Here is a 60948-nt window from a genome sequence, read left to right as displayed (position 1 = left end):
ACAGAACTTTTTTTTCCTCCCTGGGACGCCTTTGCTCCAGGGGAAGAAAAAGCAACTTAAAAACATGCCTAGCATTGAGGTGTGTTCAGTTTTTTTTTTTTCCCTGCCCAAATGCTCCTCTCCTGAACACGCAAGTGATTTTTTTTTCAACCTCTTAACGCTCCTCTTCTAATATGCCTGTAAATGCCAATGTGTGCATGGCCACATAGGCTAACATATAGATGCATTTATAGGCTGGGAAAAAAGACATCAAACGCATGTAAAAGCTGCGTTTTTTTATGTTTTCTGTGTATGAGGCTTAACTGTTCAAAAAGGGATTTTAATTTGTAGTATGCCAAAAACCATAGTGTGATTACAGTATGTTGGGGTCCTTTTGAAAATAAATTATGAGGAGGTATGTAAGTATTTGTGTACATAACATGCTTTTTAAGCAGCTTTATTAAATATGTTTTTTTTTTTCTTCAGTGAAGACTTACAGACATAGTAAGATGTGCAAACATAATATACAACTGGTCATGCAGAACGCAAAGCAGAGCTTTGGTATCTTTGTCAGTAAAAATATCACTATGTGTTATAGTGATTGTCAAGAGCAATTAAGTGTCAACAGTAGAAGAGATTTACATAAAAATGGCCTCTTCAATATTTCTGGATAATTTCCACCCCAGTGGATTGTTCCCACCTCCTCACCCCAATGAAACAATAGCAGGTTTCCTATTGTGCTATTGGCTTCATGAGCCTGTGGACTAATGTGCTTGGGCAGGAATCCTATGGCACCATTGTGTATGGTCAAGGTGTCAAAATAAATATTACCATTAGCCAGGGCAGCAGGTGGACATTTAAAATTGCAAATCATTGTTTCTTCAAAACTGGGTTGCTGCAGCAGGGAGTGACATACATTACTATGTGGATGGTCACAATTATTTGGAAGGAATGAGTTTTAGGTTCCTACAGTACAGAAACATAGAAGAATGATGTCAGAAAAAGATCAATTGACCCTTTTTGAAACCTGTTTGTATAGATCTATGTTTGTCCCAAGCATCTATAAATTCATAAACTGTTGACTGGCTCACCACCTCTGCTGGAAGTCCATTCCAAGTTAGTTTTGAACTTTTCTCCTCCTAGTTTGAGGCTATGTTCTCCTGTTCTTGATCTTAGTTTCAGTTCATTGAAAGTACTACCCTCTTAAACCTTTATCGTACCTATTATGTATTTGAAAGTTTCAGTCCCCTCTTCATCCTTTCTCAAGATTTCCCTTCTTTCCTCAAAACAATTTGCCTGTATTTGAGAGCAACATGCAGAATTTGTTAAGAAAATGCGTGTATTGTGTTTCTTTGAACAAAGCAGGTCAAGCGTGAGAAATGCAGCCTCTAAACTGTCTTCTACACTATTCCACCAAATACACTGGTAATCTGCTGACCTAGGGTTCATGAGTATTTCAAACACATTTCAAATGCAGGAAAACAATGCCCAGGTAGACGTTCTAAATAGGCCTTCAAATATTCAGGGGCTTCACACTTTATACATGACATGGGACCTAAACAATTTATAGTAGATGTGTCGCCACTCATTATCACCCATGTCTCAGAAGCGGGGATTGGGCAGCTATGTCCAGTCAGTGTCATGGGGCTCTCAGTTTTCTTTTATGTTGCTTTTAGCAGCTTTTCAGCTGTTGATACTTGCAGTATAGGTGTACACTGTACATGGATTAGTGTACTTTGCGCTATAAAATAAGCCCATGAACCTATAGAACCGACTTCATTATATCTGTTCTGTTGATTATTTTCCAGTCTATGTTTCTCCACATTGAAGTGGCGATGTAGGATGGATGTACGAATAGTCCTTCTCAATGCTGTCCATCAGTGCTTCCTCCACATCGTTATATGTTATGGGGGTTGATGTCTCTGCTGGAGTCAGAAATGTGTTTGAAAACCTAGAAAACGTATAGAATACACAGATAAAAATGAGAGAAATAAAAAAATACAATGGCATTTACAGTATTAAGTATTTTGCAATATATCTTTAATCTTACAGCTTTAGGTGTATGCAATACATAAGTCAAATGGCATTTTATGAAAAAGATTGGCAGTGTAAATCTGGCCGCACAGGCAAATGCCTGAATTTACAAATGTATTCAGATTCAGCACTACATTAAATAGTGCATTCCTTATAGCTAATCAGATCCTCATACTAAACAGTTGCTGGTAAATCTAAAGGATATTTTACGATCAAAGGGTGACATGCATTGCCATCTTGTCTAGCTCACAGGTGTACATCCTTTGTTAGTTTGTAAGGGGGACTACAATTGATCCCTGCCCCGTTTCTCCTAGATAGGACAACCACACGCCTAGAGTTAAACTCTCCGCTATAGTGGGCACAATTCACTAAAGGTTATCGCATGCATTATGACGGTCACATGACCACTTAACGCATGCTATAATCAAAATGTAAATTCATCATTGCTCGTATGCGGTATTTAACGCAAACACCAAAAACTCTGTTAAATGCCGCATAGTCAATTCACACAAGGAAATAAATTAATAAATACATGTGGTTATTAAAGTGTTACTAAACCCACAACAGTAAAATCAGTCTGTATATGCAGTAAAGCATTCTTGTTATACTCACTGTGGAACATAAGTCCTCTGCATTGTGAATAAAGGCTGTTTGATCCTGTATCCTCTGATCCTCCTCTTTTTCCACTGTCTCCAAAATATAATCTGATATTTACAGAGCTAGGGGGACGGGCTGCACATGCTCAGCTTGGTGTGTATTGCTAGAGAGTTTTTTTTTTTCTTGGGAGAGTGCATGTGATCAGCACAGGGCCAATCAGCACTGTCCAGACATCTCCAGAAAGAGGATCAGGGGAGAATGAAAACTCCTCTGACAAGCTTTACTTGGAACTGTTAGAAGTCTCAAGGCTGCTATATAAAGCTGATGAGAAAAGGTATTTATCAGTTTATATTTACTAAAATAATTGCATTTCCATGTTCTGTGTACTGTGGGAGACCAGATATAGTGAATGCAGGTTCCTGGGTTTAGTAATACTAAGTACTGAGCAAAGCTTGCAATAATTATGCGATAACTATGGCATTGGTCAGATCCCCCAGTGATTGGTTTAAAAAAATAGGGGGGAAAGTGCAAGCTGGAGCAGGTGTCAGCTAGATATTAGTGAGAAGTTGTCTCTGGAGGCTGGCAGACCGCATATCAAATAGAATGGAGCCCTTTGAACCCAGTCTTCTGGAACTTAATGCAATACAAAAGAGGAGGAGGAGGAGATGTCAAGTGGTCCTTTTAAAGGAAGAACCTTTAAGGAGCGCACACTGCTGGATCAATTCCCTGATGCTGCTGAAATTCAGGTTATCTAAGCCACTGATCATGGAGCTCTATATCCAATTCATAGCGTACCTTGAGCCCTCAACATAGAGAAGTCACACTATACAACCATGACTAAGTTGCTGGCTCCCTTTTTTTAACAGAAAATTTTTATTAAACAAATCAGCATTACAATACAAAACGATAAAGTACATTCAATGATATACAAGTATAGACAGGAAAACCACCTTCATCCGACAGTCATACTTTCTCTGATGTTCCAGCTGTGCAGGTGTCATAAATAACAGTTACATATACACATTAGTGCATGTCAACAATAGTAAAACCTCACATACATTATGTAGATATCCGTTAGTCTTGTGGGCCGGGGGAGGGGAGAGAAGGAGAGATACAACAAAGCAGGGAGTAATCAGGGTGAGCAGAGAAAAAGAAAAAGAAGGGGGGGGGGGGGTGGGAAGGGGGGCGCAAGATGGGAGGGGGGGCAAGGTATGACTAGTAGGCATGAGGTAGACCATGTCCACTGGTGTGATTCATGTCATAATTAAGGGGAGGGGAGGTCAGGGCTGTCAGAGGAATCTATCCAAGAGGACCAGATTTTATCAAATTTCCCTGGGCATTGTCTACTTTCATAGGTCACCCTATATAGGGGAAGTACCGAGGTCACCGACCGCCTCCACGAGGCCAGAGTAGGAGGTTCCTCTAGTTTCCATCTCAGTAGAATTTCACGTCTAGCATAATATAATGAGAAGGTAAGACACAGTTTACAATACCTGTCCCCCCTCTACATCCTCTAAATGGCTTAACAATAGAATCTGAGGATCAACCTGTAGATCCAATCCGGTCACATTACTAATTGTAGAGGCCACTGCCGTCCAGTAGGGCTGGAGTTTGGGACAGGACCAGACCATGTGCCAGAAGGTACCCACCTCCTGCCTGCACCTCTGACAATTAGGGTCCCTTTGAGGGTAAATTCGGGCCAACCTCTTTGGGGTGAAGTATGCCCTGTGTAGGAACTTAAATTGTATAAACCTATCTTTTGCGGCAATCATAGAAGGAATGTATGAAAGTAAACATTCCTTCCACTCCTCTTCGTCAAGGGATGGGATATCCATCCTCAATTTTTCCCAGGATTTGGTTAGTTTGGTATCATATTCTATTGTCAAATATAAGTATAAGTTCGAGAGAGGTCTCCCCATTACACTGGAGATCAAGTCACGCTCAATGGAGTCCGACTCCAAAGTAAGGGGGGCAGGAAACTGGGCCTCAAAGGCGTGCTTCAGCTGCCAGTATCTGAACTAAAAAGAGAGCGGAAGCGTGTATATTCGTCTCAGTGTCTGGAAAGTCATAATCCTACCGTCTTGAACTATGTGTTTTAAGGTAATGATTACCTTTTTCGCCCACAAAGAAGGGTCTGGGATGCTGTATAGGTGGGAGAGCATAGGATTGCCTCACAGGGGCATGTGTTGGGAGATGTGATTAGGTTTCGCATAAATCTTCCTAGCCTCCTGCCAGACCCTCACTGTGGTTTGCATCAGAGTTGTCATAGAAGAGCTAGCCCTAAGTCCACGGAATGGCCGATTGTTCAGGGCTGCAAAGAAGCCCAGGATGGCCGCTTCCAGGGCGACCACTGGATTTTGTGCTGGCTGGGAGAACCACCATCGCACTGTGACCAGGACGGCCGCCCAGTAATAAAGCTGAAAATTCAGGAGCGCCAGCCCCCATCCCCCCCCGAAAGTGGGAGGTATAATATCTGCTTGGCCACCCTGGGGGGCCTCCCAGCCCAGACAAAGGATATCAACAGACTCTCCAGCCTCCGGAAGAAAGTCCTGGGGATGTGGGTGGGGGTATTACGGAAGAAATATAAGTATTTAGGGAGATAGATCATTTTTAGCAGATTGACTCTACCTACTGGGGTCAAAGGGAGGGAACGCCAAGCAGCACATCTAGCCGCTCGCTGTGTCACGAGTGGCCGTAAATTATTTTCCATATAATCCTGTACCTTACTACTAATTTTAATCCCCAGATACTTGAAATCCTCCACCCATTTGAGCTGCGGATGTGGCACACGAGGGGTCGAGGGATGGAGCGGGAAGAGGATCGACTTGTCCCAATTAATACAAATCCCTGAGTAGCGACCGAATCGGTTTGCTGGCTCCCTTACACCTTTTTGGAAAAGCATCATACTACATGGTAGCTGGAGAGACAGTGGGAATTTCCATGCTTGCGATAATTTCATTTTCATGCGACATTTACGGCATACTTCGGCAAGATAGCGCATTCGAGTTTTTAGGGAGAGTTTCTTTGTGAATTACACAGTTTATTTTTCGGAACGTTGTGTGTTATTTTACCGCATACTCAGATGCAGTAACCTATCGCTTAGTGAATTGTGCCCATTGTGCTATACTCCTAGCCATTGGCCCACTCTCAACATCCCTGGCCGTAGGCCTTAATATTCTTTTAATAAAGGAATGGCTACACATAAAATGTGATTCCTGCACTTTACTATAACTTCACAGCTTCACAAGTTTACTGTGACATCTAACATCGTATTTGACATCAGAATTCTTCAGCACGGAACACTGCACACAAGAGTAGACATTCTGAAGCTGTCATATCTGCATAATACGCAAGCACATCTTCCCTTTACACCTCCATTCCTCTCCTAGGGACCACTACAAAGTTGAGACCACTTCCCATGTATGCCAAGTCCACAGCATTATGCTTCCCCTCGCCATGTCACAGGACCCACAGCTGAGGGTGTGTTGCTATGGCTATTTTTAGAGATTTTTATAGCATTAATATGGAGTAACATTTTACAGGGGGTCCCCGACTTATGAACATCCGAGTTGCGAACGACTCCTACTTACGAACGGGGCCCGAGTGACGTCACTGCTGGCCGAATCTTCCTCTCCTTGCTGGAGTGAGCCGTTCCTCTGTTCCTGGCCTGGCTGCAGGGCCCCCCTCGTCATCCTGCCTGCCCATCCACAGGCCTGGTATGGTCCGGTGGCCTTCCAGGCCGCTAAAACTGCTCGTCGTGGCCGTGGCCTTGTCCGGCCTAGTGAAGTCTCCAGGATCCCCGGTCTTTCCTGCGCCTCTGCCCCGCAGAGGTGCACCACGGCCGGCCTGCCTGGACTTGGATCGCAGACACTGCTGCTTTCACCATCCATCCATCTCCCTGCTGTGCCATCAGGTGAGCTGCCCGGCAGCTCCCCTCTCTCTGCTGTCTCCTGTCCCTGCCGCCATGTAAACAGTGAGAGGGGAGAGCTGTGCTCCTCCCCTTTCAGCTGTGACAGAAAATCTAGCACAGTGCTAGGACTCCTTCGACTTAAGAACAAACCTACAGTCCCTATGTTGTTCGTAACCCGGCGACCCCCTGTAGTTACATGTGTTGTTTTTAGAAGCTAGGCCTCCCCTATTGATATGCTATCAAACCCTTTGGACTGGCTTGTGAAGCTCTAGACAGGAAAGATGTACAGGAAGTGGGAGAAGGGGAAAGGACTTGAACAACCATGTGCTAAGGAGCAAAGCAACAGTTGTTTGCAGGACTTTGGACGATCCTGGGAGAAGACTCCATCACAAGGCAGATCCAAGTAAAGTAGATGTTTGGTATAATTATTGCATACATTGTACATGCTTTTTTGTTAGGAAGGATAGATAGCTTGTGTATAATGTCTGCATATTTTGTAATATCTGTCAGTCTTGTACTATATTCCTATAATTGTAATAGTTTGTATGTGCAGCAGTTTCATTTAGTAAAAGTACATTAATACACTACAGAGGTTTAAATTGCTTCCTTGGGTTAATCGCAAGAACCTTAATAGATGCAAAACAACAACAACCAACTCATCTGGTGCCAAGGAAGCACCAACACGTTTCACTCCTCACAGGAGCTTAGTCATTGAGAAGAAGGAGTCACGGTGAGGGGCACTCCCTTCCTTGTTTTGGAGTCTCTCAAAGTTCTACACTACCAGGAGTAAAAAAACCTTACAGGTTAGTATCTTGAGAATGTGTGTACTGTATGCATCTACATTTTTGTTTTCTGGCCTGAGAAAGCAACCCTCAATCCACCTAGCTATAAACGGCACCAAACCACCCTTCCCATAAAGATAAACTTTTCAAATGGTTTACCACTACAAGATTTTAAACAGCTGTTTCTTGATTAATCAGTAAGAAGGTATACACTTACTTTGGCAGGTTGTTGTTTTCAATATCTAGGACTTGTTGCACTGGAGCCTACAAAACAGAAATTGTGTTAAAGGAGAGCTCTCAAATGAAAAAGCAGGAAAGCAGAATAAAATCCAACACTATTATGCAGCTTTGGATAGAGTAGGAAAAGGTTAAATCCTTTTTCAGGTTTTTATTGCTGCATATGTAGCTGTTAGACCCCTTTCACACTGAGGTGCTTTAGAGGCACTATAGCACTAAAAATAGCGCCTCTTCTCTCACTCCAATGTGGGCGCTGTGCTGGCAGGACGTCCAAAAAAGTCCTGCAAGCAGCATCTTTGAGGGACTTTAGGAGCGGTGTATACACCGCTCCTAAAGTGCCCCTGCCCATTGAAATCAATGGGCAGAGCCGCCGCTGCAGCAGCGCTTTGTGGGCACTTTTAACCCTTTTTCTGACGCTAGCGGTGGTTAAAATGACGGTAAAGCGCTGCTAAAAATATTGCCACTTTACCGCCGAATCCCCAACAACCCAAGTGTAATAAGGCTCTTAAAGCTCATTATACTTGCAGCTTGGGGGCAGTAAAAACATGCAGCTGAGCCACTTCCCCTTAAGCTGCAAAGGCAGTGATGGGGGATGTACACTTGCCGAGGCTGTGATGCTTTGTGGCAGGAATTATACCCTCTGTTGCATTTGGCGGGCACTACTGCCAAATGAACGTGAGCCATTCAAGTGAATGGGACAACTCTGCAAATACACCACAGCCACATGCAATGCATAATAAAGATAAACCTTCACATCATGTCCTGAGGATACAACAGAATGTGAGGAGCACAGACACCAAAAAAAGGATTTAACATTTTTGTATCCAGGAAAACAAAAGCTGTCCTGGCAGGAGTTCATCAAACACATGGTGCAATATAAATAATGGATTCATTACTTACTTTCCCTGCATTGAAAGAGCAGATAATATGCAGTCCAGTACCAGATACACATTGTGACGGTGCCCCCTCTATTCCACTATATCCCAATCATTGGCAGCATGGATTACATATGGCAAAGCATCAAAAGCTTTCATTCTCCAGTTCAGACATGTTCAGCTGTGACCTGCTAAGAAGGAGTGGCCACACACAGGAGCTAAGAAATCAGATTACTCCACGTGTGTGCCTTGGAGCTTATGCTAGCCATACAAAGTTTGCATTTCGGCTGATTTCTGCTAAAGCAGATGAAATATGAGTTGTGGGTGGCCCTGTGAAACTTAAGGAGCTGGACTAAAAAATCTCAGCTGCAGCCAATCAGACGCGGTTACTGTTCAGGTATTCTGACAGCCATGGAAGCAGCAGCAGTTGGAATACAATAGGCAGCAGGGTATATTCATCCATCCACACTGGATGGATTTTTCTTGTTCAGATGCATATGGTTAGCAGTTTACACAGCTGGTAACACCTAAGACACGTCCATTAAAATGGGTAAAGGCCTTTCCAGAGAGATTCCTCTTCACTCAAAGTAGCGGTGCAAAAATGTGCATGAAAGTCATGGTGGAACAGAGCTAGGGGTATTATAATCAGTGTACCTATAAGACACAGGACATTATAAGAGTAAGCTTGTCTTCATAGAAATGATTGTATTATTGCACCCACATCATAGGACTGGGCAAAACAGAAGCTGGAAGATGTACAATAGGCTGGTCATATTGGCATTGCCCACCAGCAGTTGGCAAGCCCTAGGGCCCTAGGGCGACAATACTGCTCCTGAAAAGGCCAGCTTTTTCAGGATCAACAAATCAAAACAGAGACTACAAACTCCATCAACAAAACCAACAGAGGGTAATCTACTAGGAAATATTTTTGAGGGGGTTAAAAATTTACATATACTTAAAACACTTTTAATATACGGTACTTAAAAGCTGTACAATCTAGTGCACGATTACTAGAAAGATATCCCAAAAGGCTATTCTGAGGCACAAAATTATACACACTGCAAACATGCATTTTTAGGATTAGGCCGGCATTGGCATATCTTTCTGATGAAATTTTTGGTTTAAAGAGACCCTGTCTCCAGACCATTTATTTCAACAACAATCTTCCCATAAGGTTATACTGTATGAGCACTTAATGTAGTTCATGTACGTGTTTGACCTATAAAACCCACCCTTGTGTAGACAACCTAAAGCCCTGAGACTGCTGTTGAGTGCCACCATCTTGGATGGAATGTCAACACTCCCAGGAAACTGAGAGCCGTCACTCAAGTCAAGTGACACGCTCTAGCAGTAGTCTCCAAACTGTGGCCCTTTCCTTGCTTTTATCCGACCCTTGGGGCACTATTTCATCCACTAATACCAACAATGGGACATAATTCCCTTCCACTGACCCCAATGACACCAATAATGGGGCATAATTCCTCCCAATGACACCAACGATAGGGTACAATTCCTCCCACTGAAACCAAAATGGGGCATTGTTTTTATCCACTGACTTTGGGTCCTTTTTTACTCCCAATGGCCAAAGTCAGGCCCCCAGAAGACCTAAGGACAGTAAACTGTCCCTTTGTTTAGAAAGTTTTGAGACCCCTGCTCTATAGCATTCTCCTTCGCTCTTCTCCAAATGCTATACAAATAAATGGCGGTTTAGTGGATATTATAGTTATCTTGTGGTACCCAGGTTTAACAGCTTGCTGACCGTATAACTTACATATAAGGTGGCAAGGCGGCTCTGCTGCCCAGGATCACATACTTAGTACTTCTGGGTCTGGGGCACGTAGGTGGACTCTATGTCCGCCAGCACCTGTTGATGCTTTGGTACAGAGGGAGAACGGTAGTCTGCCTATGTAAGCAAGGCAGATCACTGTTCTGTCAGTACAGAAGGCATGGAACCTGTGTTCCTGAAAAGCAGAGGCACCGATCCATGCCTTCCCATAGTACAAGCACCTCCCCCACAGTAAGGAAACACCAGCTAGGCACACAACCCTTTGATTGATGCTGATGTTAACCCCTTCCCAGCCAGTGTCATTAGGACAGTGACAGTGCATATTTTTTAGCACTGATCACTGTATTAGTGCCACTGGTGCCCAAAAAAGTGTCAAAAGTGTCGGTGTACGATTTGTACGCCACAATATAGCAGTCCTGCTATAAGTCGCTGATCGCCACCATTACGAGTAAAAAAAAAAAAAAAAAAAAAAATCCCATAGTTTGTAGACCCTATAACTTTTGCGCAAACCAATCAATATACGCCTATTTGGATTTTTTCTACCAAAAATATGTAGCAGAACAAATATTTGCCTAAACTGATGAATACATTTTTTTTTTTGGATATGTATTGTTTTTTTTCAAAATTGTCACTTTTTTGTTTATAGCGCAAAAAATATAAAAACCACAGAGGTGATCAAATACCACCAAAAGAAAGCTCTATTTGTAGTTAAAAAAGAACAAATTTTATTTGAGTACAGTGCCGTACCACCACACAATTGTCAGTTAAAGTAAGGCAGTGCCGTATCCCAAAAAATGGCCTGGTCATGAAGGGGGGTAAATCTTCCGGAGGGCAAGTGGTTAAGTATCAACAGGACACTTGTTCTCACTATGAGTGATGGTTTATGCGCATAAAACCATAGTGGCAGGTGGTTTGACTTTTTCCAAACTGGCTTTAGGGATACTTCATGGGCATAAGTGAACAGACCGTCTACTCTATAACGTATGAAGGAATATATAGACATAAGACCTTTCGTTATAAACCAGCTTCTCAGAGGCCGACTAAAGAATGAGCTGAATCAGGGCCTGCTATATGTAAAGAAAAAAGAACAAAAAAAACACTAAAGGGACTTTATAGGCCTACAGTACTCAAAAATAGTGGAAAATCTCGATACAAGTTTTATTAAACAAATGTTGTAAAAACAAATTATGGCTGATATCATAGTTATACTGTGTACATGAACAATGTTCTACAATATCTGTTGGCATCAAGGCATGGCTCAACAATGGCCAGTCAGACAGAATCACTTAACGTGTTTCAGAATCATAGAACAAAGACACTCCTAGAGGCAAACATACATATGTGGTCAAGGCAATCAAATATCTAGCGTAATTGACATCATCAGTGTTTATCATTATTCTTTACTTTCATAGTGTTCAGTACTACCCCTGAAGAAACACGTCGGGTGCTTCTGTCTGACTGGCCATTGTTAAACCATGCCTTGACGTCAACAGCAATGGTGTATTTAGGTTTTGTGCTGCCCTAACTCACGCCCCCTCATTTAAATATGACCCACCCCTTCCTGTCAAGGCCACACCCCTTCCTATTTAAAACACGCCCTGTAAACCACACCCCTTCCTCTTTCAATTGATGGGCACAGTGGTTGTGTTTGATGGGCACAGTGACGGCATTTGATGGGAACAGTGGCGGCAATTGATGGGCACAGTGGCTGCGTTTGATGGGCACAGTGGCTGCAATTGATGGGCCCAGTGACTGCGTTTGATGGGCACAGTGGCGGCAATTGATGGGCACAGTGGCTGCGTTTGATGGGCACAGTGGTGGCAATTGATGGTCACAGTGGCCGCGTTTGATGGCACAGTGGTGACAATTGATGGGCACAGTGGTTGCGTTTGATGTGCACAGTGGTGCATTTGATGGGCACAGTGGTGCGTTTGATGGGCACAGTGGCTGCATTTGATGGGCACAGTGGCTGCATTTGATGGGCACAGTGGCTGCATTTGATGGCACAGTGGCTGCATTTGATGGCACAGTGGCTGCGTTTTATGGGCACAGTGGCTGCGTTTTATGGGCACGGTGGCTGCGTTTGATGGGCACAGTGGTGGCAATTGATGGTCACAGTGGCCGCATTTGGCACAGTGGTGATAATTGATGGGCACAGTGGCTGCGTTTGATGGGCACAATGGCTACGTTTGATGTGCACAGTGGTGTGTTTGATGGGCACAGTAGCTGTTTTTGATGGGCACAGTGGTGGCAAATGATGGTCACAGTGGCCGCGTTTAGCACGGTGGTGACAATTGATGGGCACAGTGGCTGCGTTTGATGGGCACAGTGGCTGCGTTCGATGGGCACAGTGGTGCGTTTGATGGGCACAGTGGCTGCATTTGATGGCACAGTGATGGCAATTGATGGGCACAGTGGCTGCGTTTGATGGCACAGTGGTGACAATTGATGGGCATAGTGGTGCGTTTGATGTGCACAGTGGCAGCTATTGACGGGCACAGTGGCTGTGTTTGGGGGCACAGTGGCTGCGTTTGGGGGCACAGTGGCTGCGTTTGGGGGCACAGTGGCTGTGTTTGGGGGCACAGTGGCTGCGTTTGGGGGCACAGTGGCTGCGTTTGGGGGCACAGTGGCAGGGTTTGATGGGCACAGTAGCTGCATTGGGGGCACAGTAGCTGCATTTGGGGGCACAGTGGCTGCGTTTGGGGGCACAGTGGATGCGTTTGGGGGCAGAGTGGCTGCGTTTGGGGGCAGAGTGGCTGCGTTTGGGGGCACAGTGGCTGCGTTTGGGGGCACATTGGCAGAGTTTTATGGGCACAGCTGCGTTTGGGGGCAGAGTGGCTGCGTTTGGGGGCAGAGTGGCTGCATTTGGGGGCATAGTAGCTGCGTTTGGGGGCAGAGTGGCTGCGTTTGGGGGCACAGTGGATGTGTTTGGGGGCACAGTGGCTGTGTTTGGGGGCACAGTAGATGCGTTTGGGGGCACAGTGGCTGCGTTTGGGGGCACATTGGCAGGGTTTTATGGGCACAGTAGCTGTGTTTGGGGGCACAGTGGCTGCGTTTGGGGGCACAGTGGATGCGTTTGGGGGCACAGTGGTTGCATTTGGGGGCACAGTAGCTGCGTTTGGGGGCACAGTAGCTGCGTTTGGGGGCACAATGGCTGTGTTTGGGGGCACAGTGGCTGCGTTTGGGGGCACAGTGGCTGCGTTTGGGGGCACATTGGCAGGGTTTTATGGGCACAGTAGCTGCGTTTGGGGGCAGTGTGGCTGCGTTTGGGGGCACAGTGGCTGCGTTTGGGGGCACATTGGCAGGGTTTTATGGGCACAGTAGCTGTGTTTGGGGGCAGTGTGGCTGCGTTTGGGGGCACAGTGGCTGCGTTTGGGGGAGAGTAGCTGCATTTGGGGGCACAGTGGCTGCGTTTGGGGGCACAGTGGCTGCGTTTGGGGGCAGAGTGGCTGCATTTGGGGGCACATTGGCAGGGTTTTATGGGCACAGTAGCTGTGTTTGGGGGCAGAGTGGCTGCGTTTGGGGGCAGAGTGGCTGCGTTTGGGGGCAGAGTGGCTGCATTTGGGGGCAGAGTGGCTGCATTTGGGGGCAGAGTGGCTGCGTTTGGGGGCACAGTGGCTGCATTTGGGGGCACATTGGCTACGTTTGATGGGCACAGTGGATGCGTTTGGGGGCACATTGGCAGGGTTTTATGGGCACAGTAGCTGCGTTTGGGGGCAGAGTGGCTGCGTTTGGGGGCACATTGGCTGCGTTTGATGGGCACAGTGGATGCGTTTGGGGGCACAGTGGATGCGTTTGGGGGCACATTGGCAGGGTTTGATGGGCACAGTAGCTGCGTTTGGGGGCACAGTGGCTGCATTATTAAAGCTGCCTGGGTTACAGTATACAGGTTTTTAAATCAATTAGCTGAGGGTTCCCGCCGTCGTCGTCCTCCTCTCTCTCGCTCCTCCTCCTCCTCCTCCTCTGCTAACCAGAGAGACACGTGCCGACTCCCCGAGCTGGACTGCAGAGGTGGGTAGGCGGAGCATTAGGCTCCGCCTCCATCAGTCAAGCTGACAGAGTCAGTCATGGTCCGTTTTATGGGGGCGGCAGTCGCTCCCTCCCTCGGCCAAAGTACGTGCCCATACTGTGCCAGTACTGATGAGTGAGTGCACAATATATAACAAGGCAAGCCGGCCGCGGGAGGCTGTATCAGAGCGGGAGCTGGCCACAGGAGGCTGAATATGTTCGGGACGTGGGGAGGATGGGTTGGGGGGGTTTTTGCGCGGGGGGGCGGCAAAAAAGCTGCCACGCGCCCGCAAAGTGCTGCCCTAGGCCTAGGCCTTGTCGGCCTAGGCCAAGACACAGCACTGGTCAACAGATATTATAAAACATTGTTCATGAATACAGTTCTTTGTTGGTTTACTACGATATCAGCCATGAATTGTTTTTACAACATTTGTTTAATAAAATTTGTATCAAGATTTTAAATTTTACCACTATTTTTGAGTACTTAGATATTTATAGGCCTAGAAAGTCCCTTAGTGGGGTTTCGTTTTTTGGACATAATGAGACGTTGGCCTAATCTCTCACTGACCTGACCAATATTGTTTGCTATATGTAAAGAGTCCTTTCTCTGCTGTATACATTGAATATTAAAATGTACAGTAATCTTACTCATTATCAGGATATGTACACATAAAATTACATAAATTATATAAGTACTTGTGGTAGAGGTTGTAAATTAACTCCTAACAGGGAAGTCCTGGTTTCCGACTATGGATGTTGGAGGAGACAATATAGCATGTATAGTCTATTTTTCCACCCAGAGCAAGGAAAGCTGTTGATCGGGCTTCATTTTCTGCTACAGGTCCCACGTTTTGTGGAGTATTTTTTTCCCCACTTTCAAACACTGATCTTTAAAAGCAGACCTAATAAAAAAATATCTATTTGCATATTACTGGAGTACTACTGAATTTTATGTTTTGCTGTAAGCTGTCCTAACAATTTAGGTTGAAAACTTTTGAACATCAGATTTTTTTTTTGTGTGTGTTATTCATCTTGAAGGAAGTATGATTCATACACATGTGGCCAAGGATCTCACTGTTCCAACAATATTGAGGTTTGTAAATTGCTATATATGCTAACAAGGCAAAAAGCACACAGCACGTAGTCTATGTGAAGGGTAAGCCAATCCTCCATTTCTGTCTGCTGTGACTCATCCTAGTATATTTAAAAATGTATCATAAATGTGTGGTCAGACCATGTTACGAAGCTGCATACAGCAAATTCCCATAAATGATATGTCCAGACTAAAGCAGTCAAGAGGGTCTCAGAACTAATTTGTAGAATAACAAAATGTTTTCATTGCAAATAGACATTATGACCCCGTTCACACTGAGGCGCTTTACAGGCGTTCTAGAGCTATAAATAGCACCTGTAAGGCATCTCTCGTGCCACCCCGCTGTGAAAGCCCGAGTGCTTTCACACTGGGGCGGTGCACTTGCGGGGTGTTCTGCAAAACCCCGCAAGCTGCATCTTTGGGGCGGTATATACACCGCTCCCACACCGCCCTGCCCATTGAAATCGATGGGCAGTGCTGCCGAAGCGCCTGCAAATCGCTTCTGCAGCGACGCTTTGCGGGCGCTTTTAACCCCTTGTTAACCCCCTCTTTGGGGTTAAAAGTGCCCCGCTCCTGCCCGCACAGTGCCGGTAAAGCGCCGCTAAAACTAGCGGCGCTTTAACACTAATGCCTCGTACACACGATCGGATTTTCCGACAACAAATGTTGGATGTGAGCTTGTTGGCTGAAAGTCCGACCGTGTGTATGCTCCATCGAACATTTGTTATCGGACTTTCCGCCAACAAATGTTGGCTAGCAGGTTCTCAAATTTTCCGCCAACAAAACATTGTTGTCGGAATTTCCGATCGTGTGTACACGAGTCCGACGCACAAAAGTTCACGGAATCTCGGAATCAAGCAGAAGGAGCCGCACTGGCTATTGAACTTCCTTTTTCTCTGCTCGTCGTACGTCTTGCACGTCACTACGTTCGTAATTGTTGGCCAACATTTGTGTGACCGTGTGTATGCAAGACAAGTTGGAGCCAACAACATTCGAACAAAACTCCATGGTTTTGTTGTTGGAATGTCAGATCGTGTGTACGGGGCAAAATGCTCGAGTGGTCTGAGCGTGAAAGTAGCCCAAGTGGATTTTTGAAGGTACACATGTAGTCTCTAATTTAGAAAAATGTGATCAATGTTGACCAGCTCCCTTGCCTCATTACAATGATTAAATTAAAATAAAATGTTGTGTGTCTTTCTGTTAGGGCTCTTTTACACAGGTATTGGAAATAGGTGGTAAGGTCATATTTTTATTGCTTCCCGAACACTTATCCATGCAAGTCAAAATTGTTAAATTAGGGAGTGGATGGAGGTGTTCACACTGCAGTTAGAAATGCCCCCCCGTTGTGGTGAGGCAAATATATCGCTGTTTGCAGAGTTTGACATGTGTTGACAATTTACAACTACCTCTGTTAATTTCTAGTGAAACTCACCACAAATGTGCTGTAAACATGCCTATGGCGTTTACAGTGTGCTTAAAGTGTTTGAAAAAGCACAAGGTGTTTTACTTTCATGCATTCTGTGCATTGAGGTAAAAAACCTTCTGTGTGCAGCAGCCCCTCCTGTTACTTACCTGAGCCCCCTCTCAATCCAGCAATGTAAACAAGAGCTTTGCCTCTCCAGGGATTGGCTTTTGGCAGCAGCGGGAGCCATTCAAGAGACGGAAGGGGTGCGGCCAAGCCACGCCTCCATGTGTTAATGGACAAATAGAGCTGTAAGTCGGGAGCACGCCTGCTTGGGTGCCCCCAGAGCAAGCTGCTTGCTGTAGGGGCACCTGGCAAGAGAAAGAAGCCAGGAGCGCCGGTGGGGGACCCGAGAAGAGGAGGATTCGGGCTGCTCTTTGCAAAACCACTGCACAGAGCAGGTAAGTATAACAGGATTATTTAAAACAAAAAAGACCTTGCTTTCGCTTTTAAGTTTGTTTCCAAAGCATCAAAAGTGATCATTTCCTATTTTAGCCTTGTATTAAATAAAAAACACATCTTACAGGGCGCTTGAAGAGTGTTGCCTGACACAACCTGAATGCCTTTACAACACAGCCAAAATGCTCATTAATGCTATAAGCACGATAATACACTTTAAGGCGGCTTTGGAATTCAACGCCTTTCTGAAGAGCCCTTAAAGAGAACCTTCCATGAGAAATGGAAGATCTCCTTCACTGACAGCTGCCTGTCCACAAATAGCGTTATAAACCCAATCACAAATAACGTTTTAAAGCTTAGCTCCAGATAGATGTAAAAGACACAATTTAATGCAACTCTTTGATCATTAATACATTGTTATTTTATATTATTTTTAAAATATATATTAGCAGTGGAAGTTCTTGAATTGGACCTGGAATCAACCTCTCGCAGTTCCTGTACAGCAGGGTCAGATTGTGAGAGGAAGAAGCAGCACAAGGAACCAAACAGTTCATATGTTGAGAAGAAGCATGTTGAGAGGAAAAGAAAGCAGAGTGACGGAGAGAGGAGCTCATCACTGTGCTACTTCTACTTTCACTGTCCAGTCACAGGCTGAGGGTTGGTCCAGAATGACTTGGGCTCAGAGGAAGTGGATTGAATGATGCTGGCCATAAGACATCTACTGGCAGAAAAAAAAGGACTGCAGGGGAAATCTCTGCATTGAGAATAAACATTGCAGCAAAATCTGGTTTTATTTTGACATTTAATAGGCTATTCACTTTATCAAATTTTTGGCTGGAGTTCTGCTTTAAAAATGTTTTGGAGGCATTGTTGATGTCACCTTGCCTCACCACTACCCTATTGGAAGGTTGGGCACTTGAAATCCCTCAAGAATGCCCTCCAGCCTGATCAAGCAACAATATCATATTAAGACAGAGTGACATTTTTCTTGTGAAAAAAAAAAGACACAGTGACATTACCTATGCGTCCTAAAGTGTCTAAAGGTGGGGTCGAGGTACATTTTTTAAAACTTTTTTTTTGTGATATTTGTCAAAGGCTTTGTAAAGCTATTTGAATGTGGTGGGTGGAGGCTGTCAGTAAAGGGACCTTCCACTTAAAGCTGAAGGCGGCCACAGATGATTCGCTTTTTTCTAATGGATTCTTCCATCCAAAGAATTGAGGTTGATAGAGAAATTCTCCCCACTAGAACATTACATTTCGACAGCATTGACTCCCCACTCTCAGATCAGTAGCTGCAGTATGTAGGGTAGGGGGGCAGGTGGATGGTACCTCCTCCACGTTTTCCTCCTTGTTGGGTGCCAAGTGTGGGTCACATAAGAGGCCTACCCTGTGGTGGGTTCTTCAGGGCTATGCTAGGCACCAAGAAAAGGGTCATGGCCTTACACATGGGGTAACTTTACTTGTGTTGTGTACCGTGTACACTTGAGTAGATGACTGAACTCTCTCTTGATGTTAATATACACCACTACAGTCACTAATGCATTTAGGAGGGGCACACAGAGGATGTGCCCTCTCCACCGGCCCAGCATATCTCTGCTACCTCACTACTGGTAACGAAATGGGGTCCCACCGTGCACCTAGTGCAGACTCCATGTGTGCACTCACTTAACCCTTCCTCTTCCTCACCTTTGCACAGGCTGAGGACCTCTGCAGTGCTGATCTTCTCCCGTTGCTATGGGAGATGGACCTGCTCACAGAGAGAGTGCTGACAACTCCTCCTGCAAGAGTGTATGACTGAAACATGATCTATGAATGGAGAGCATGGACCTTTCAATCACCCGCCAGTCCTCCAATCATAGATCGCATTGAATTCATAGAAGCTGCTAGCACCAGCTTCTAAAAAAGGAGGAGGTGGGCAAAAAGGGTGGGCATAGTAAGGCATTCTTGATGAATGGAAGGCTTTAATGGAAAGTCTGCTTTAATAGGCAGTTCAATCCCCACTTCCCACATGTAAAGAACAATAGTGACATAAAATCAATAGCAACCATGGGTACACCTTTTGCAAAAAGTATAGTCATTCACATGTCCGTTCAGCACTAATTCTAACATACATTTTGTCCCCATGGTATGATCCAAGTCTCTGAAGTCTATGAGAAATTTGTCCAGCTGCATCACTGATCAACAGTAATAGCAAAAGTAAAGCTTGTTTGCTCTGTTTGGAAGGATTTGTGAAAGTAATTCTGTCTGCCAAGACCTGGGATTAATGTGTATTAAAATATCCTTTACTGTTTGTTTTGTCGTTTCTATGGAAAAAAGTAATAAAAAAAAACCCCCTCAGCTTTTTAAGGAATTGTGAAACAAATGTAAGCAATCTAATGTCACTTTGTATGCTTCACTGTTATGCCGCGTACACACGGCCGGACTTAGCAACGAGCTAAACTCCGTCGGCATTTCCGACGGAAAGATTTAAAACATGTTCTATATCTGAGTCCGTCGGAGATGCCGACAGAAAAAGCCCGATGGGGCATACACATGGTCGGAATGTCCGACCAAAAGCTCCCATTGGACTTTTTCTGTTGGGAAATCCGGCCATGTGTGCGTGGCATTAGAGGATCCACAGACCTGAAATAACTGTCTCCTGATCCTGACAAAAACAGTCTTACATTACATGACATGACATGATTGATCAGACGGGTTAAAAAACTTTGTCCAACCACTACTGTTTTTCTGCAGTCATTATTGGAGCTGTACTACCATGAAGGTTTCATGTTCAATCCAAAGCTGGCCATACATTATAAAATTTTCTTGTTCAATTACCTTTAGATTTACCTTCTGGTACAATATTTTTTATTGAAAAAGAGGAGGAGGACATGACAGAATGTGCATTCAAAACAAATAAGTCCCATGCAGAGGGCAAAAGTAACAAATATGTCAAAGTGATCTCCACGTGATTACATGAGTTTTAAAGTGTGTAAGGCTATAAACCAACTACCTCCGGAAAACTGTGTTGGAGACAACCATGAAAGTCTGGGCTTGGGGGCCTAGGGCTGGGTGTGTGGGAAGGGAATGGGAGACCCTATCCGCTGGAGGTAGAGGGACTGTAGTCCGAGTGTGGGTGGGAGGAGAAGGAGGAGAGAAAAAAAGGGGGAGACAAAAGAAGAGAAAGGGTTGAGAGAGAAAGAAGAGATAAAGGAGCAAAGCAAGACTAGGAGGAGGAGAGAGGTTTCTGCAGTCTAGGTAAGGAGCCAGGAGTGCTCCCAGTGTAGCCGGGTACAGAATCAGAAGAGCATATGATCACCACGGAGCCACATCCTCATAAACATTTATTACTTTAGGACGGGTTTGAGTGGGCAATACAGGGCGAAACCCAGTACCAGCGGAGGAAGACTTTGTAGGCTGCCTCCAGGGTAACAGTGTTAAAGGAACATTTGGCTGCTCTTCACCATGCCTTACTCCAGTCCTCAAGATCTATGGGGGCTGCCACATAGCACTCCCATCTAGTAACGAATGGGAGGGAAGTGGACGAGCTGCCGATGCTCAAGGAAGAATAGACCGTAGAAATGGTGCCACAAACTCCTGGGGAATGTAGGCAGATATGCTCGAAGGCTGTTTTCTAAAATGAGAAAGAGGAGTTGTGTCTGGGGGCGGCTATCCAGTGGAGAAGACGCATTTACTGGAAGAACTCTAAAAGGGGCGCCATGTGTGTCTCGCGAAGTGAGGGCCAAGATGGGAAAGAGCCAAACCCCAAAAAGTGAGGGACTTAAAGGTAATTCTAAAGACCTGCCCACAAATTTTCTCAACTATGTAGTAGAAGCAGCTGTCCAATTGCATACACATTAGTATTTAGGTTTGACCTCATATTATATGGTTTTGTTAACTCTAAAGGAAAATTGTACAAGAAAATTGTATCATGTATGACCAGCCTAAGAGAATCCAGCATTGCCCACTCTCATAAGAATAACCCCCTCCCCTATTGATACTCACAATCGCTGTGCGCCTTTTTCTAAGCCTTCTTTAACCTCTTGCAGACCAGCCGCCGTCATTATACTGCGGCAGTTCGGCATGATCCCGCGAGCTGTCGTATCTATACGTCGGCTCCTTTAAGTGGGATAGCAGGCGCGGACACGGGGGTGCCTATGGTCACGGCCAACGGTCACGATGACCGCCGGACAAGAGCGATCGCAGGCACGAGAGGCAGAACAGGGACGTGTGTGTGTAAACACACAAATCCCTGTTCTGTTCTGTGAGGAGAGACAGATCGTGAGTTCCTAATAGCTAGGAATCATGATCTGTCATTTCCTCTAGGTCAGTCCCCTCCCCCTACAGTTGGAAACACACACAGGGAACACAGTTAACCCCTTGATCGCCCCCTAGTGTTAACCCCTTCCCTGCCAGTGACATTTTTACAGTAATCAGTGCATTTTTATAGCACTGATCGCCAATGGTCCCAAAAGTGTCCGATGCGTCCGCCATAATGTCGCAGTCCCCAAAAAATTTGCAGATCGCCGCATTACTAGTAAAAAAATAATAATAATAAAAATGTTATAAATCTATCCCCTATTTTGTAGACGCTATAACTTTTGTGCAAACCAATCAATATACGCTTATTGTGATTTTTTTTTTACCAAAAATATGTAGAAGAATACATGTCGGCCTAAACTGAGAAAAAATTTGCTTTTTTTAAAAAAAAATGGGGATATTTATTATAGCAAAAAGTATAATATTGTGTTTTTTCGAAATTGCCCCTATTTTTTTTTTTATAGCACAAAAAATAAAAATCGCAGAGATGATCAAATACCACCAAAAGAAAGCTCTATTTGTGGGAAAAAAAGGACGTCAATTTTGTTTGGGTGCAGCCTCGCACGACCGTGCAATTGTCAGTTAAAGCGACGCAGTGCCGAATTGCAAAAAAAATGGCCCGGTCATTCAGCAGCCAAATCTTCCAGAGCTGAAGTGGTTAAAGTGTTACTAAAATCAAAAAGTTTTTTTTTTAAATAAAATACCAAACATGTTATACTTACCTGCTCTGTGCAGTGGTATTGCACAAAGTGGCCCAGATCCTCCTCTTCTGGGGTCCTCAGTGGCGATCTTGGCTGCTCCTCTTCTTCTTGGGACTACCATAGCCAGTCGCTGGCTATGGGGAGAGTGTAGTATTCGCGTTCCCGACCTGTGTGTCTATGGACCCGTGCTCCATAGACTTACAGAGTGGGACTTAAGCCCGCCCCCCCACTTCCTCTTCACTGCATCTGATTCACAGCAGCAAGTGCCAATGCCTCCTGCTGCTGCTCAAATGCTGTGTAAAGAGGAAAAGAGCGGAGAATAGATGGAGCCATACACAGCGCTAATCTCTTCTCACCTCCATTCCCCTTCACACAGGGGAAAGGGGGCACAGAGAAACTGAAAACATTTTTTACCTTAATACAAACAATGCATTAAGGTAAAAAATGTTTTTAGGTTTGGATCAGATGGTAGACGCACCAACTAGAAATAAAGCGTTACTGGATCTACTGATTACCAACAATACAGACCTGATCACGGATGTGGAAATACGGGGCAATTTAGGTAACAGCAATCACAGGTCAATTGGCTTCAGTATAAATCACACAAATAGGAAACATAAGGGAAATACAAAGACACTAAATTTGAAAAGAGGCAACTTCCCTAAACTACGAACCTTGCTTGAAGGAATAAATTGGGATAAAATCTTAGGAACAAAGAACACGGAGGAGAGATAGGTTTGCTTTAAGAGCATATTAAATAAGGGCATTAGCCAATGCATCCCATTGGGTAATAAATTTAAAAGAGTGAACAAAAGTCCTGGATGGCTTAAATCTAATGTAAAATGCATATAAATGCAAAGGGGAAGGCCTTCAAAAAATACAAGGTTGAGAGATCATCCTCAGCATTCAGACTTTATAAAGAATGCAACAAGAAATGTAAGGGTGCAATAGGGACGGCTAAGATAGAACATGAAAGACACATAGCGGAGGAGAGCAAAAAAATCCCAAGAAATTCTTTAAGTATGTAAACAGTAAAAAAGGGAGGACAGACCATATTGGCCCCATAAAGAATGAGGAAGGACATCTGGTTACAAAGGATGTTGAGATGGCAAAGATATTGAATTTATTCTTCTCCTCAGTCTTCACGAGTGAATTGGGGGGCGTCAGTAACCAAAACTGCAGTGTTTATCCTCATGACACAACACAGGAAGCACCTCCATGGTTAACAGAGGACAGAATTAAAATTAGACTTGGGAAACTTAACATTAATAAATCACCGAGACCAGATGGCTTGCACCCGAGAGTACTTAGGGAACTCAGTCAAGTAATTGCCAGACCATTGTTCCTAATTTTTACTGACAGTCTACTGACTGGAATGGTACCAGCTGATTGGAGAAAAGCCAATGTAGCACCAATATTTAAAAAGGGCCCAAAATACATCCCTGGGAATTACAGACCAGTTAGCCTAACATTAATAGTATGTTAAATCTTGGAGGGGATGATAAGGGGCTATATACAAGATTTTAGTAATGAGAATGGTATCATTAGCAGTAATCAGCATGGATTCATGAAGAATCATTCTTGCCAAACCAATCTATTAACCTTCTATGAGGAGGTGAGTTGCCATCTAGATAAAGGAAGGCCCGTAGACATGGTGTATCTGGATTTTGCAAAAGCATTTGACACAGTTCCCCATAAACGTTTACTGTACAAAATAAGGTCCGTTGGCATGGACCATAGGGAGTACATGGATTGAAAACTGGCTTCAAGGGTGAGTTCAGAGGGTGGTGATAAATGGAGAGTACTCGGAATGGTCAGGGGTGGGTAGTGGGGTTCCCCAGGGTTCTGTGCTGGGACCAATCCTGTTTAATTTGTTCATAAATGACATTGAGGATGGGGTAAACAGTTCAATCTCTGTATTTGCAGACGATACTAAGCTAAGCAGGGCAATAACGTCTCCGCAGGATGTGGAAACCTTGCAAAAAGATCTGAACAAATTAATGGGGTGGGAAACTACATGGCAAATGAAGTTCAGTGTAGAAAAATGTAAAATAATTCATTTGGGTGGCAAAAATATGAATGCAATCTATACACTGGGGGAGAACCTCTGGGGGAATCTAGGATGGAAAAGGACCTGGGGGTCCTAGTGGATGATAGGCTCAGCAATGGCATGCAATGCCAAGCTGCTGCTAATAAAGCAAACAGAATATTGGTATGCATTAAAAAGGGGATTAATTCCAGAGATAAAACGATAATTCTCCCGCTCTACAAGACTCTGGTCTGGTCGCACCTAGAGTATGCTGTCCAGTTCTGGGCACCAGTCCTCAGGAGGGATGTACTGGAAATGGAGCGAGTACAAAGAAGGGCGACAAAGCTAATAAAGAGCCTGGAGGATATTAGTTATGAGGAAAGGTTGCGAGCACTGAACTTATTCTCTCTGGAGAGACACTTGAGAGGGGATATGATCTGAATTTACAAATACCATACTGGTGACCCCACAATAGGGATAAAACTTTTTGTGGAAGGGAGTTTAACAAGACACGTGGCCACTCAGTAAAATTAGAAGAAAAAAGGTTTAACCTTAAACTACGTAGAGGGTTCTTTACTGTAAGAGCGGCAAGGATGTGGAATTCCCTTCCACAGGCGGTGGTCTCAGCGGGGAGCATTGATAGCTTCAAGAAACTATTAGATAAGCACCTAAACGACCACAACATAAAGGGATATACAAAGTAATATTGACATATAATCACACACATAGGTTGGACTTGATGGACTTGTGTCTTTTTTCAACCTCACCTACTATGTAACTATGTAACACTTTAAATACCTGGTGCTTTGTATTATGGGAGAGCATGTGACCAGCACTCAGCCAAATGCCTGGCCGAACGCTGTCATGCAAGGTAGGGGAGGAAGGCTTGAACCCTGAGTAATTATTTTTACCTGGCAATGTGGCCAGTAATACATTTCCGATATATTAAGGTGTCTTCACTCTGGATAGAGAAACAGTGGAGACACTGGACAGCGGCATTGTCAAGCTGAGGAGACGGGAATGCTAGATCAGCAGATTTAGATGGACTCGACTAACAAATAAAAGCAGAACTCCAACTAACGCCTTTTAAGCAGTCGTAGAAATGTTTTTTTTTATCAGGAATGCTTACAATGATCCGCTTTTATTCATGTATGTAAATCCTTTATCCCCATGTTTAATAGTTTGTCTCAACCCCCTAACTGCTACTTTGTCTGGACAGCTTAGCATGTTAAAGGAAATTGAAAAATAACAGACTTACTGTGTGGATCACCAGGTGAATATAAAGGGAAAAAAGCCTAAAAAAAGAATTGGTAAGCTGCAATACAATACATTTTTGCTTTTGAGTTTTTTACCACGTTAAGAACTATGGAACTCTATAATGTCTAATGCTGTCAATATACTTAACAATACAATCATTCAATATATTGCCCCGTATGGACGAGCCGACCCTGCTAAATGGATGGTTTGAACAAATTAGTCCTAGCAGAATATCCAGTTGAATTGGACTAAAATGTGATTGTTCATTTATTGTTGTTACATGCATGGCCAGCATTAGAGAGTCTTTATTTTCCAAGCATTAAGGCAGACTTTTCAGCATATTATTATTTTTAATGTGGTGTCAAGCTGACATTTCACCTGTATTGAATGACATACAAACTGAAAATAAATAAAACCACAACTTTGCATTATTTCCTCTCGTCAGGTGCTATAATATGACCTGATAGTTCTAAGATTACTGATAAATAAGCTAATAATCTCGGTTTCTTAAAGACGTACAGCAGGCACCACATTTTTTTGCCCAACACAGATTTGCTGGAAAGCATTGGTGTCTTTTGTCACCACAAGGTGATGCTGTAAGTCAAAACGTAAATACATTTAACACCAGTCTGCTGCCTTCTCTAGAGACAAACTCCGGAATGTAGGCTGCATTCTTTGGCACCTAAAGTGTAAGTTCACCTTTTCACAAAAAAGGAAAATGTGAACTAACATCGTACATCTTATAGACCCCAGATGTCTCCATAAAAAGAAGATATAATAATAATCTCGTGGTCCACTGCCACTCTTGTGATTTTCATTTTGGTTGTTAATAGTTACTATGTAAGAAAGTCAAAATTAAGTCATAAAAGGGGTTGTAAAGTCATTATATGCATTAAGATAAAAAGCCTTCAGTGTGTAGCAGCCTCCCCAGCACCCCCTAATGCTTACCTGAGCCCCATCTCTGTCCAGCGACGTCCGCGGGTCCCTCGGCCGTCCGAGACTCTCCCTCTTGATTGGCTGAGACACAGCAGTCACGCCATTGGCTCTCACGGCTGTCAAAGTCAGTTTGCCAATCAGGAGATTGAGGAGGCGGGGCCGAGTGGCAGCTCCGTGTCTGAGTGGACACACTGTAATAAAGCAGGTGAGTATAACATGTTTGCTTTTTTTTTTTTTTTTTTAAACGAGACTTTACAATCACTTTAATAAACAATGCCAATTAAAATGCAGCTAAAAGCCTTATTGCAGCATGTAAACAGCTACATGCTCTGGTTTCTCCTCTCCTATTTGTATGCCCTTTGTGCTTCAATATACTCACAAAGCTGCAGTCACATGACTGTTCAAGCTCCATAAGAATAATTCTCATTGTGAGGTGGTGAACATGGAGTAGCAGAGGGCATACCAATGATATGTGCTGCCATTCAGGGACTACTTGTTCCAGCAGTCACTGCACTTTGATTGTTTGATACCAGTGTCATGACATCACTTCCAGAGGTGTGTCAATGACAGCCAGGCCAGGGAAGAAGGGGCAGGGTGACCCTGGGCATCACACAGGCCAGAAAAATACAGGGAAATGCACTCAATAAAAGAAAAGTAGTTGTCGGGGACTTGCTGGCCATAACAGATCAGATATGCAGAGGCATGTCCGTGTGTTCAGGCGAACACCTATGCGCATGCGCGCGTGCCCATTAGCACTGGCGCCAATGGCAGTATATAAGGAGGGCAGATGCACTAGGACCTTTGCTGCCTGATCTCCAGTCTTCGCCCTGTATCCTGTTTCCAGTACCTGCCCTTGATCTGATTGTACCCGGCTTTCCTGACTCCTCTGATTCTCTCTATTCCTGACCTCAGCTTGCTTGACCTTTATTCAGTCTTACTCTCTGGATTTCCTGTTGCCAAACTTCTGCATGAACTTGACCATTCTTATTTATATCTTATGTACCTGATTCCTCTGTATCTGACCTGGCTTGTCTGACTCTGCACTAGTCTCCTCCCTTTGCTACAGCCTCCATGTACCTGCATCTGCGGTATCTGGCACCAGCAATCTACCTGCATCCGCAGCATCCCTGCTTCCATGAGTGCCTGCATCCACAGCCACCAACCACAGCTCCACTACCGCTGCTGGTGGCTACTAGTGCCCCCCTGCTACAGAGAACACCACAGGCACTCCTACCCCACCACGCTCTTGCGGCCGCTGTTGCAAACTCTGTGGTCCCTGAACTGGGGCTGTATGAGAGGCCTTCCTCTGCTCGTCTGGCTCTGCCAGAAAGGTACGTGACAGTAGCTGTCAGAAGCAGCCATTTTTCAGCCAGGATGCCATCCACTGCTAAAGGTATATTCAAATTATTAAACTGAAGTGGTGAGTGTGCCCCACCATAATATTCAGTTTGATCGAACACACCTTCAGTGTCACTTAGAATTCTTCTTCCTCCTCTCCTATTCCTTTCTCTGTTGGGGTCCCCAAGGTTCTGTTATTGGACCTCTGCTATTCTTAAACGTCACCTCCTCCCTCGGTCAGCTCATAGCCTCCCATGATTTTCAACATAATTTTTATGCTGACAACACCCAAATCTATCTCTCTACCCCTCAACCCACTCCATCAATCTCCTCATGCATCACTAATTTAATGATCGACATATCAGTGTGGATGTCACACCACTTCCTCAAACTCAGTCTATCCAAAACAGAGCTCTTTATATCTCCTCCCCCTGCGTACCTCTTCCTTTGACTTCTCTGTCAAGATCAATGGCACAACCATCAACCTGTCCCTGCATGGCAGGGTACTAGATGTAATCCTGGACTCTAAACTCTCCTTTTGGCCCCACATACAATCACTTTCCAAAGCTTGCCACCTCAACCTCTGCAAAGTTCACTCCCTGGTCATCTCTTCCCTCAAATACTGCAACTCCCTCTGCATTGGCTTACCTTTACATAGGCTATCCCCCCTTCAGTCCTTCATGAATGCTGCTGCCAGGCTCATCCACCTTACCAGCTGCTCAGTGTCTGCTACCCCTCTCTGTCAATCCCTCCAATGGCTGCAACTCACCCAATGAATTGCATTCAAAATACTAACAATAACTTACGAAGCCATGTAGTAAGAATAATAATGCGCTAATTCTTACAAATAGTGAATTAAAATACCCAAAAACACATATGGTAATTATGTGAATAGATGGTACCGCATATAAAAAAAAGACACCAAATATGCAAATTACAGAAAATAATATTGAAAAACAATTGCAAATTATATATAAAGAGTCCAAATGCAATCTAAAATTATTATGCACATTCTTCTGTGATCAAACGTAAATTAGTTCACTCCAGGATCCGTGCCATTATAAATGTGTAATTTGAAAAGAAGGTTATCACGATACACTCATCAATAGACCCCCCTTGGGTCAAATCACACTTTAGTGATGTAAGAGACCAGCCACATTGGAATGGACCATCCGCTGTTAGTTAATGGATCCTGTATAATCCTCTCTGTACACCTTGGAACCCACTCCTCCGAGGATACAAGCCACCGGAAGTGACGTCACCAGCTCCTCCCAATGCGTTGCATCACAGTTCATGTGACTTTCTCAGATTCCCTTGAGAAAGTCACGTGACCTGTGACGCAACGCGTCGGAGGGAGCCAGTGACGTCACTTCCGGTGGCTCGCATCTTTGGAAGCACAGTGAGGAGGAGAGCTGTCTATGAGCGTTATAATATAACCAGGCATTATACAAGATTTACTAAATGTGAGTGGATTACTTTATGTTTAAATAAACAAGCATTGTTTTTACAATCTTGCACGATGATGCTTTTTTGTTTGCTTTGAGCATCTAACCCTAAGGAGTGGGTTCCAAGGTGTACAGAGAGGATTATACAGGATCCATTAACTAACAGCAGATGTTACATTCCAATGTTGCTGATCTCTTACTTACATCACTAAAGCGTTATTTGACCCAAGGGGGTCTATTGATGAGGTGAACAGGCATTGCACTTAGAGGTGGCGGTGATGACCTTCTTTTCAAATCACACACTTATAATATTAATGTGTGGCGCGGATCCTGGAGTGAACTAATTTACTTTTTTTTTTGGATTGCATGTGGACTATTTATATATAATTTGCATATTTTTTTCAATATTGTTCTTATAATTTGGGCTTAGGTTCAGTCCCAACCCAAGTTTGTCTGAACCCGGAAGTTAGCTGTCATTGACCCAATAGGGCCACGTAGCTATATTAGATCAATAATGTTATGAGCATTCCAACCCTCTTGTGTATATGCAGCTGCAGGGTGGGGAATCTCCAGGACATGGCTCATTAGACCAGCAATAACAGGTAACTTCCTGATTCAGACCAAATCCAAACTCACCCATAGTCACCAGAACAAATAGAAGGGTGAATCCCAGGCCACAGACAGCAAACAACATGATAGAGGTTCTAATCATTCCACACTTTATTCAAAACTAAAAAACCTTGCTTTTACATACACTTAAATAATGTAATAATATAAAGCGCCATCTTTTTTGGGGGGGTTTAGGAACTGCATGCAAGACCCTTTAACAGGTTGCCCTGTTGCAACTGATCTCCGACAAGCAGAAGGGAGCCCATTGCACATTTTACTTACTGTTGTGTTACAGCTGTCCCTCGCTGTTTGATATTTGTTCTGAGGCTCTTCACTCACGGACATTGTTTTGTTTTTTATTGTCTGTAAATTCTTATTATCCGCACTTTGGTTCTGCTGGACTTGTAACAGTGACCCTTGGCTGGTGTTCACATTTTGAGAACTTGTCACCATCTGCCTTGCAAAGGAAGATGTTGGCCAAAAAAAACAGTCTTCAGACTCTGCTAAGATATCTTCTATTAGCTTCAGATCTGGGTCAATTGATATGAATCTGTCTTTCTCAGTTAAAGTAGTGCTGTTCCCTTCCTCAGATGTTTCTTTGTTATTGTCCTCCTCCTTTTGTTCACAGGTGACCATTTTCTTTCTACCTATTGGTGCAACTGGTGGTTCTAGCAGCTGATTGCCACAGATCTTGATTGTTCTCCTCTTGCTCTTACTGCTGCCGCTGCCCATAATAACAAATGGAAGTTGCTGTCCTGTTCTGTGACTTTACTTTTTGCAGTCTGTCACCTCCCTTCCATTTTTTGTAACTCTGTAAAAACCAGAGCAAGAGTCAAATAGTTCCATCATCTTCATCATCTCTTAATGAATCTTCGTAGATAAAATGCCTAAAATGAGCATTTCTCACTTTGCTTCTACAGTGCCATCACCTCTTTCTCTTGCTGCTCCAGGCTTCCAAGCTTCTTGGTCACAACCCCTCAGAGTTAAATATTAAGTCAGCCTGAAAGAGAGGCACTTTGCACTGAAGCCAGAAGCTGCAGTAAAAAGTTAACTCAGACAGAAGAGTGTTAGCCCAATAGGCGGAGCAGGGAAAGGATCCTAAAATAATACAGCATGGAAAATGTGAAACCTAGGAATCTCATTTTTAAAAGAAGGAGGAAATTAGGTGTAACCTGAAAAAATGCAGAAGTTAAAATAATAACCAACATGTAAAACATCCATAAATTCTTAAAAATACACACATTGAAACGTTATGGAAGCCACGTTGTAAGCTGCCAGTACAAAGACAAGATTTCATTGTGATAAAAACAGTTATGGAGCAAATGTATTATAAGTTCAATATTTCTAGTGCTTGAATTTTCATACCAAAGTCATGAAGAGAAAGGTTAACGTGAGGATCATTAGGTGAAGAAGCGTGATATCCAAATGAGCTCATCCTTGACCAGCTTCAGCTAGAGTGGTAGAGATATTTTCTCCTTGTATGTTTACAAATGCTCTTGGATACAAGATACAAGCACTGGGGAGGGAAAGGGAGCACAGGGCGGCAGAGAGCAGCACTGGGGGGGAACTGAATAGCACTAGGGGGGAAAGGGAGCACAGGGGGCAGAGAGAACTGGGGGAGCTGAAGAGCATGGGGGGCAGTAAAAGAAGCTGGATAGGAGAAATGGCGGGAGCAGTGGCTTATAGCGGAATTGATCTTTCCATATTCCTCCTGCAACCGCTGAATACCTGCAAGAGGGAAAGGAGGAGAAGCGGGCATTCAGCGGTTGCAGGAGGAATATAGAAAGACCAATTCCGCTATAAGCTGCTGCTCCTGCCACTCCTCCTATCTAGGCACACAGAGAGGCTGCACGGGCGAGCACTCACTTTTTTCCTGGTCCGGCAGGTGGCTTCAGGCGATGGGATTGGGATCCATCGCAGCTCCTTCCCCTATCACGGTCATAGGGTAGCTGGGTAGTTTCCACCCCCCGTCCTGCCAGCTGAACCGAATATGTGGGGTGAGTGGCGCAGGCATCTTATGAACACAGATGCTCTATCTTCAGTCCAGTCTCCATTTTATCACACTTTTGTTAAAAAGTAAAAAGTGGAATGGAGAGATGAAGTGCGTGCAGTAGTGCCATGTAGGACTTGCACAGGGGATACTTGCTTGTGTAAGAGTGGTGCTCAGGTCTATATTTCACTGCAGAAAAGGACATTGCAAAGAAAGTCTGTCATTAAAGTGGTCATAAACATCCTTGGTTGATTTTTACCTATAGGTAAGCCTATAATAAGGCTTACCTATAGCTACAGTAACTATCTCCTAAGTGCGCACCGTTTATGAGATATTTACTCGTAAAGCCTCGTGAAGCCGCTCTGAAGGAACAGTATACACATGCCTGTCCTTCAGAGCCCTGTGCCGTGAACAGTGACTCCATGTGCAGGAGTGATGTCATTGTGGCGCATCCATTCAAAGGACCAGAGCCCGCGAACCCGGAAGGAAGACCTGATGAAGATGGAAGCATTGTCAGTGGTGACAACGCTCCACTGAAGGGCTTTGTTTTAAGGTAAGTTTCACATAATGCGCTAGTATGCGATGTAGACTAGCACATTATAACACTGCCTTGTAGGAAAAAATTTTTAACGAGTTTACTACCAATTTATATCAGAAACCAAAATAATGCCACTTTTGACATAAATTGTTCTTCAGCTTGACCTTAAAGGAAAACAAAACACATTGATTCATGCATGTATACCCTCACCTTTCTAAAGTGGGATGCAGGGACACCATTAAGAACCAGTGTATTTAGGCAAAAGAACTACCCCTACCATACCTCTAGTTATATGGGCCATCATTTTTGAGAAAACAGTTTTCATCAATGCTTTACAGTAGACACATTTTCAAAAATCAGGGGCCATGTAGACATACCCAGGATTATAACAGAATCTCACAGTTAAGCTGGAAAAGTTCTTTACAGAAATTATAATTCAGTAATTGTTATTGCAAAGTTAATGTTTACTATATTTTTGCTGCACTGGAATGCTTCTTTATGAGAAATAGCACCTTGGATATCTGCAAGCTCATTAATTTGCTAGTCATTAATATACACTATATTGTCAAAAGTATTGTGACGCCTGCCTTTACACGCACATGAACTTTAAAGGCATCCCAGTCTTAGTCCATAGGGTTCAATATTGAGTTGGCCCACCCTTTGCAGCTATATTAGCTTCAACTCTTCTGAGAAGACTGTCCACAAGGTTTAGGAGTGTGTTTGTATGGGAATGTTTGACCATTCTTCCAGAAGCGCATTTGTGAGGTCAGGCATGGATGTTGGAAGAGAAGGCCTGGCTCGCAGTCTCCGCTCTAATTCATCCCAAAGGTGTTCTATCAGGGTTGGTTGGACTCTGTGAAGGCCAGTCAAGTTCCTCCACCCCAAACTCGCTCATCCATGTGCTTATGGTGCTTGCTTGTGTGCTGGTCCAAATCATTTGGTGGAGGGGGTATTATGGTGTGGGGTTGTTTTTCAAGGGTTGGGCTTGGCCCCTTAGTTCCAGTGAAAGGAACACTTAAGGTGTAAGCATACCAAGATATTTTATTCTCCCAACTTTGTGGGAACAGTTTGGGGGTGACCCCTTCCCGTTCCAACATGACTGTGCACAAAGCAAGGTCCATAAAGACATGGATGAGCGAGTTTGGGGTGGAGGAACTTGACTGGCCTGCACAGAGTCCTGATCTCAGAGTCCTGTCCCAATGCATTGCACTGTGGTTTAAAGTACTGTACCGGAGAACACATGGACCTGATTTCAGTTTTTTTAAAAAACAAAACACACACAAATCCAAAAAGACCTGCATCCTTTAGCTGACAGGTAATTCCTAGTGCTCTAACAGTTAATGAAAAAGTGCCCAACTTTAGTGAAACAATTTAACATGCTCTCAGCTTTTCATTTGTTTTTCAGAATTTGGATAATGGTAACCTATGTCACCATTTACCAAATTCTAAAAGGTAGGCCCTCTTTCATTAGCTATTATTATACAGGTTTTATATAATATCAGCAGTTTGTTCTGTGCTTAATGATTCAAGTATTAGGAATTACCTTTCCGCTATTGAAAATATGTCCCTGTGTTTTCTGGTTCTGTACTTAAAGTCACAGGGGCAATGTCCTGGGACACTAACATTGCCAGAGCCTTCTGACAGAAAGAACGAAGATTCTTCTAATGATCATGCCACTCACATTGCAGAGTTGCTGAGAGTCACGTGACCTGAAAATGGAGCACAGCAGGACCTGCTCCTGCACAGCTTCCATAAAACCTAGCAAACTGTAGTTGCAACTCATACTACATTTGCAGATTTACGACATATGTTAATGCTTAGCAAATTCACCAACTCACAAATGACCAAAGTGCAGTCACAGTCACCAGTGTTTTATTTAGTTGCACTAAAATAAGAATAGGTCTTTCAAAAGTGTTTTGAATAACTTTTTATGTGACTGCAGTACAGCTATATCGTTGCACTGTTTTACTAAAAAGAACTAGTCATTATTACATAAGATAGTTTAGAGTCAGGCTATGATGAATGTTTTAGACTTACTGTCTGTATTACCAGCATGGAACTGGTATGTCATCCCCTCTTGCTTAAAGCGGGGGTCCACCTATCTATCATTTTTTTTTTTTTTTAGTTCATTCACAAACTTTTCTTCTCAGCATTACATACTCACATATTGTGTGTAATATGTCCGCCTGTGTCAGATTTCGTCGGAAAGAATAACTTATATTATTCACTGCAGGCGGTTTCCATCTTCATTGTGGGCATTTGAAGCCCACAAGCATTTATTTCCTGGATGTGGTGAATGCTGTGCTCCCAGCATTCACCGCTCCTCGTTCCCGCACATGCTCAGTGGCATCCTGGGAAGCCTGAGACTAGCTCCCAGGAGTCTGGGAGAGGCTAGAAACATGCCTACTCCCACGGGAGGAGAACCAGGAAGTGCAAAGAAGAATAGAAAAATAAAAGGTAATTACGGCGATTTAAATTTTTTTAAACGGCATGTCAGCATCTAGGCAAGGAAGAGAATACATACAGCTATTGTTCAAAATTTGGGTGGAACCCCGCTTTAAGTTGGTTGCAACCTTGAAGCACATACTAGCATTTTTCAGCCTCCATACAGGAGGCGGAAGGCTGCCTCAGAGTACACAGCACAAGCATATCTGTACTCCTGGAAAAGAAAACTATATCTTGAGTTTTCCTATACATTAGGAGTGTATACATTGCGATAGCCAAACTCCTATCATTAAGAACGTAAGCAAAACAAAAACATAGATGTTGTCCATAATAACTGAATTCTTGGGTGTACTAGAGACATTTACTGCAGGTGCGTGTGGTTTAAATGACAGTTGTTGACAGTGTTTGATTCACCACCAGTGAAAGTTTGGGGAATGTCACATCCACTGCTTTATAAATATGTCCCGCACTAGAAAAATAATAGCTGAAATAATACTAACTGCCATGGCATTGACCTTTTTTCATCTGAAATAGCTTTCATAAATGGGGCCAGCTGTACTGTATCCAGTGAGTAGTGCTTTGCAATGGAAACAGTTACGTCAGAGCTTTGACTACACAACGCTGGCCTACAGCTCCTAACAATGATTCTTTTAATATCTTTGTCTTTGTGCAACAATGGGTTCCATTAATTCTCTTCTTTTATGGTTTTTATAACCTTTACTCTCCTTCCTTCAGCTGGTCACATAGAACAGGCACAGCGTAGGTGGTCGTCTTTTGTGTTGAGATATTTATTCCAGCAGTATTATCATCAGCCTCCTAACTAAAGTTAGATTGGTATGATTCAAAGACGTATAGGACACAGCTCTGCTTTATGTGGTCATGTAAGCTGAGACATTTTCAGTAGAAGAATTTACTTATTTGTATGCATTTGAAAAATGTTACATTAATCGTATTTGAAGTATTAAAGTATTCATACTGTTCTAACAATGTACAACCAGCCTGTATTAGACGTGTCTTTTGTATCTGGAAGTTACTGACCATGCTTCTGCAAACCAGTTGCTGTTTTTTTCCTGTGCTGATCCTTTTTATGTATGGTGTGTATATTGTTTTTATGTGCCTTTCTTCTATTAGATCATCAATAAGAGCACCCGAGAAGCCCTGTAAATCAGGATGCTCTGCTATGCAAAGCTCAGCCCAAAGGTGTCTCTCTTTCCTATTGCCAGAAAGTTGGAGGGTATGTTTGCATGTGATTTTCCACCGAATGGCCCTGAAAAAGGGGACCTTGCAAGCCCCTGAAACATTTTTGACCTATGTGACATTATGTGCTCATAATAAATAACTAAATCAAATTCTTGGAGGTCTGGTGGTTTTGTATTCTGCATGACTACTTTTTTAATGATGAGTGTTGAAATCACACCTATTATTGCAGATAAAAGTATTTGCGGAACACCAACTGGCAGCATTATTGATCACTTCTGCTGGCACCTTGGCATAGGAAGTCTAAGACGAAGATACCTCTCTGAATAAGCTTTGATCTCCGATGGAGAAGAAAGACCCTGGAAACATATGTGGTCTGGGGGGCTTTCAGTATCTAGGAAGCGATCACCCATGGCATAGTAGCCTTTCCCTTCCTAGGGCCTGATGGATGCACAAAGAGACTGTCTTACACACAGAAGAAATTTGTTGAAAAATCCCTGAAAAAGAAACATATTTAAAGACACATATATACACACTACACAGCACCAGGAGCAAAGCCTCATTTGAAAATGAGACTCTCTTCCTATAATTTATATTAGAAAGAATATGTACTTTTGGAGTCCATCCCTGCAAAATAACCTTTCTTATAAAGAAATCCGGCTAGCAAACAGAAGTCTTTGGATTTAAATACAGAACAGGAACTGTAGATCTTGACCACGCAGATCTCTTTGCCCTGTCGCTATCTAACTAGCTAACTTCAAAGTAATAGTGTCCACAATTACCAGTAAAACCGAGGATCTGGTAGAGTCACATACTTTCCTTCTTTATCTACAGTGGTAATAAAGTATACAGCATTGTCCTTTCCCGGTCTGCAGATTACCACTTTATCAGCATAGATATGCCGACCATAGTTCCAATGAACAAAGCATCCGTTAAAACGTTCATCCATCCGGACAGAACATCCAATCTTTCTAAAGGGTTTAGGCACAGACAAGTAGTTCCAAATAGCTTCATTGTACCACAGTTCCCGATTAGCTTCGATCTCCCGCATGACATCCTGGGGCACATAAGGGAACTCTAATCTATACTCTGCAGCCATATGCTTGTTTAACATCCTTTGCAAGCGAGCAAGTTTTGGCAAAGATCTGTCTTTTCCCATACCAGGTGGTACACAGGAGTCTAATGACTTTTTCACCATAGACCCAGCCGGTGTCTGTAGCGAATCAATAACTTTTGACAAAGTCCCAGCAACAGCACTGTGTGTCTCCACACAGGGCGACGTCTTCCCAGAACTCATGGCAGTCCATTCAGGAAGGGTCATTGTGGAGGCAACATCTTCGCCTTGTGACAACAATAGCTCTTGCGACATGGTTTCGAACAAGTCATTATCCCCGGAAAGGTCCGACATGGATTCTATTTCCGAATCTCTCAATTCTTTTGCTGGCAAATACTTATTTACAGTCCCCAACAATGGCTTACCCGTTCCAGACGTAGACTCTAGTAGCTCCAGCTCAGGTAACCTCTGGGGTAGGCCTCGACCACGGCCGCGAGAAGCCTTCACATAGAACACCTTCTTCTGAGTAGGCACCACAGGAACAGGTGTAGCGGATTCAGAAATCAAAGTAATGTCTCCTGATGAGACGGAAGCTGCAGCGTCTCTTTCCGAAACATTTTCGGCAGCAACAGGCGAAGTAGAGGCCCGTCGCTCTCTCTCTGTAGCGATAGCAGCTTCCACTGTAGCGATACCTGTCACCCAATCCATCTGGTAGGCACGGGGTGGCATGGTAGGTGACTCTACTACAAACAAGTACTCTCCACACTGCGGACATAGGCCGAATGGACGAAGATGCACGGCCAATCCTCCACATCGATGGCAGGTCATGCCCAGTCCCTCAACATTTCCCGAGGCATACAGGACAAACTTCTCCTGCGGTTTCATTCGAACTCCAGTATCCGTGAGCAGAGTTCCAGATTGCACAGTATTCATCACGGTGCTTGCAGGGAACACTCTGGGTCCCACAACCGATTGTAACGCCGGAAAAGACATGGCCACACTTTGATCTTTTCAGCACGATCACGAGGCTTCTCTTCTCCTCTGGCGCCAAGCACACTACACGCATCCCACGCGGTAGCAAGTAGGGTAACTCCTCCCACTTGTTCTTTCAGTCACGTAGCTCCCAGGCCTCTTCTGGCACCCAGCGTCTACGCACTTAAAAGTAAAGTCCTGCAGTTTAACCTTTCCTCTTCCTGAAAAGATTTTTCTCCAAAGTCCAGCTCTTTCTGTAAACTCCCGGTAAAACACTCCGCTGGGTTGCAATAACTGTCGGTCAACAAATCCCGGACGACGCCCCCACATGTAACAATACTCACGGTGGAGCTTCTGGTTTAAGTGGGTCTGCTACCTTCACTTTGCTTCCCTGTTTCACCGGCACCGGGTCTAGGGGTTCCGTTGAGTTTACTGCTGGACGACACACGCACCAACACTTAAGTACGTTTTCAATGCTTTATTGAACAGTCAAACTTTAGGAAGTAGCAGGAAAGAGACGGAAAAGGAAACTCTCAGGAGAAACTTAAATATCCTCTTGCAAAATCTCAAAAACAAATGTCCCGATAGAATTAAGATAACTATGTGGAATGCGTTCCCCTCATGGGACACACTCTTTGCTCGTCTGGATAGGCCTCTCTCACCGGTCTAGCAGCCAGCACGCAGCACGAATCTAAAGTCTCTGCCACAGACTTGTTTGGGGGGGGGTAAATCTGCACGATCCTCTGCCACAGGATGTATCAGATCTTCTGCAGTGAACAGTCAGACACAGTGCCTGAACCTTTAAGCCGAACCGACGACACTATGCTGTATGGTTACTTCTTTTGGATACGTTCTCCAGCTGAGTCACCAGGCCCCTCTACAGACCAACACGCTGCGTGATCTGTCCAAGACGGGTCCTCCCCTGGGATCTCCTCTCCTGTCCAGCTTCGTCTCACAGGACCGACAGCTCAGGACCATTCCTCGGCCGCGGTGGTAGGCCCCAGACAAGCCTCTGCACCCACCCCTGCGCCGTAGCATCGTGGGCCTCCCGGTCGGAGGACCACGAGGTAGCTCCTTAACGCATACCTGTCGGCCAGGAGGGCCAGTAGGTGGCTGCAAAACGAACCCTAGAACATGGCGTCTGTTCCATAAATATCCTTGCCCAGATTGCAACTCGGAGGACCACCTCCACCGAGCTTGCCTCCGAGACAGAGGAGCATCTATACACTTCGACACGTTGCCCTTCCAACACTGACTAATGGTAACAGCGACACCCACCGGTCAGCACAGAAGCACACACAACATCAGCCAAGCTGGAACAGAGGCGAACTTTTAACCTTCCTAACACACAATTTACTAAATTTACCTAATCTGCGGTAGATTGTAAATCTACCAGCGCTACACAACGATGGTCCTATGGATTGTAACCTCCGTCTCTCAAAAGCCAGGCTATCAAATGTAGATGAGCTGGTTTAGGATGAAGCAGCTGATCCTGGATAAGAAGATTAATTCAACAGGGGAGAGGTTGTAGGGAACAGGAAGTTGAACAATAGTCTTCTTGTCCAATGGGGATGAATCACAATGGCCATTATCGATTTTCACTGGATTTTCAGAAGCACCTTCAGAATTACAGGTATTGGAGTAAATACATAAAAAGTGGAAATTTCCAAGGTGAAGATATAGAATCTTGAGCAAGGGCCTGAGGACATTTGAACCTTGGAAAGAGGAGAAAACAGTGTTATGGCTGGGGTTGCCATCAGGTCAATTACTGGAGTCACCCATGATCTGGAGATCTCCTGTGTAATAACAGGAGAAACTCCAGCTCAAGTTATCTGCCAATAGTTTCTCTCACCCAGAAAGATATGCCACGGTAAGTTCTCGAACATACATCTCTGCCCACTGGAACATTTTGGAAACAATCTGGAGCAAATGCAAACTTCTCTTACCTTGTGATTTTGCCATTGCCGACCCCACTAGGATGTCTACAAAGGTTTTCAATTCATTGAATGCTGTTGTCAGTTGTAGGAGACTAGAAAAGTTAGGAATGGGACATTGCCACCAAACCTGAATGTGCCTCTTCTGACAGTGGCCATCCAGTACTTTTGTTCGCTCTTTTAAATTTATTACCCAATGGGATGCATTGGCTAATGCCCTTATTTAATATGCTCTTAAAGCAAACCCATCTCTCCTCCGTGTTCTTTGTTCCTAAGACTTTATCCCAATTTATGCCTTCTAGCAAGGTTCGTAGTTTAGGGAAGTGGGCTCTTTTGAAATTTAGTGTCTTTGTATTCCCCTTATGTTTCCTATTTGTGTGATTTATATTGAAACAAATTAACCTGTGATCGCTGTTTCTTAAATTGCCCCATATTTCCACATCCGTGATCAGGTCTGTATTGTTTGTAATCAGTAGATCCAGTAACTCTTTATTTCTAGTTGGTGCATCTACCATCTGACCCATGAAATTGTCCTGCAAGACATTTAGGAACTGGCGAGCCTTAGACGAATGCATGGTTCCCTCCGCCCAGACTATGTCTGGATAATTAAAATCCCCCATTATGATAACACTTCCCATCCTTGCTGCTAATCCAAATTGTGATAGGAGATCTGTCTCCCCCTCCTCCTTCAGGTTAGGGGGCCTATAGCATACTGCCAGTATTATTTTCCTCTTAGCTTTATCCTTTTGGAGCTCTACCCATAAGGATTCTACCTCCTCCCTAGCTCCCTTAGTGATGTCATCTCTCACATTCACTTGTACATTATTCTTGATATATAGTCATTCCACTCCCTCTTTTTTACCCTCTCTATCCCTGCGATAAAGGCTATACCCTTGAATGGTTGCCAGCTAGGGTTGCCACCTTTTCTTCAAGCCAAACGCGCACACCTTGGCAATTTTTTTGTGGTATACACTATAGGATTTTAAAGACCTGGAGGAGAGCAAAAATGTGTCACGCTTAGCTCGCCGTGGCAAACAGTGGGTGTGGCCAATTTGCGCTAACAGGTGGCCACAGATTGGTGTGTGACTATCTTGGTTACTTGGGGAGCCACAGTCTGGTCTGAATAATGTGTCTGGGTTTTAGGCAGACTGAAACCCAGACACATGATTCAAAACCTGAGCTGTTCAGATTAATCCTGGACAGGTGTCATAATACAGGGGTCAGTGTCACCCCCTTTGTAATACAGGGGGGAGTGTTACCCCCCCATAACACAGGGGTCAGTGTCACCCCCTTCATATAATAGGGGTCAGTGTTATGCCCTCCATAATATAGGGGCCCCAATAGAGGACCCCCATTAGATCAGAATCCCCTTATATCAGTTGCTCCCCTTAGAGACCCAAAAAAAAAAAAAAAAATGCAGCACAACCTCCCCCTATAATCATATTAATTTATATGTGATAAAATAATTGTGAATGATCGTGGAAACCCCAAGGATAATCCAAGTATTAATACACTCCAATCTTATTTAACCACCTCAATACAGTGCACTTACACCCCCTTCCTGCCCAGACCAATTTTCAGCTTTTAGCGCTCTCACACTTTGAATGACAATTACTCAGTCGTGCAACACTGTACCCATATGAAATTTGCATCCTTTTTTTCACACAAATAGAGCTTTCTTTTGGTGGTATTTAATCCCTAGTGGGTTTTTTATTTTTTGTGCTATAAAAAAAAAAGACCGTAAATTTTGTGAAAAAAATGCCTTTTTCTTTGTTTCTGTCATAAAATTTTGCAAATTAGTAATTTTTCTTCATAAATTTTGGCCAAAATTTATACTGCTACATAGCTTTGGTAAAAATAACCCAAATTAGTGTAAATTATTTGATCTTTGTGAAAGTTATAGAGTCTACAAACTATGGTGCCAATCACTGAAAATTGATCACATCTGATCACACAGATGTAGTGATGGTCTATCTCATTTCTTGGTACACTAACAAGTCAGAAAAGTACAAATACCCCCTAAATGACCCCTTTTTAGAAAGTAGACATTCCAAGGTATTAAGTAAGTAGCATGGTGAATTTTTTTAAGTTGTAATTTTTTCCCACAATTCTTTGCAAAATGAAGATTTTTTTTTTTTACAAAATTGTCATATTAACAGGTTATTTCTCTCTCGGAGCATATGCATACAACAAATTACACCCCAAAATACATTCTGCTACTCTTCCTGAGTATGGCGATACCACATGTGTGAGACTTTTACACAGCCTGGCCACATACAAAGGCCGAACATTGAAGTAACATCTTCATGCGTTCTACGAGCCTAAATGACACATCTCATTTCTCAACCACCATTTACACTTTTGAAGGCCCTGGAGCACCGGGACAATAGAATTGCCCCCAAACTGACCCCATTTTGGAAAGCAAACACCCCAACGTATAATCTATGAGGCATAATGAGTCTTTTGAACGGTTCATTTTTTTCCAGAAGTTTTTGGAAAATGTGGAAAAAAATGAAAACACATTTTTTTTTACACAAAGTTGTCCATTTATCAGATATTTCCAACACATAGCATGTACGTAGCAAAGATGACACCCCAAAATACATTCTGCTACTCCTCCTGAGTATGGCGATACCACATGTGTGAGACTTTTACACAGCCTGGCCACATACAAAGGCCCAACATTGAAGTAGCATCTCCATGCGTTCTACGAGCATAAATGTCACATCTCAGTTCTCAACCACCTATTACACTTTTGAAGGCCCTGGAGCACCAGGACAATGGAATTGCCCCCAAAATGACCCCATTTTGGAAAGCAAACACCCCAACGTATAATCTATGAGGCATAATGAGTTTTTTGAACGGTTCATTTTTTTCCAGAAGTTTTTGGAAAATGTGGAAAAAAATGAAAACGCATTTTTTTTTTACACAAAGTTGTCCATTTATCAGATATTTCCAACACATAGCATGTACGTAGCAAAGATGACACCCCAAAATACATTCTGCTACTCCTCCTGAGTATAGCGATACCACATGTGTGAGACTTTTACACAGCGTGGCCACATACAAAGGCCCAACATTGAAGTAGCACCATCAGGCGATCTACGAGCATAAATGACACATCTCATTTCTCAACCACCTATTGCATTTTTGAAGGCCCTGGAGCATCAGGACAATGGAATTGCACCCAAAATGACCCCATTTTGGAAAGCAAACACCCCAACGTATAATCTATGAGGCATAATGAGTCTTTTGAACGGTGTGAACATGTGTGAGACTTTTACACAGCCTGGCCACATACAGAGGCCCAACATCAAAGTAGCACCATCAGGCGTTCTAGGAGCATAAATGACATATATAATTTCCTGGCAACCTATCATTTTTGAAAACCCTTCATATTTCTAACACATAGCATGCACATACCAAGAATTACAATCCAAAATAAATTCTATTGCAGAAAGGGTAAAAAAAAAGCATTACCTGTGCTTTTAGTAGTATCCACAGAGGAGAGCACTGGTCCAGGCAGTAGGCAGGGAGGTGCTTAGCGACAGCAATATTAACTATCCAGGCAGCAGGCAGGAATATTGTCTATAGTCGGCACAGCACAGTCCATAGAAATTGTCCAGGCAGAGACAGCCAGCACAGCCATAATATTGGTCCTGGTACACTGTTAACTGCAGACACTCATTATTGTACCGCGACAGGCATGGGCATGGTGGCAGTAAGTCAGCAGCAGGCTGAGGGCCACAATCAGGTAAGACCTGTGCACAGGGGCACAGGGGTAGAGGCTTCGACCCACCCAAATCTCTATGAAGCCTCCGGACTCCAGACCCTAATTCCGAAACCCGGAGAAAACAAAAATAATTGTTTTCTCCAACCGGAAAAACAATTCTGGAGCCCCTCACATATGTGAGACCCCTGTGTACTACAGTAGCAGGGCAACAGATCAGTCCAAGCGGTAGGCAAAAGCATAGTCCATAAAACAGGCCAGGGTCGGTTCACATGTAAGCAGTCCAAGCAGTAGGCAGTAGAGTAGTTGATAAAACAGGCCAGGGTCAGTTCACGTGGAGGCAGTCCAAACGGTAGGCAGAGGCATAGTCACAAAACAGGCCAGGGTCAGTTCACATGAAAGCAGTCCAAACGGTAGGCAGAGGCATAGTCAAAAAACAGGCCAGGGTCAGTTCACATGGAAGGCAGTGGCATGGTTATTTGGGAAAGAATGGAAAATGGTCAGCACAGATGATGAAAATGGGGAAATGGTTAAAAATATGGGCTAATATTTTATGGATGTGTGATAAATTTGGAAGCATTCACCAATGCAAAGGCCAGGTTGGGAGGGACACTGGGGACAATGGTAGCTGGTATCTCTTCTAAATCCTCTTTTGGTGCACACGCAACATTTTTTTTGCCGTCTTCGGCCTGCTTCAGATGGTGGAATGCTGAAGAGGAAGTGGCGATCATGGAGTCGGCAAACAGCCTCAGAGCGAAGGTCTTCTTGGGGGGGTCTTTGGTGATAGATGAGGGACGTCACAACTTCTTCTATGAATTTTAGGAAGGGGGCGGGGCTTTCAATGGATTTGGTGTAGACTACGTAGGAATTGTAAATGGCCAAATGGATGAGATAAATTGCTACCTTCTTATACCAGAATCGGGACCTCCTGATAGACAAATAGGGCTGAATCATTTGATTGTTAAAATCTACCCCCCCATGTAGAGATTATAATCTTGGACACATGTTGGCTTTTCAATGGGACCTTGTCTTCTTTGTACCACAATTGCAGTGTCTTCATGGATGGTGGACATCATGTGCACGTCCCTCTTATCCTTCCACCTCAAGGCCAGCACTTCGTTGCATCTCAATGATGCTCTTTCCCCCCTTCGCAGCTTTTTGTTCACTAAAGATTGTGGGAAGCCCTTTCTATTTTTTCTGGAGGTTCCACAGGCCAGGGTTTTTGCGATGTATAAGTGTTTGAAAAGGGGCAGGCTGGTGTAAAAGTTGTCAACGTAAATGTGATATCCTTTGTTTAGAAGTGGGTATGCCAGGTCCCATACAATCTTTCCAGTTGTGCCCATGTAGGCCGGGCACTCAGGGAGTGGGAATCTTTTCCTTCATATATGCGGAATGCATACAAATATCCCGTGGCTCTCTCACATAGCTTGTATAACTTTACTCCGTATCTGGCCCTTTTGCTAGGAATATACTGCTTTATTCCTAGCCGGCCTGAAAAGGGTACCAGGGACTCATCGACGCAAATTTTCTGATCGGGGACATAGAGTTCTGCAAATTGTTGAGAAAAGAAATTTATCAGTGGGCGAATCTTGTATAACTTGTCGTAATTTGGAAGATTGTGGGGAGGGCACTGGGTGTTGTCGCTGAAGTGAAGAAAGCGCATTATCATCTTGTATCGGGACCTGGACATTAGGGCAGAATAAATGGGCATATTGTGGATGGGGTGGGTGGACCAATAGGCATGTCCTTCATTTTTTTTTGTAATCCCCATGTTTAGGGTGAGGCCCATAAACATTTTGAACTCCTCCAAATTCAGATCTCTCCACTCAAAAGGACGGGCATAGGATGATTGGGGGTTGTTGGCAATATATTGCTGGGCATACAAATTTGTCTGGTCCACAATAAATTGCAGCATAGTGTCGGGCAAAAACATATGAAAGAAATCAATCTCTGAGAAATTTTGGGTGTTGGTCTGCACACCTAGCAGTGCTGTGAACGGGGGAATAATTGGCGATGCCGAGTTGGAAGGCAGCCATATTGGGTTGGCAAGACCATCTGGCATGTATGTAGAGGCCCTGGCTCTTGGGGGGTGTGACACTCCAGTAGTTGGATTGGAATTTCCTGTGCTGGTACTCAGGCGTGATGTGGCAGGACTGGTACTGGGTCTGGGCATTTGTTCCTGGGGCCTATCGCCGGCGGCAGCGCTGGTACTGGGCAATTGTTCCCGGAGCTTAACGCTGGTGGCAGCGCTGGTACTGGGCCTGGGAATTTGTTCCTGGGGCCTATTGGTGGTGGCAGCGCTGGTACTGGGCATTTGTTCCCGGGGCCTAACGCTGGCGGCAGCGCTGGTACTGGGCCTGGGAATTTGTTCCTGGGGCCTATTGGTGGTGGCAGCGCTGGTACTGGGCCTGGGAATATAATCCTGGTTTCCAGAGTGCCGTGCCCTTTTGGGAGGGACCCATTCTTCCTCCGAATCATTTGTCGATTCACTATTTGGTTCAAATGCCGAACTTGAATCAGAATCCAAATTGGAATCTGATGAGAACTCCCCGTTGCTCTCATCGGTCATGGAGAGGATCTGGAACGCCTCCTCACTGCTGAATACTCTTTTGGACATGACGCGGTGTGACAGGTGGCAGGTGACGGTCACTGATGGGCTGTGCGATAGGTGGCAGCTGACGTTCACTGATCGGTGATGACGGTGTGACAGGCGATGGTCACTGATGGGTGACAGGCCACGGACACTTTCTGGTCCGTGGCCAGAAAAAAGGTGACAGGTGATCGGTGATGGCTGACGGTCACTGATGGGTGACAGGTGATGGGTAACGGGTGATGGCTGGCGGTCACTGATGGGTGACGGGTGATGGCTGGCGGTCACTGATGGGTGACGGGTGATGGCTGACGGGTGACAGGTGCACCGCTGATGGTCACTGATTTGTGACGGGTGACAGGAGCACCGCTGGCGGTCACTGATGGGTGACGGGTGATGGCTGGCGGTCACTGATGGGTGACGGGTGACGGCTGGCGGTCACTGATGGGTGACGGGTGACGGCTGGCGGTCACTGATGGGTGACGGGTGACGGCTGGCGGTCACTGATGGGTGACGGGTGATGGTTGACGGGTGACAGGTGCACCGCTGATGGTCACTGATTTGTGACGGGTGACAGGAGCACCGCTGGCGGTCACTGATGGGTGACGGGTGATGGCTGGTGGTCACTGATGGGTGACGGCTGGCGGTCACTGATGGGTGACGGCTGGCGGTCACTGATGGGTGACGGGTGACGGCTGGTGGTCACTGATGGGTGACGGCTGGCGGTCACTGATGGGTGACGGGTGACGGCTGGCGGTCACTGATGGGTGACGGGTGATGGCTGACGGGTGACAGGTGCACCGCTGATGGTCACTGATTTGTGACGGGTGACAGGTGCACCGCTGACGGTCATGATGGCAGTCCCTTATGTGACAGGTGCACTTTATTGGGTGACACTGGTGACTGTTGGGTGACAGATGACAATTGGGGGGGGGGGGGCGATGGGACAGGTGTGGTGTTGGTGCAGACACTACAGAACACAGATCGGTAACTCACTGCTTTGGCTCTTCTCTCCTCACACTGGAAACGGTGTGTGAGGAGAAAAGAGCTGGTAACAGCTAGTTACCGCTCTGTGTTCACATTTATGATCGGCTGTGAATGGATCACAGCCGATCACGTGGGTAAACAGCCAGCCAATGGCTGTTTACCGGCGTCGGTGACGAGTAGTGTTCCCGGGAACACTCCGTCACCGACGTGCACGCGCAGCGCGCTCGCGATCGCGCGCATGCGCCGTGCACAATGGGATGGACCTATCTGTGATCGGCCATGACTTCATCACGGCCGATCACGTGGTAAACAGCCATGTCCAATGGCTGTTCACCCCCCTCGGTGGCGAGCGGTGTCTCCGTGACACGCCGCCACCGAAGGAACAGGGATGCGCGTGCACGATCGCGCGCATTCCCTGTTTAAATGGGAGGACGTCATATGATGCCCTCCCGCAACGAGAGCTGCGCCGCCTGGCCGTCAATTGACGGCCGGCGGTCGGCAGGCGGTTAAACATACAGTATATACTGTGCAATTTCCATACACATATAATACTGTATGAATAGTGTTGTAAATCCATTCCAAAATGTGTTGTGCTAATATTGAATTTATAAACTCCTTTTGAGTTAGATACGTTGGATATTAGCCCAGCACATTTTGGGGGGAGGTTGCACTGCATTTTTCAAATTTTGTAGATTTTATTTTTTTTTTTTTTTTAATTTAGATCAGAGTCCCCTATATCAGATTTTCTTTAGAGACCAGCTGTTTGTCTCTAAGGGGGGTGCTGATATAAGGAGCGTTCCCCTTATCAAATAGAGGTCTCTAAGTGGGGGGGGTTCAGGGCTGGCCCAAGACATTGTGCTGCCTGGGTGTAAAAGGACGTGTCATGGCTCAATATATGTATATAGGAATATAAAGAGGACCTGCCATGGCTCAATACATGTATATAGGAATATAAAGAGGACCTGTCATGGCTCAGTACACATATATAGGAATATAAAGAGGACCTGTCATGGCTCTATACATGTATGTAGGAGTATAAAGAGGACCTGTCATGGCACTATACATGTATATAGGAGTATAAAGGGGACCAGACCTGGCTCTATACATGTATATAGGAGTATAAAAAGGAAATGTTATGGCTCTATTCATGTATATAGAAATATAAAGAGGACCTGTTATGGCTCGTACATATATGTAGGAGTATAAAGAGGACCTGTCATGGTTGTTTACATGTATAGGAGTATATAGAGGACATGTCATCACTCTATACATGTATAGAGGAGAATAAAGAGGACCTGTCATGGCTCTATACATGTATAGGAGTATAAAGAGGACCTGTCATCGCTCTGTACATGTATGTAGGAGTATAAAAGGAAGTTTCATGGCTCTATACATGTGTATCGGAGTGTAAAAGAACGTGTCATGGCTCAATACATGTATGTAGGAATATAACGAGGACTTGTCATGGCTCTATACATGTATGTACGAGTATAAAGAGGACCTGTCATTGCTCTATACATGTATGTAGGAGTATAAAGAGGACCTGTCATGGCTATATACATGTATGTAGGAGTATAAAGGGGCCCCCACCCCCTGAGAAGGGAAAGAGGTGGGGGGAGTGAGGTGAGAAAGGGTGAGGTGATAGAGGCGGTGGTGAGGGGAGGTGAGAGAGAGGAGGAGGTGAGGGGGGTGAGAGAGAGGAGGAGGTGAGGGGGGTGAGATAAGGGGGGAGGAGGCAGGAGAGAGAGGGGGTGAGAGAGAGATAGAGAGGGGGGTGAGAGAGTGGGGGCTGACAGAGAGAGGGGATGAGTGAGGGCTGATAGAGAGGGTGCTTCAGAGAGAGAGAGAGAGAGAGAGAGAAGGGAGGTGAAAGAGAGGGGGCTGACAGAGAAGAGGGGGGTGACAGAGAGGAGGGGGGCTGACAGAGAGGAGAGGGGCTGACAGAAAGGGGGTTGCTGACACAGAGAAGGGGGGCTGACAAAGAAGAGGGGACTGACAGAGAAGAGGGTGGCTGACAGAGAGGAGGGGGGCTGACAGAGAAGAGGGGGCTGACAGAGAAGAGGGGGCTGACAGAGAGGAGAGGGGCTGACAGAAAGGGGGGTGCTGTCACAGAGAAGGGGGGCTGACAAAGAAGAGGGGGCTGACAGAGGAGGGGGTGGCAGACAGAGAGGAAGGGGGCTGACAGGGGAGGGGGTGGCAGACAGAGAGGAAGGGGGCTGACAGAGAAGAGGGGGGGCTGACAGAGAAGAGGGTGGCTGACAGAGGAGAGGGGCTGACAGAGAGAGGGGGGTGGCTGACAGAGAGGAGGGGGGCTGACAGAGGAGGGGGTGGCTGACAGAAAGGGGGGATTAGAGAGGAGGGGGATGACAGAGACGAAGGGATGGCTGACAGAGGAGGGGGTGGCTAACAGAGGAGGGGGTGGCTAACAGAGGAGGGGGGGTGACAGAGAGAAGGGGGCTCACAGAGGGAAGGGGGGCTGAGAGAGGAGGGGAATGACAGAGACGAAGGGATGGCTGACAGAGGAGGGGGTGGCTAACAGAGGAGGGGGTGGCTGACAGAGGAGGGGGGGTGACAGAGAGAAGGGGGCTCACAGAGGGAAGGGGGGCTGAGAGAGGAGGGGGCTGACAGAGGAGGGCTGACAGAGGGGGTGATTGACAGGAAGGGGGCTGACAGAGCAGATGAGAGCGACCTCAGGAGTCACACGGTGTGAGGCAGGACTCTGGGAGCAAGCAGGCGCGATTATCCATAGTCCAGCCCCGCCTCCACATGTGACCAGCTCTTCCAGGCCAATCACAGACCCTCATGTCTGCCGCCCCACACATGACCTGTTCGGCCAATCACAGGGCACCTGCTGGGCTCATAGCACACCCATGTTCTGGCACTGTGTGACAGTGATAGCGGGCACGGGATGCGCGGCGTCTCTAGATGTTGCAGCTGGGACCAGAAATCCGCTACCACTGGCCACAGGACGGTGGTATTTGTGCCCAAGTTTCTGGCGGGTGTAAACCCGGGCACATGTGTCCAAACCCAGACTGTCCGTGTCAAAACCTGACAGGTGGCAACCCTATTGCCAGCCAATCATGAGAGCTGTTGAACCAGGTCTTTGAAATTCCCACAAAATCCAAATCCTCCTCGTACAACAGTATCTCTAGTTCACCCATCTTGTCCGCCAGGCTCCTGGCACTGGTGAACATGACACGTAGTTTAGACCGGTCGCATACTATCCTCTTATTGGGTGTTCCGAGATTGCAACTAGGATGTTTTACTATACTTACCTTGGGTTCATGTGCTTTAGTCAACCTACCACTAATGCCCCCAATACTACCCTCTGGAATATATTCCGCAATAATATCTCCATTCCCAGTAGATGCTTTTTATAGGGAAACATGTTTGGAGATATTCCTTAGATGTCACCACATAGGCTACCAGAACACTAGCAGCTGTTTTTAAGATTTTAAAAATTTGTTTTCGTTTTGCTGTGCTTTTGCTGTGATTTAAGGAATTTTTTTTTTTTATAAAGCGCCATTTGCTTGCTGCACTATGAAATTCTCTATTTGTTTCAACATTGCATTTTCTACCTAATGAACTTCTTTGAGTTGAACGTTCACGGAGTGGCAACATTCAATTATCTCTCTTGGCACAAGGCGAGTTTGACTCCCGTGATAGGAGTCCACCATTCCCGATAAGGGACCATCCGGCTGTCTATACCACTCTCTCTCTTGAATGGGGTATAACATTGGAAGTGTTGAAACTGATCTATGGTCAAATGCATGATATCTGATATGTATGGATTATCCCACATAAGCAGGCTGTCTGGCAAGTGAATAGCGCTGCACTCTGGAGACTGCTACATCTTTGATAGTTGTCAGAATTACAACAGCACCTTTGAATGTTTTTTATCCTCTTAATGATTTGTGTTTTTTGTTCAAAAAATTTAAAAAGACTGAATTTAAAAAAAAAAAAAAAAAATTATATATTTTGTTATAAAATTTTGCAAACAGGTAATTTTTCTCCTTCATTGATGTACGCTGATGAGGCGGCACTGATGGGCACCGATAGGTGGCAGTGATGGGCACTGATCGGTTACACTGATAGGCAGCACTGCTAGGAGGCACTGATTGGCACCACTGGTGGGCATTGATAGGTGGCACTTGTGGGCATTGATAGGTGGCACTCATGGGCATTAATAGGTGGCACTGGTGGGCACTGGCAGGTGGCAATGGCAGGTGGCACTGGCAGGGGGTACTGGTGGGCACAGATGAGGCATAATTGCCTCTTCCTCTTCGGGGATCAATGCCCCTTGCAGATAAGCCGGTGATCGGCTTTTTTTTCTCTTCACGCTGTCATTGTGAGGATAAAAAAAAAAAACGATTACCGAGCTTTTGTTTACATCATGTGATCAGCTGTCATTGGCTGACAGCTGATCACGTGGTAAGGGGCCGGGACCCTTACCACCCACAATCACATGCGATGTCTGTGTGATGTGAGCTCGCATTAGATTTGCAGAAAAAAAGTGCAGGGACTTTTTTTCCCCCACACTGAAATCGGATCGCATGGGTGTTCTCACCTATGCAATCCGATCCCTGTGCAAGTTCACAGTTCGCACTGCGCTCTGTAAACCGATCTGGTTGTGTCATTAACAATGTATTGACACCCACAGTGGTTCGCAGAGGGCAGTGTGAACTGCCTGCGGGAGAGATGCGGGAAGCGGCGCTGAAATCGCGCTGGTTCCCGCATTGCACCTAGGCTAACACTTACTAAAACTATGTAATATGAGGACAAACCTAAACAATCTTTTCTTTTAGCATCAAATCAGACAGGTCCTTAGGCTACATAGTTGATTGTAGGTCTAAAGGAGATTGTGCAATCAGATTGTAGATTATATGTTCAGCCTTAGGGTGGTCCTGTGGCATCAGGGCACAGAGCTAACACGAGGTAGACCAAGAAATGGAAATTTGACATGACAGTTTCTCACTTTCGTATTGCAAAAACATAGGTGTTTTTGCATACTTCTTTAGATGAATCTGCAAGTGTTTGGCACATTATAGACATCAAAGAAATCCTGGACAGCCACACTCCAAAAATATTTGCTTTTATTCAGTAAAGTGTCATCCAAAATACAGGTCACATACTTATGACTAAGCACTCTGTGTAGTGTGAAACGCGTAATCTTTGTTCCACTTTGCTGTGACCTGTATTTTGGATGACACTTTGTTGAATAAAGGCAAATTTTTTGGAGTGCGGCTGTCCAGGATTTCTTTGATGTCTAACTGCTACAGCATTGCCAGTACCTGGACTTCTAGACTGAAGGAGATGCCTTTTATTTTGATCTGACCAACCTGGAGCGGTGATACTCTCTCTCTGTTTGGCACATTTATGGGTTTTGCATTGTTTCATATGTTTTTAAAATGTGTATTTCTCAACAATTGGTAATGCATTAAAATGCAACAAAAAGCATGCAAAAAAGTATACAAAATACACATTAAGAATACAAACGTGCAAACAAAGTTCAAACCAGCAATGTGTTATGGTAACAAATCAGCTGGTTGCTGGTCATGCAAACATAGGAGAATGTGTTACATTTTATAAAACCTTTAGAATCTGTTTCCACCTTTGTTTATGTAGCGAGAAGAAGTAAAGCTGAAACTACAACCACAAACCCATGAACCATGACCACAGGCAGCCTAGAAATGTGAATATGAAACTACTGCTGCAAGTAGATTTTGTATAGCACACCAGAACTGTCGCCTGGAAAACATCACAGGAGAAAAAAATAGGAGATAAGCTAAAGCATTTTTTCTTTACCAATTAGAGTGAAACAGATCTCCAAATAACACTCATGTTAATTATCATTAAAGGTAACTATAATGCTTTTGAGTCTGTGTGTATAAACACATATACAAACACACAATACTGTGCAAAAGTTTTAGGCAGGTGTGAAGAAATTGCTGTAAAGTAAGAATATTTTCAAAAATATATATTTTAATTGTTTACTTTTTGCCAACTTACAAAATGCAAAGTGATTGAACAGACGAGAAATCTAAATCAAATCAATATTTAGCATCAAAGCCAGCATCAAATCTTTTAGGTACACACGGTGCTTACGCACACAGTTGTTGAAGGTAATTGGCAGGTCGGTTGTTCCAAACATCTTGGAGAACTAACCAAAATTTTCTGTGGATGTAGGCTGCCTCAAATCCAGTGGTGGCTGGTGTATTCTTTTTTGGGGGGGTGGGGGTGGCAAACAACCCCCTCGCTCATCTGCCGGTCTGGGCACTTACCCCATCTAGGTGGCAGGTAGCGAGCATCGGCAGCAGGTATCAGCATCGGACAGCGGCTCGTGTGTCCTTTTCTCCATCACGGCAGCCGTGCGTCTCCTCCCCTTCTCCTTTCAGCCAGTCGGGTGATAGGTCTCAAGACCCGCTTCCTGATTGGCCAGGAGGAGGATCGGTGTTATAATAGCGAATAATCATTTGCTATCGTAAAACACCTGGGTGAGCTCTGTTCGCATTCTCTGCGCCCCAAGCCCACCCTATTTTGAAGCCTACTAGAGCTTCTGGCTCTAATCAGGTGCTTCAAAAAAACACCCACCCCGCATTGGAATCCATGCATCTATCTTGAAAAAGGCCAGATGCATTCATAGGGGGGCAGCCATGGATAGGGGGGGCGATGCCCATGTGCCCTTAATGGAAGGGCTGCACTTGCTCAAATCCTTTTGTCTTCTGTAACCCCAGACAGACTAGATGTTGAGATCAGGGCTCTGTGGGGGCCAAACCATCACTTCCAGGACTCCTTGTTCTTCTTTATGCTGAAGACAGTTCTTAATAACATCAGCTGCATGTTTGTGGTGGTTGTCCTGCTGTAGAATAAATTTGGGTCCAATCACACGCTTCCCTGATGTCACGGTCAGTTTGAGATACTGAGCTCCAAACAGGCTTTTTCACAACGGTAGGTAAAAAGAAACTGGAAAGCGCATGAAAAAAATGTTGTCACTGCTGGGAAGGGCTAAAAAATTATTATATAATTGATTTTTTTCTTAGTCATAAAGCAAGCTTTCTTGTAGTGTTTTAAAAATATGAATAATATTAATAAATATATGTGAATACAGGTAATATTAACGTGTATCTGTAACTAATTTTATTTTTTTTATGTTTTGGATAGAGCAGGGGATAGCTCGACTCTCAGGTCATTTTGCGGTTTGTGAGATTAAAAATATTTCTCATGGAGACCATAGTTATGGGTCAGAAAGTGATGAAAAATACAAAATGTACTGTTCTCACTAGAACAAGAGCTGGAGGGGGGATCTTCCAATGGGGACATCTGTTCTGGTGATAACTATTTAAATGGGAATTTTTCACTTCCACTTTTCAAGGCTAAAACATGGTCATTACAAATGCACTTCTTTTATGGATGGATACTTCCACTATCCTACACTTGTTAGATGTAAACACTCTTGGGATACACAAATGCATTGAATACTTCAATATCTTCCGAATTCTCTCAGCGCTTCAAAAAGGTTATGTTGCATATATCCGCAGTGACAAAAACAATGAGTGTGTATTGAACTCCATGAAATGTACTCCACAGATGTAGCTGGTGTAACACAGAGTAAGATCTACAGACTGTATCACTATAGAAGACAGCATATGTGTAAAGAGAGCTTAGGCCACATGTAACTGATTGGCACAAGATGAAAGTATAACATCATGGATTTTTTTTTTCACAAATTCAAAATTAAAAAAAAAAAAAAAAAAAAAAAAAACCTAGACAAAACAGACAATTGGAATAAGCAATCATATTTATTTTTCATCAGATGTAAGGGAAATCCTAGAGCAGATATGAACAAATGGTGTGTGAAGCTGTTGAGATCCTACAAACCCAAAGACTGCCTTATAAGCTTTGTAACATCAGCTGTAAAGTCCAGATTCACGTTCCTTATCAATCAAACTGAAAATCAACATCTGCTCATCCAAGCTACTAACTAAAGGTCAGTTCCTGGCGAACAGGGTGTCCTATAAATGGGTTCACCAAAATAAACAGGCAGCACTAACTTAACCACTTGCTTACTGAGCACCTAAACCCCCCCTCCTGCCCAGACCAATTTTTAGCTTTCAGCGCTGTCACTCTTTGAACTACAATTCCGCGGTCATACAACACTGTACCCAAATGAAATTTTTATCATTTTTTTTCCCCACAAATAGAGCTTTCTTTTGGTGGTATTTGATCACCTCTGGGTTTTTGATTTTTTGTTAAAAAAATTAAAAAGCCCAATTTTAAAAAAAAAAATACAAAACCGTTCTATATTTTGTTAAGAAATTTTGCAAACAGGTAATTTTTCTTCTTCATTGATGTACACTGATGAAGTTACACTGATGGGCACTGATGATGGACTCTGATGGGTGGCAGTGAGGGGCACTGATCGGAACTGGTAGGCGACACGGATAGGCAGCACTGCTAGGTGGCACTGATGAGGCACTAATTTGCACCACTGGTGGGCATTAATAGGTGGCACTTGTGGGCATTGATAGGTGGCACTGATTGCTGGCACTTATTTACTGGTGGGCACTGATTCGTAGCACTGTGGGCACTGATTCATGGCACTGGCAGGTGGCACTGGCAGGCGGTACCGGTGACTTCACCTCTTCCTCTTTGGAACTGATGTCCCTTCAACAGAAACCGGTGATCGGCTTTTTTTTCTCCTCACGCTGTCAGCGTGAGAAGAAAAAAAAAACAATTACCGATCTTCTGTTTACATCACGTTATCAGCTGTCATTGGCTGACAGTTGATCACGTAGTAAGGGGCCGGGATCAACCCCTTACTCTGATCTGTGATCACCCGAGTCAATGAGACTCAGGTGATCACAGCGCACGCCGCGCGTGCCCTTCAGGGGAGCGTGGCGAGTATGCAAAGGGGAGGACGTATATTGATGGCCTACCGGCAAAGCAGGTCCGTGCTTTAGCTGTCATTCGGCTATAGCGCGGATCTGAAGGGGTTACAGTGATACTAAGCACACACTGGGGGTTATTTACGAAAGGCAAATCCACTTTGCACTACAAATGCAAACTACAAGTGCAAAGTGCACTTGAAATTGCACTGAAAGTACACTTGGAAGTGCAGTCGCTGTAGATCCGAGGGGGACATGCAAGGAAAATAAAAAACAGCATTTTAGCTTGCACATGATTGGATGATAAAATCATCAGAGCTTCCTCTCATTTCAGATCTTCCCCTCAGATCTATAATGACTGCACTTCCAAGTGTACTTTCAGTGCAATTTCAAGTGCACTTTGCACTTGTAGTGCAAAGTGGATTTGCCTTTTGTAAATAACCCCCATTGTTTAATTTACATTGTCCCTTCTATTTCTGTATGTGGATGATGGCACTGTAATTATGTTAAATTAAAAAAAAACAAAAAAAACAAACCTTATAATAGATATACAACTGTCACATGACCCAGATCCTTCCCAGCCTGTCTGCAGGGAAACAGGAGTAACTTCTAGTCATCTGCTGCCTGTCACATGTTAAAAAAAAAGAAAAACAGCCTTTGGAATACAGAGTAAAAATAAATAAATAATATTAATAAACGGTTTTAAATTGTTATACAAATATATATTTGAAATTAAACCTGTATTATTATTTTTGTCAATGATATGGTGTGAGTGGATTTCTGCCAGTCACAGGTTGGGTCACACCCCTCCAGCCTGTGTCTTAGAATAAGAGGGAAGTGAAGCTTCCATTAATCTACATGTAATATCCTGCCCCCATTGTGTTTAGCTGGTTAGTGGGCATGGAGGAGGAGGGAAGGAGTGGGCTCTCATTTGCCACTGTGTATACACCCACAAGTGGGACTCTAGTCACTTGGGCTACTCACATGTGATAAGGAGGAAATGCTCAGCATAGAAACTCACTGAAAACTGAGCATGTGCAGAGGTGCCTAAAAGCTGCAAAATCCCTAGCTGCCTTGGGGACATGAACAGAGGGTAGAGACAGAGAGCAACAGAATCAACCAGGTTTTTTGCAGAATACAGAAAACAAATCTTTAGCTATAGCGTGGATCTGAAGGGGTTACAGTGATGCTAAGCACACACTGGGGGTTATTTACGAAAGGCAAATCCACTTTGCACTACAAATGCAAACTACAAGTGCAAAGTACACTTGAAATTGCAATGAAAGTACACTTGGAAGTACAGTCGCTGTAGATCCGAGGGGGACATGCAAGGAGAATAAAAAACAGCATTTTAGCTTGCACATGATTGGATGATAAAATCAGCAGAGCTTCTCCTCATTTCAGATCTTCCCCTTAGATTTAGAGCGACTGCACTTCCAAGTGTACTTTCAGTGCAAAGTGGATTTGCCTTTCATAAATAACCCCCTGAGTGAGTATGAACAGCATGTAATACACCATTTATTGGTAGTTTTTTTTATCATGTGGGTTTAGTGACACTTTAAAAAGTAACTCTACTTTTGTTAAGAAAAATATATTCCACTCTGGGTGATCTATGTACATTGCAGGGATTTTAACAAACGTTGTTGCAGATTCCTACCTTTTGTTATTCTGAAAAAATAGCCATTTGTTTGCGTCCATGTGCAAAGTTAATCTGTATGTGAGTGTTTTTGTAAGTATCAAACAGCTGCTGCACCTGCAGGGCTCTAATGAGTAAAGTTGTAGGGTCTGCATCTCTTTAGATGGGATTCCCCTTTGGGAGTATCTCAACAAAAATGCAATCTTTGTTGCAGGGGATGCTCAAAATCAAATTCGTATCTTAGCGTATCTACAAAAGAGCATGGGGAAGTTCATGTGCATAATGGGGGTGGTATTGACACAGCCCCCAATGATCCACAATGGCTCAAAAGGGATATGGTCCAGAAATATTTAGACAGAATAAAGGTGGATAAAGCACCTGGACCTGATGGCATCCACCCACGGATCCTAAAAGAATTGAGCTCTGTAATTTCAAAGCCATTGTATCTAATTTTTAGGGACTCATTAATGACGGGAATAGTACCGCTGGATTGGCGCAGGGCGAACGTGGTGCCTATATTTAAAAAGGGATCAAAGTCTTTACCAAGTAACTATAGACCTGTTAGTTTAACTTCTATAGTCGGGAAGATACTGGAGCGTTTAATAAAAGACCACATAAACGAGTTCTTGCTGGAAAAAAACATTTTAAGCAACAGACAGCATGGGTTCATGAAAGACAGAAGTTGTCAGACAAACCTGATTTCTTTTTATGAAGAGGTAAGTAAAACCTTGGACAGAGGGGTGGCTGTGGACGTGGTTTATTTGGATTTTGCAAAAGCGTTTGATACAGTTCCGCACACACGGCTCATGTGTAAGTTAAAGTCTACAGGCTTGGAAATATCAGTTTGTAAATGGATAGAAAACTGGCTAAAAGACAGAATTCAGAGAGTAGTGGTTAATGATTCTTACTCTGACTGGTCTAAGGTTATCAGTGGTGTACCCCAAGGTTCAGTGCTGGGACCCTTACTCTTTAATATCTTTATAAATGATATTGGGTCTGGGATCAAAAGTAACATTTCTGTCTTTGCAGATGACACCAAGCTATGCAGTGGAATAACGTCCTTACAGGATGTCTCCAATTTACAAGCCGACCTCAATGCACTGTCTAATTGGGCGACTATGTGGCAGATGAGGTTTAATGTTGAGAAATGTAAAGTTATGCACTTGGGGGCTAAGAATATGCATGCATCATACATGCTAGGGGGAGTACAACTGGGGGAATCTGTAGTGGAGAAGGATCTGGGGGTTTTGGTAGATCATAAGCTCAATAATAGCATGCAATGCCAAGCTGCAGTTTCCAAAGCGAGCAAAGTTCTTTCTTGTATTAAGAGAGGTATGGACTCCAGAGAGAGAGATATCATTTTGCCCCTGTTCAAATCATTAGTAAGACCTCATCTGGAATATGCAGTTCAGTTTTGGACACCAGTTCTCAAAAAGGATATCGGGGAACTGGAGAAAGTGCAGAGAAGGGCAACCAAACTGATAAGAGGCATGGGGGAGCTCAGCTATGAGGAAAGATTAGAGGAACTGAATTTGTTCACTCTTGAGAAGAGGAGAATAAGGGGGGATATGATCAACATGTTTAAATATATAAGGGGTCCATATAGTGAACTTGGTGTTGAGTTATTCACTTTACGGTCAACACAGAGGACAAGGGGGCACTCTTTACGACTGGAGGAAAAGAGATTTCATCTTCAAATACGGAAAGGTTTCTTCACAGTAAGAGCTGTGAAAATGTGGAATAGACTCCCTCCAGAGGTGGTTCTGGCCAGCTCAGTAGATTGCTTTAAGAAAGGCCTGGATACTTTCCTAAATGTACATAATATAACTGGGTACTGACATTTATAGGTAAAGTTGATCCAGGGAAAATCCGATTGCCTCTCTGGGATCAGGAAGGAATTTTTTCCCCTGCTGTAGCAAATTGGAGCATGCTCTGCTGGGGTTTTTTGCCTTCCTCTGGATCAACTGTGGGTATAGTATTGGGTATATTGGATTGTACGTTTTTTTTTTTTTTTTTTTTTGTTTTTTTTTTATGGTTGGACTGGATGGACTTGTGTCTTTTTTCAACCTGACTAACTATGTAACTATGTAACTAGCGCAGACTTCTGGCAAAATCAGTAGGCCAATCACACAAGCAGGAAATTACATTTTCAAGGGGGCGTTCTGTACACCATCTGTATACAGAATGCCTCCAGGTATCCATATTGCATTTTGCAGAAAATTTCAGTGCTGCAGATTGAAAAGGAAAGGTTCTTTATATATATATATATATATATATATATATATATATATATATATATATATATATATATATATATAATTTTTTTTTTTTTTTTTTTTCCACTTAAGTGAAGCTACCCTTTAAGTTAGAAGCTCAGACCACCAGATGTTTTGTTTGTTGGTACAAAGTCCTCATGCATTGAAACGGTTTACTGCCTTGCTGGATAGAACTGCAAGACCAACCTGGGTGTCCCTGTTTTGTGCATGCTTTACCACAGCCAATAATAGTTGAGTCTGATTCTCTTACTAAACATGTACAAATCATGGACACTTAAGAACAATCCAACACTAATGGGTCCCCTCCAAAAAACAAACAGGCAGTAAGTGTACTTTTTTAGTGTTCTGTCAGCAGGCAGCTTTTTCTCTCAGCAGCAGGCTCCTACTGACAGAAGACACTGGGTGTAGCAGATCAACCCACCACTACCCACTCAATTGACTGCATTACTGAATAATTCTGACCATTAAAACCTGACTTAGTTGTTGTGGAACTATAAGTTCCATCATGCCCCCACCATCCATGCACTTATATGGTCAGCCAGGGAATTGCAATACTAGTACATGTTGCTCAACAGAGGATCACATCTTCTACTAATTCTGTTTCTTACTGTTTGATCTTTTCCCTAACCTCAAGCCAGAAGGAGACTGTATCTTTTTCACAGCAATTGTTGCTCAGAATCACTGTGGTAGCTGATTGAAACTCTCATTGTGTTGAATTCAACTTTTGCATTCCATCCCAAGAACAGCAGCATCCTGGAGATCATTGAACAAAAACTCTTTCAGCCTGTCTTTAACAAGAAAACATGAGCAAATTCTTGTTCGGCTCCATCTTTTCATGGATTGCAAACCCGTGTCACACTACAGCCTCGGGATTATGCATTTACTCCAGTTACAAAATGATTCTTTGTTATCTAAATGCAAGTAAGCACGGGTAAAGA

At 44.2% G+C, this 60948-nt stretch overlaps 1 protein-coding gene across 1 annotated transcript; it reads right to left on the bottom strand.

The window, feature by feature from the left end:
- Window positions 1–405: 405 nt before the first annotated feature.
- Window positions 406–30847, bottom strand: LOC141139373 (uncharacterized). Its single transcript, XM_073625399.1, has 3 exons — window positions 30059–30847; window positions 7520–7566; window positions 406–1930 (listed from the first exon to the last, which is right to left on the bottom strand). The coding sequence occupies exons 1-3, from the start codon at window positions 30506–30508 to the stop codon at window positions 1789–1791; spliced, it is 639 nt and encodes a 212-aa protein (XP_073481500.1). The 5' UTR covers window positions 30509–30847; the 3' UTR covers window positions 406–1788.
- Window positions 30848–60948: the final 30101 nt, after the last annotated feature.

Source organism: Aquarana catesbeiana, linkage group LG04 (genome assembly GCF_042186555.1).
Source record: "Aquarana catesbeiana isolate 2022-GZ linkage group LG04, ASM4218655v1, whole genome shotgun sequence".
NCBI lineage: Eukaryota > Metazoa > Chordata > Amphibia > Anura > Ranidae > Aquarana > Aquarana catesbeiana.
The sequence above is the reverse complement of the archived record's forward strand: the minus strand, read 5'-3'. Positions and strand labels throughout refer to the sequence as shown.

Bases quoted from the DNA above. Each gene is read 5' to 3' on its own strand.
- LOC141139373 (XM_073625399.1), bottom strand. From the start codon at position 30,508: ATGGGCAGCGGCAGCAGTAAGAGCAAGAGGAGAACAATCAAGATCTGT. The intron at 7,567-30,058 runs GTAAGTAAAATG...TCTGTTTTGTAG, and splicing joins GGGACAGCTGTAACACAACA to GCTCCAGTGCAACAAGTCCT. The intron at 1,931-7,519 runs GTAAGTGTATAC...TACGTTTTCTAG, and splicing joins GAAAACAACAACCTGCCAAA to GTTTTCAAACACATTTCTGA.